This window comes from Peromyscus eremicus, chromosome X, assembly GCF_949786415.1.
Source record: "Peromyscus eremicus chromosome X, PerEre_H2_v1, whole genome shotgun sequence".
NCBI lineage: Eukaryota > Metazoa > Chordata > Mammalia > Rodentia > Cricetidae > Peromyscus > Peromyscus eremicus.
This window is the reverse complement of record NC_081439.1, coordinates 100,840,694-100,901,641: the sequence shown is the minus strand read 5'-3', so window position 1 is coordinate 100,901,641 and position 60,948 is coordinate 100,840,694. Positions and strand designations below refer to the sequence as shown.

The 60,948-nt window shown below is 42.0% G+C and overlaps 2 protein-coding genes across 2 annotated transcripts; both read right to left on the bottom strand.

Moving 5' to 3' along the window:
- Positions 1 to 2,088: 2,088 nt before the first annotated feature.
- Positions 2,089 to 14,307, bottom strand: LOC131900179 (rhox homeobox family member 1-like). The gene is made up of 3 exons (XM_059251541.1): positions 13,919 to 14,307; positions 3,536 to 3,581; positions 2,089 to 2,313 (listed from the first exon to the last, which is right to left on the bottom strand). Exons 1-3 carry the CDS (start codon positions 14,290 to 14,292, stop codon positions 2,089 to 2,091), a joined length of 645 nt encoding a protein of 214 aa, XP_059107524.1. The 5' UTR covers positions 14,293 to 14,307.
- A 12,806-nt stretch (positions 14,308 to 27,113) lies between these two features.
- LOC131899865 (rhox homeobox family member 1-like) lies at positions 27,114 to 31,365 on the bottom strand. The gene is made up of 3 exons (XM_059251331.1): positions 30,941 to 31,365; positions 28,428 to 28,473; positions 27,114 to 27,337 (listed from the first exon to the last, which is right to left on the bottom strand). Exons 1-3 carry the CDS (start codon positions 31,324 to 31,326, stop codon positions 27,149 to 27,151), a joined length of 621 nt encoding a protein of 206 aa, XP_059107314.1. The 5' UTR covers positions 31,327 to 31,365; the 3' UTR covers positions 27,114 to 27,148.
- Positions 31,366 to 60,948: the final 29,583 nt, after the last annotated feature.

The window sequence follows — 60,948 nt, the reverse complement described above, 5'->3', positions numbered from 1 at the left end:
GATCAGAAGAGGTTGTCAAACCCTTTGGGATTGGAGTTTAACTGCAGTTATGGATGGTTGTAAATTACCATGTGAGTGGTGGGAATAAAACCTGTGTCTTCTGCAAGAGCACTAAGTGCCCTTAAACACTGAGCAATCTCCTCAGTCCCCATTATCATTTAAAAAGTTGTGTATGTGTAAGCTGCATCATGAAGCCCAGGACATCTGCTCAAGGGGCCATTAATGATACCTTTACCTTGATGTAGTTTCATGTTCCCGTCAAAATTAGCCCCTTCCCTCAAAGTCGATAGCCTTATACATGCCCCTGTTCTCTACTACTGTGCATGAGGAAACTTAAGGATTTCTTTAAAACTGCACCTGCCTGTTGTGGAATATTCCTTCACACTGCGAATATGTGTCACTCTGATTGGTTTAATGAAAAGCTAAATGACCAGTAGCTAGGCAGGACTTTTGAGGCAGAGAGAATGCTGGGAAGAAGAACAGCGGAGCCTCAGAGAGTCACCATCCAGATGCATGGAAGCAGCATGGGCATTACAATATAAAGGTTACCGAGCCACATAAAAGAACGTAGATTAAAAAGAAATGGGTTAATTTAAATTATAAGAACCAATTAGAAAAAGCCTGAGCTTTCATAACAAGAAGTCTCCATGGTATGATTTGGGAGTTGGCAGGACAGACAGAAAAATCTGCCTACATCTGCCTTTTCTGGTTCATCTCAGTACTGTCTTGTTGGACCACAGGAGTGTGGATGAGGATGCAGACACTAGAGAGGACCTACAGCAGGGGTTCTCAACCTGTGGCTTGCAACTCCTTTGGGGGTCGAACAATCTTTTCACAGGGGTCTACTAAGACCATCGGAAAACATAGATATTTATATGATGATTTGTAATAGTACAAAAATTACAGTTATAAAGTAACAACGAAATGATTTCATGGCTGGGGGTCACCACAACATGAGGAACTGTATTAAAGGGTCACAGCATTTGGGAAGATTGAGAAAAACTGGCCTAACACATATGATGTAGTCAATTATCAGTGTATTTCTCAACTCCGGTTCCTTATTAGAATTTTACTTCCGGTTCCTCATTAGAATTTTACTTCCAAGAGTATGTGTGTGAGCATGGCACAACACCTGAACATGTGGATGTCAGTGGAAAACCTGAGACAGTCTGTTCTCTCCTTCCATCCCGTGGGGCCCAGGGATTGGAATCAGGTCTTCAGGAATGTCATTGTGTCCCTTCACCCACTGAGCAATCTCCCTGGCTGCGCTAGGGAGTTTTTTCTTTTTTCTCTTTTAAAATTAATTTTTTTCCCAGCCTGATCACATTTTCCCCTCCTTCCCTCCTCTCCTCCCAGTCCCTCCCCTCAACTTCCCCTCTCCTTTCTCTTCAGAAAAGGGCAGGCCTCCCATGTATATCAGCCATCCATGGCATATCAACACTAGGGAGTTCTGAAAACAACCTTAAATGTTTTGACAAGATGAAGTCACTTCTAAACAGTTCTCTCTGTGAAAAATGATGAAATGAGAATTTGCTGAAGTGGGAGCAAGGATAGCAAAATAAAAATGTGGAGAAATTGTATGTGTGCACTTTCCTTACCAGCCTCCCCTGATGGGGGTAGTAACCATCAGCTAGCCCTTCCCATCCCGAGTTTCCGGTTCCTTGTTTTGCTCTGGACACATCTGTTGTTTTTGCTGAATGTTTGCTTCTTAGGTACACACAACAACTGCTGCTGCCAGTGCCCGATGCTCATGTTCATGGCCTCCTGATTCCACTCACATCCCCTTTCCCCAAGAGCCTCTTCACAGACAGCATGTGGGGAATCAGTAGGCTAAGACACTGATCACACAAGTCCCAGGAGAGTTCCTGACAGGCCCCTGGGAGGCTGCAGCAGACTGTGAAGCCAGGACAGTAACTGCCCATGAAAGCTGCTCAGGCAGAGCCTTCCCTCACTGCCAGGAAGGGTATGACCACTATGTGTTCCAGCCCCTCACCTGCTCTGTGCTGCCTTCTGTAGAAATTGTAATAAAACAGCCTTTTCTGTGGAGGGCACACACAAGGAGTAAATGGATAATTCTGTACTTTATTGCTAATGTAAGTGGGGAAAGATAGGGATGTCCTGGCCGGCATGGATGTCAAAGTCCTGGTGAGACCAGATGAGCCCATCCCCCACTTGTTCCTGGAGAATGATGACATTCTTGGACTCCACCAAAGTCTTCATGGCGAGGTCTTCCTTGGTAGGAGGGGGATGTGTGTTTGTCATTATTGCCCTCTGATTCTTCCTAAGTTTAGCTCTCTTGTTGTTAAACCAATCCTGAAATCAGAGGGAGAAAGAATTAGATTAACATATTTAGCAGTTGCTGCTGTGATGGGAAAACACATCATGGAGTATCATTTGACCCCATGAATCTCTTTTTAACCCACCATGCAGTTTTTAAGTGCTCACATGCTTTGCATGGCTGCAGCTACCAGTTGTGCATGGTCAAGAACTTGTCTACAGTTTCTTAATTCCTGTTTTGTATGCCACCAGCATAAAAGCAAAGAAAAGTATCACATAGCACACAATACCACACCCTTTATTCTGTACAACTTTACCCAATTAGAGCCATGTGTCAAGCTCTCTCTGCATAGGCTTACAGTCATTTTTTAAAAAAAATTTCACTTAGACAGTCTCATGCATCCCAAGGTGATCATGAACTTCCTTTGTAGCCAAGAACCAACTCTTCCACCCTAGTGGGAATTTGGGGCAATGTTTGTCCTGGACACAAGATATAATAATACAAGAAACTTACATTTAGAACTGCTGCTGTCTGGATCACTTTTACAACACCTTCTCAAAGAAATGAAGAAATTCACCCTCTTGGACTTTAAGCTCTCTTTCCACATTTGTCTCACATAATATGGAAAAGCCTTAGTTTATGAAAGAGTATTTTATGGCACAATTATTCCAGTTCCCTCAAAGTTTTTCATTCACTCATTCTTTTACCAAGTGCACATGTGATCTTTTGCAACCCAGATACTCCCTGCAACCACATGATCATTTCCAAGTCACCCTGAGTTTCAAAATGATGCCCAACAGAAGACCCCTGTGAAATACCCCTATGTGTCACAAGGAGTCAAATGTTAATTATGGCTCATATATATGTATACACATTCATATATGTGAAAATATACATGCTACACACACACACACATACATGAGAGAGAGAGCGAGAGCGAGAGCGAGAGCGAGAGCGAGAGAGAGAGAGAGAGAGAGAGAGAGAGAGAGAGAGAGAGAGAGAGAAGAGAGAGAGAGGTGAAGATGCTGTTTATTTTGTTTTGCTTTTACTTTAGGAACACATGTGACTGCCAGTCATGGGGTAGAAACACTAGCTGAAGTTTCCCTTTTCCATTTCATGTAGTCCAAATCTTATTTACCAACATAAAACACACGAGGAAAAAATATAGCAATTGCACATGCCTAGGACAAGGTCATCCATGTCCTGAGGCAGGTCTGAGATCAGCACTGTGGTAAACTAATACATAAACTGACTGACCTTCACTTTCTGTTCATCCACGTTCATGAGCTCTGCCAGCTCTTTTCTGTGGAGAAAAAAAGACAAACATTGAATATTCCATACTAGGCAGGGAATCAACTACAACTAGTATATGTCGTGTATACTTTAAAATTTAATAAAAATTAAATTTAATACCTCGCTCTCCATAGTTATTTTTACTTCTGTTGTAGCCTGCCTCCAGGAGGCCCTCCTCCTAGCCCACCCCAATCCCTTAGGGACTCAGCCTCCCTCCAGTTCTCTCCCACTGCCCCTCTCATCCTTTCTTTCTAGCCCAGCTCCATTCCTTTGTGACTCCTCACTGACCTGCACAACAACTCTACCAAGGACGCCCAGCCACCATACTTGGATGAGGCACAGCTACCTCACTGCTAGCCTTACAGCAGCTAGGACCAAAGGACTCACCCAACAAAGATGACACCAGATGTCTACACCAAGAAACACCCCAAACATCATAACTTCAGATGCCTAGGTCCCAGCACCAAAACACAAACATGAATCAATACAATGCTTCCTCAAGAAGTCAGCAACTCTATTGTGTTAGGCTGTAAGAAAAGCAATTTAGCTGACACATAAGACAAGGACTTAAAAAACACTGATTCTTAATATGTTCAAAGACTTTAAAGAAGACACAAATAAATACTTTAAAGACCATGAAAACACCAAACACTTGAGTGAAATAGTGGAAGTAATTTAAGACATGAAAGTAGAATTTAATGAAGAAATAGAATCACCAAAGAAAACCCAAAATGAAATAAAAAGGAAAATGAAAAACTCAGGATGCCAAACAAAAAGCTCATATCTAAGCCTCAGCAACAGATTAAAAGACACAAAAGACAGAATTTCAGATCTTGAAGACAAGGTAGATGAAATGGATATCTTAGTAAAAGAAAGTGTTAAATATTAAAAAGAAAAATCCATGCATAAATAACCCAGGAAATCTGGGACAATATTAAAACACCACAATTACAAATAATAGGTATAGAGAAGGAAAAAAAAGCCTAGTTCAAAGGCGCCAAAAATATTTTCAACAAAACCATAAAAGAAAACTTACCCACTCTAAAGAAAGAGAAGCTTATCAAGGTACAAGAAGCATACAGAACACCAAATAGCCTGGACAAGAAAAGAAAATACCCTCGCCACATAATAATCAAACACTAAATATATAGAACAAAAATAATATTAAAAGCTGCAAGGGAAAAGGACCAAGCCACATGTAAAGGCAGGCCAATTAGAATAACACCTGACTTTTCTATAGAGAGTCTGAAAGCCAGAAGGGATTGCATAGATGTTCTAGAAGCTCTAAGAGATCATAGATGTCAGATCAGGCTACTAGACCTAGCAAAATTATTAATCACAGTTGACAGAAAAAGAAAAAACATTTCAAGATAAAAATAGATTTAAGCAATTTGTGCCCATCAATCCAGCTCTACAGAAGGCACTAGAAGGAAACTTCAGGCTGAAGAGAATGTTAACTGTGCTCAAGAGGACACAAAGAATAAATAATCCCAGAATCGTTAATCAAAAGAGGGGAAATCCTACACCACAACTAAATAACAGGAATCAATAATCACCAATCATTAATAACTATCTATACTAATGATCTATACTCTTCCCCCCCTCAAAAAAAAAACACAGACTAACAGATTTGATAAGAAAATGGGATCCATCTTTCTGCTGAATTCAAAAAACACAGCTCACCACCAAGGACAGATGTTACCTTAGGGTAAAAGGATGGGAAATGGTATTCCAAGCAAATGGAACCAAGACACAAGCAGGTGTAGCTATTTTAATATCTGACAAAACAGACTTCAAAACAAAACTAATCAGAAGAGATAGGAAAGAACACTATATAGTCATTAAAAAAAACCTGCCAAAAGAAAAAATTACAATTCTGGACATTTATGCACCAAACACAAGGGCTTCCAAGTTCATAAAAAATAGCTACAATCACATATTAACATAGTGATAGTGAGAGATTTTAATATCCACTCTTACCAATAGACAGGTCATCTAGATAAAAACTAAACAGAAACTTCTAACTAACAACATACCACTAATTTAATAAACCAGAATAATCCCTAACAATAGTCTAAAACATTTGTCCTTATCCCCACAGATAAGTGTAGTCTTCTCCCTTCATTAAGGAAGCTTCTCTTCTCAACAGACAGAGACCACTAACAGAAAACCACAACCAATCAATATGCAGAGTTGTGGGGCCCAGTTCCAACAATACATCTACAAAACACCTAAGGCAAGCTGAACAAGGATGACACCAATGAACATCCCAAACTGGAGGGAAAGAAGCCTACGAGGCCTCAACTGTACACAAAGAACTATAGGCAACTGAAGAAGGCTAGAAATGGGAGAGGTGGCCTTCCCTAGGGAAGAGCACTCTAATTGGCTAAGGCCAAAGCCCCCAAAACATATATACAGGTAGCGTTATAGTGACTGAACAGGTTCTATTTAGGAATATATATGCATACACACACACACACACACACACACACACACACACACACACACACTAACAATTTGATTTTTTTAAAAGAGGCCATGAATTTGAAAGAGAATGGGAAGGGGTATATGGAAGGATTTGGAGGGAGGAAATGAAAAGGAGAAATGTTGTAATTGAATTATGATCTCAAAAATAAAAATTTTAAAAATTAAAAAGGAAAAAAATATCACAAATCATGTGGACCTAACAGAGAATTCTAGGACAATCTACCCAAACACTAAAGAATATAGTTTCTTAGCAGTGTCTCATGGAGCTTTTTCAAAAATAGATAGAGAAAATATTGAGACATTGTGTCTTACCAGCACACAAAGCAAGTCTTAATATATATAAGAAATTTGAAATAACATCCTGTATCCTATCTGACCACCAAGGATTAAAGCTGGATATCAACAACAGAAGTGGCATAAATTATATGGAATCATGAAAACTGAACAACTCACTGCTGAATGAAAATTTGGTCAAGACAGAAATCAAGATGGAATTTAAAAACTTGGAATTGAATTAAAATGAAAACACAAATTACCCATACCTGTAGGACACAATAAGGCAAGTTAATAGTACTAGAAACCTACATAAAAATGGAGAAATCCCATATTAATAACTTCATGACACACTTGAAAGGTCTAGAAAAATACAAGTAATACCCCAAAAGACTAGACAAGAAGAAATAAACTCAGGACTGAAATCAATGCAATAGAAAAAAAAAAACTTACAAAGAGTCAATGTAACGAAGAGTTGGTTCATTGTAAAAAATCAATAAAATCAACAAATCTTTGACTAAATTAACCAAATGACAGAGGAAGAAGATCCAAATTAATAAAATTAGAGATGAAAAGGGAGAAACTACAACAGACTCTAAGGAAATTCAGAGAATCATAAAAACACTTTAAAATCTGTATTCCATCAAAGTGGAAAAACCTTAAAGAGAATAAATTTCTTATATATACAACCTATCAAATTTAAATCAAGATGAAATAACAGTTTAAATTTCTGGTGAAATAGAAACAGCAATTTAAAATCTCCCTACCAAAAAAATCTCAGGGCCAGATGGATTCAGTCCAGAATTCTACCAGGCCTTCAAAGGAGAACTAACACTAACCTTCCTCAAATTATCCTGCAAATAGAAACTGAAAGAACATTTTCTAACTCTTTTTATGAAGCCACTATTATCTTAATAGCAAAACCACACAAAGAACTAGCAAAAATAGAAAATCACAGGCCAATATCCTTTATGAACATACATGTAAAAATTCTCAATAAAATGTTTGCAAACTATATCCAAGAACACAACAAAAAGATTATCTACTGTGTTCAAGTTGACATCATCCCAGAGATGCAGGGATGGTTCAATATACATGAATAAATAAACATAATCCACCACATAAACAGACTAAAAGACAAAAAAACCCATGATGATTTCATTAGATACAGAAAAAGCCTTTGATAAAACCCAACATCTCTTCATGATAAAAGTCCTGGAGAAACCAAGGACACAAGAGACGTACCTCAACATGATAAAGGCAATATACAGCAAGCTTATAGCTGACATCAAAATAAATGGAGAGAAATTAAAAGCATTTCCACTCAAATCAGGATCAAGGCAAGGCTGTCCATGCTCTCCATATCTATTCAACATAGTACTTGAAGTCTTAGCTAGAGCAATAAGACAACTGAAAGAGATCAAGGGGATACAACTTGGAAAGGAAGAAGACAAAGTATTCTTTATTTGAAGGTGATATGATAGTATACATAAAAGACTTGAAAAACTCCACCAGGAAACTTCAATAGCTGATAAGCACTTTCAGCAAAGTAGCAGGATATAAAATCAACACATAAAAATCAGTAGCCTTGCAATATACAAATGACACACATACTATAAAAGAAATCATGGAAATAGTACCTTCTACAAAGCCTCAAAAATATAAAATATTTTTTGGTAACTCTTACCAAACAAGTGAAAGACTTATATAATAAAAATGTTAAGACACTGAAGAAAGAAATCACAGACACCAGAAGACGAAAAGAACTCTTATACTCATAGACTGATAGAATTAATATTATGAAAAAGGCCATACTACCAAAACCAAATCCACAGATTCAATGCAATCCCCATCAAAATTCCAACATAGTTCTTCATAGAAAATTTTAAAAATCCTAAATCCATATAAAAATACAGAAAACCCAGAATAGCATAATAATCCTCAATAATAAAAGAATGGCTGGAGGTATTGCCATCCCAGATCACAAGTAGTGTTACAGAGCTACAGCATAATAAAACAGCATGGTATCGACATAAAAACAGACAGGTTTACCAATGGAATGGAATTGAAGACCCAGACATAAATCCACACACACATGCGCAACTGATTTTTGATAAAGAACCCAGAAATACACACTGGGAAAATGACAGCATGTAGCTAGAGTTTTCCTGCCTGGTCCACAGTCAGGACAAATCTCTGTCACCTGCCAGTCCCACAGCCACTCAGACCCGACCAAGTAAACACAGAGACTTATATTGGTTACAAACTGTATGGCCGTGGCAGGCTTCTTGCTAACTGTTCTTACAGCTTCAATTAATCCATTTCCATTAATCTATACCTTGCCATGTGGCTCGTGGCTTACCAGCATCTTCACATGCTGCTTCTCATCATGGCGGCTGGCAGTGTCTCTCTGACTCTGCCTTCCACTTCCCAGCTTTATTCTCCTCCTTGTCCCGCCCATACTTCCTGCCTAGCCAATGGCCAATCAGTGTTTTATTTATTGACTGATTAGCAACACACTTGACAAACAGACCATCCCACAGCAACAGCATCTTCAACAAATGGTGCTGGTCAAATTGGATGTCTGCATGTAGAAGAATGCAAATAGATCCATATCTATCATCCTGCACAAAACTCAAGTCCAGGTGGAAAAAAGACCTCAACATAAAACCAGTTACACTGAACCTGATAGAAGAGAAAGTGGGGAACAGCCTTGAACACACTGGCACAGGAAAAGACTTTCTGAACAGGACATGGATAGCACAGGCCATAAAACTAAAAGTTGATAAACAGGACCTCATGAAACTGAAAAGCTTCTGTATGGCAAAGGACACCATCATTAGCACAACACTCCAGGGCAGGTCCCATGTCCAGGAGTAGTTGGCCAACACAAAAGATACTCTGTTTTGTTTTGTTTTATGCGTGTGTGTGTGTGTGTGTGTGTGTGTGTGTGTGTGTGTGTGTGTGTACCTTTTGCTCTGTTTTGTTATTTTTTGTCTTGTTTTCTTTTTTTAAGTTTGTTTGCTTTGATTTGGGTTTTGGTTTTGTTGTTTTTCCTGTTTTGTTTTGTCTTCTTTTTTTGAGAAAAAGAAAGTTCATGAAGTTGAATATATAGGGAGGATATTGGAAAAGTTGGGAGAGAGGAAGACTATGATTAAAATATATTGTATGAAAAGTGCTGGGGGATGTCTTTCTGTACGTTGTGAATATATGTTGTTCCCATAAATAACAAGCTGCTTTGGTCTATGGCAAGGCAGCTTAGAGACAGGAGGGCAATCCAAGGAGAAAGACAGGAAAGAGAAAGGCAGAGTCTGGAGAGACACCAGCCTGCCACCCAAGGAGCAACATGCCAGCAGAACGGTAAAGCCACGGAACATGTGTCAAAACATAGATTATTAGAAATGGGTTAATTTAAGATATAAGAGCTAGCTAGCAAGAGGCCTGCCATAGGCCATACAGCTTGTAAATTATATTAAGCCTCTGAGTGATTATTTTATAAGTGGCTGCTGGACCACAGGACCAGGCAGGACTGAAGAAAACTTATGGCTACATTTGGCTACCCAAAGTGTTGGCTCAAGTTTCCACCTAAAACCTGAGAGAACTTAATAAAAGATTCTAAAGCAGAGTCCAAAACAGCTTCCTACTTCGTGTCTCATGTGGGCCGAGATATAGGGATGCCAAGGTACAGAGATGCCGCATCTCTGTACCTTGAGCACAGCGTGGCAGATTTCTGCTTCAGTACACCGTGACATATCCAAGCTGCACAGCATGCTGCATGGTGGATTTAACCTTTACTCATACAGACAAGAAGGGTTTATGGACCAGCTGCATGCTACCTGATGGCAGCATGGATCCCAGAGTTAACGAGGTAAGTGTGACTCTCCTGGGTACCTCCTCCATGTTGGGAAGCTGAAATGGGCAGAGTCAACAGCCAAGGCTGCTACTTTTTGTCCTATCCTCACAGTTTAACGATTTAACATGTCTTCTGGTCAGAGAAGGATTATAAACACACAAAAGACAGATTCAGATGGAATAAACCTCTAAACAGTTTACAGTGTGTGTAAAAATGTATGTAGGCTTGGAAGAGAGAGGAAAAGGAGGATAGACAGTTATATAAAGAAATAGATAATTAAAAAAATAAAGTCTTTAAAGAGACAGAAAAGTAGTACAAAAATTAATCTATGTAAAGATGGAAATTACACAGAGAGTCTGGATTATATTGTCTTTGGGATTTTTTAACTGCAGAAAGACATTTGATTGTAAGATTGCTGAGTTAAACCAATATGTATATTTTAAAGGTATCTTGACTTCAAAATTTGTGTCTAAGGATACGTTGCTTTGGAAAAGAGGTTCTGCTTTTGTTTCCACAGAAGATGAGAACCTGTGGATTGCTTCCAGGCTAACATGGTTTGATCAACCAAGACCCCCTGAAAGGTCAATACAGCCTTACAGACTACTACAGCCAAGATTTAACTATAATTCTTAATTTTCTCAGGATCCCCATAAGATTACCAGTGTCCCCAACCAGCAGGAAGTAGTATGAGAAGCTATGCCCAAATTCCCAAAATATTGTTTATCAATGTTTATTTTATTTAAAGGAGGTTGATTATAAATGCATTCTCTTTCTAAAGAAGAAAAGGGGATATAGATATGATAGGATGAAAGGATACATTATTGAACCTACTTTTAAAGAGCAATAACTTATTTGAAATGTTTTACATTGCTATGGATTTTAGTTTATTGATAAAAATTTAAAGTTAATTTTGTTATACTGTATGTGTATTTTTACTCTTCTTTAGGGTATTATGCTAATGCAGCTCATTTAAAATGTAATATGTAATTAAAAATACAACTTAATAGTCATCTATAATAGTCAAACTTATAGTCATATTAATTATGTTTTCTAGATATGCAGAGATACATTTCAGATAGGTAATCTTCAAAGACTTCAAAGACCTCCAGAATATGGCATTTAAAATGTTTCAAAAACTTAGACTTTCTGGACAATGAGATACATCTGCTCCTGGCAGCACCAATTTACTTCAAAGAAGATGATGGGCATCGAAGAATTTCCATATGGAGTTTGCATTCCTTACGGCAAAAGTTAGCTATTTGGGCAAGAAACTGTTGTTGCCTGGACTGCTTAACAAAATGTTGTATCGACTGAACATGCAGGACTCATGGAAAAATGACCACTAAATTTTGCCAAAACAAGGCAAGATGGTCCTTCAGTTTCCTCCTTCAAAGAGGAGACTGTCAGACATTCTGCAGGACACAGGGAGAAGCAACTGAGAGACTCTAGGCCTGTAGGCTAAAGAATGGATGCCCCAATATTGCAGAGGAACTTTGGGTGACTGTCCAGGCAGCCAGCTGTCTCTGTCATTTCCAGAATTTTGGAAGCTGCTTACAAAGCACGTTCTGTTTCCTTAGGTAGTGTTATATCCTTCTGGGGTCTTTAATGTAGTTGAAGACTAGATAGTTACAATTATAATTTTCCTTGGTTATGATAAAAGATAAATTATATATGAAAATTTTGACTCACAGAAATAAGATAGATGATAGAGTATTTTCTTTAATTTTGCCAAATACAAATAGACTAGATACTGTAACTGTAATTCTTGCTTGACAACTGTTTGTTATATATGATTTTACTATATTAAAGATAAAGCCTTCCTTTTTGAATAGGTATAAAAGAGGAAGTGCTGAAGGATGTCTTTCTGTATGCTATGAATATATGCTGCTCCCATCGGTTAATATATTAGCTGCTTTGGCCTATAGAAAGGCAGCTTAGAGGCAGATGGGAAATCCAAGGAGGGAGACAGGAAAGAAAAAGGCAGAGTCTGGAGAGATACCAGCCTGCCACCTAAGAAGCAAAATGCCAACAGACTGGTAAGGCCACAGAACACGTGTCAAAACATAGATTATTAGAAATGGGTTAATTTAAGATATAAGAGCTAGCTAGCAAGAGGCCTGCCATAGGCCATACAGTTTATAAATAATATTAAACCTCTGAGTAATTATTTTATAAGCAGCTGCAGGACTACTGGGCCAGGTGGGACTGGAGAAAACTTACGGCTACAGAAAAGTAATTTTAATAAAAATTTTAAAAAATACTATCTCCCTCACACCTCTACAAGTCGACTTTTCAGTAATCGTTAGAAGGAGCTTTATTTAGAGGTGGTTTGAAGGGAAATGGAGGAGTGGTGCATCTTGAGGAGAGGGGAGGTGTGTGTGGGGGTATGAGAGGAGTGGAGGGAGAGGAAACTATGGTAGTGATGTAATACATGAGAGAGAGAGAAAAAAAAAGAAGTGGTTTTTTTCCTTGTCTGAAAATTAAAGACTGCTTTTACTGCTGTATGGTCTAGTATTATTAATGTACTCTTAAAGAAACAAATGCCTAAATCTGCCACATACAAATTACACAATTTTTATGGCATTAGGAATTGTACTGTAGCCCCAGATATGCTAGGCAAGGGGTCTACCACTGAGTTGTATGTTTTTTATATTTATATTTGTATTTATATTTTTTTAGTCTTATTTTGAGACTGAATCACAGTAAGCTGCTCATGCTAGCCTTGAGCATCCTCTTGAGCCCTGATAAACCTGGGAGTTTCCATCTTCTTGGATCTGCCTTTCGTGTGGCTGAGATTATAGAGCTGTGCCACTAGGTACAGCTAACTACACAAACAGACTGCCAGAATGGTATATGTTTGTAGGGGCATGGAAGTCTTCATTTTCTGAACATTTGATCTCTGAAAAATTTTATGTACAAAAAGCAGGCCCCACACAGGCAATACACATAAAATAGATAAATATGAATGTTTAATCAATTTTAACCTTTCTGTATATTGAAAGAAATGATCCTGAGAAGAAAACATCATGCAATCAGACAGCATATTTGAACATCGATAACTCACTTCAAAACACACCCAGACTTAGACAGGAGAAGACGACTTTTTTTTTTTTCTTTCGAGACAGGGTTTCTCTGTGTAGTTTTGGCGCCTTTCCTGGAACTCACTCTGCAGACCAGGCTGGCCTTGAACTCACAGAGATCTGCCTGGCTCTGCCTCCCGAGTGCTGAGATTAAAGGCCTGTGCCCCACCACTGCCCGGCCGAAGACGACCTTCTTAAAGACATTTGACTATGAAGATACGTCATGGTTGGTTCAAGGCCAGCCTGCACAACTCAGACCCCGGTTTAACAAAACTAAAAAAGATGTCGTGGTCGCTTACAGGCTCTGGTGGCCCCCACAACGCCGCTCATTCAAGGAGCCCGAGACTCCTTTGCAAAAGCCGCCACTGCCTGCTGCTGTGTAGGTCACCCCTTTGCTCAGGTTCAATGGCTGTTTCTTCCTCAGAGTGAGATCATGGCCTGCGCTAGCTAGAGGGCGCACTCCTGTGGCGCCCACCGAGGCTCTTTGCCTTGAAGCTCCTCGAGGAGCTTCTACCTCAGGGGCAAATCTATACTTAGCGTGGGTGAGTCTATATGCTGAATCTCAAAGACATTAAAAACTTTTAACAAGAGTGAGGAGAGGTCAGAGGAGAGGAAAAGGAGCCCAAAGTCCTGAAGGACAGACTTGGTACACACCTTCTGAGGGCATCTGGGTAGTGAGTTTCTTCGAAGACTGCCCGCAGTTCCCACAGCTGTCCAGGCGTGAATCTGTATGGTCTCTGACGAATCCTGAATGATGGCTGTTCATCTACCACAGTCCTGGCCACCTCCAGCTCTTCTTGCTCAGTGTTTTGGCTGTCATTCATGTCACAGCCCTGGTAGCTGTGGTTGTCTACAGAGCTCTGGTGGCCCTCCAAGTACGGCTTATTCAGGGTGTCTATTACTCCATTGTCAAAGCTGCCACTGTTTGCTGCACAGACCACCCTTTTTTTAGACTCAGTCGTTACTTCTTCCTCATAGAAGCTCACGCCATAATAGTCGTAGTCGAAGTAGAAGTACTTGCGTGCCATGACCTGAGCTCGTCAGAAGGCGCACCCTTGTGGCTTCCGCAGAGGCTGTGCGCCTTGAAGCCAGCTGAGGAGCTTTCTGGATTCCCCAGGCTCTAATTGCTACCCCAGGCTGCACACGTCCCTCTATGCATGCGCACGTGCCCCTCTCCACCGCTGCTATTGGCTTTCAACTTACAACTCTGGGTGAGGTTCTAGTTTAGGCACTCAAGAGGCGGAGTGTGGGCACAAACTTGTGTATGGATCCACCCCATGGAATAACAACACTTGCCATAAGTAGTATGGCAAAAAAAAAAAAACCACCAAAAAAAAAAAAAAGGCTGCTTGAAGCAGAATGCTAGTTTTCTGACTCATTCGAGAAACAGACCAGTAGTTGATCCTGAGATGAGGAATTTCCTTGGGCCTGAGAGAGGATCTCGACGATGGCTGAGAATGCATTTTAAGGTGATTGAAAGATGGAGACAGGTTATCAATGAAAATAAGATAATTAAACTATCATATTAGTATATAATTTCTGATTTTTCTGATCTGGTCCTAAATAAACCTTCATCTTTTTGTACTATTATTTGAAGCATCATTCTCATTGTTGGAAATTATGAAATCAAAATAATGATCAACTCTGAAAAATATTGGCTGATTCATTACATCCTGGAAAATCAAATTAGGCCGTGATTTAATTCTGTGTAAAAAGAAAAGGAAGCACATGTGTGTAACTATGAAGATTTGTTTTTAATTTTAACAAATAGTACAATCATATATATTTTTATATATATTGTGGAGTATCCACCAGAGAAAACTGCTTGGACAGGAGTTTAAGAGTTTGGGACCCCAAACCCTAAACCTTTCTCAGGGTGACCTTTTAAGCACAAAAACCATGTTCTTGGTTGACAGACTACAGTTAACGAGAACAGTTGGCCAGAAGCCGAAGTACAGAAGCCAAAAAGCAAGGTTAGTACATTTAGAGACTTTTCTAGAACTATGGACTTTGGTGGATTGGGTCTTTGTTTTCATTTTGGCAGGTACTGTCTACGTGATGAGTTTTACAACCTGAATGGTACTTCCATCATGAAATCAGTTGTGCTAAGGTCTAGGGGCCTACTAAGGTCTGGGCCCTGATATAGTTATGTACACAATCATTTTAAGGTAAAATTCTTCATGATTTATTATTAGTAAGTATTTGACTTGTATACAAGTGTTTCATGCCTGTCTACCTTTGATGACATAAAATTTTAGGTCCAAGAAGGTCACAGTTTAAAATATTTAGGGAGGTCTTGTGAAGGTTCAAGGACTCTTATGGACCAGACTTATCGAATTCAGCAGTGACTGGATATCCAGAGATTTTTGGATCCGTGTACAAAGCCCCAAGGTCAGCAGATCTGCAGGGACTATGAGGGCTCATCGTTCTGACTACCACTCCTATTCCTGGCTGCTGGGTGGCTTCAGTCAAGTCTTGCTAAAGCAATCTGGCTGTTACTGCTTCTCTATGATCTGGACAGTCCCTTGGGGACTCTTCACTAACATTCTTCCTAGTGTCCTTATCTGAGAGAAGTGCCTAATCTAACTTTGCCTACAATGACAAGACAGTCTGTAGCATTGGCCACCAAGCTTACAAATCTTGGCTCTAACATCATGAAGCTTACTCTTACCATTTTCGTATCTTTGTGCCTTGTGCCCCTTTCTGTGCTTTTCTTCAGTCCACCCATGGTGTCAGGTAATAGCCTGGCAGTGAGGGAAGGCTCTGCCTGAGCAGCTTTCATGGGCAGTTACTGTCCTGGCTTCACAGTCTGCTGCAGCCTCCCAGGGGCCTGTCAGGAACTCTCCTGGGACTTGTGTGATCAGTGTCTTAGCCTACTGATTCCCCACATGCTGTCTGTGAAGAGGCTCTTGGGGAAAGGGGATGTGAGTGGAATCAGGAGGCCATGAACATGAGCATCGGGCACTGGCAGCAGCAGTTGTTGTGTGTACCTAAGAAGCAAACATTCAGCAAAACAACAGATGTGTCCAGAGCAAAACAAGGAACCGGAAACTCGGGATGGGAAGGGCTAGCTGATGGTTACTACCCCCATCAGGGGAGGCTGGTAAGGAAAGTGCACACATACAATTTCTCCACATTTTTATTTTGCTATCCTTGCTCCCACTTCAGCAAATTCTCATTTCATCATTTTTCACAGAGAGAACTGTTTAGAAGTGACTTCATCTTGTCAAAACATTTAAGGTTGTTTTCAGAACTCCCTAGTGTTGATATGCCATGGCTGGCTGATATACATGGGAGGCCTGCCCTTTTCTGAAGAGAAAGGAGAGGGGAGGTTGAGGGGAGGGACTGGGAGGAGAGGAGGGAAGGAGGGGAAAATGTGATCAGGCTGGGAAAAAAATTAATTTTAAAAGAGAAAAAAGAAAAAACTCCCTAGCGCAGCCAGGGAGATTGCTCAGTGGGTGAAGGGACACAATGACATTCCTGAAGACCTGATTCCAATCCCTGGGCCCCACGGGATGGAAAGAGAGAACAGACTGTCTCAGAGTTTCCACTGACATCTACATGTTCAGGTGTTGTGCCATGCTCACACACATACTCTTGGAAGTAAAATTCTAATGAGGAACCGAAGTTGAGAAATACACTGATAATTGACTATCATATTTGTTCATTTACAAGTGTATTCATTTTTAGCTATGAATGTTTTTGTGGTATATGTATGCATGTTTCTGATTGTGGGTAAAAATGTAGGAGGACACACTCAGGAGACCCCCCCCCACCTTATTTTTCATAGTTTAATTCATTTATTAATTTTTTTGTGTGTTTGTGTGTTGGGTATGTGACAGAGAATTGCGGGGAGGGAGAGGGAGGAAGTGTAAGAGAGTAAGGGGGGGAGTTGGAGGGGGTATAAAAGAGAGAGGGGACAGAGGGCACAGGCACATATGTGAATGGCAGATGTTAGGCAACACCTTTTAGGAGTCTCATTTTGCCTTCTGTGGTGCTTGGGCAGTGTTCCTGTTGTCTCCTTCTTTTTGGGACTTGGACTAACAGCTTGCAGTCAATTTTCTCTGGTTGTTGCAGGTTATACCCCTGTATGTGTGCTGGGATTCCAGATGCTCACCACTGTATCTGGCCTTAAGCGGATCTGAGAACAAATTCAAATACTCAGGCTTTCTTGCTAAATGCTTTTATGTGTTGAACCAGCTCTACAGAAAACGTCCCTTGTTTTTTGATACAAGACCTCTCACTGGCCTAGAGATGATCAAGTTAACTAGGCTGTCTTACCAGCAACTCCCAGGAATCTAGCCAGTCCCTGCCTATGAATAATGATATGAATTTGTTCAACCAGGAGGGAAGATATTCAGTAAGTACTTAAAGCAGTTGAGACAGATTTAACGTACTGCCCAGCAATTCAGTTTCTGGGTTATACCCTGCAAACACCTAAAACCTAGATCTGGAGTGGGATTTGACCACCCTGATTCATAGCAACAAAACAATTCATATGGGCTTCAAGACAAAGTACATCCAGATACCCTTCCATAGATGTTGATAAAAGAAAACACACGACATCTTTGCAAAGATCTCTTTGGTTTATTGTCCAGCCTTGTGAAAGGAGAATTCCAAATGTGTGTGAGCACAATAATGAGCCTGGAGGACACTACTAAGTGAAACATGGTAGTCTGAAAAGCGCAGGTTCTGCATGACTTCATCTTACGTGATATAGCTAAAGGACTCAGATTCAGGAGATGAAAATGCATAGTTGTAGCCATGGTCTCCAACAAGGGGAAATAGCATGTATTTAATGGGTATGAACTTCTGTTTGGCAACATAAAGAGATTTCTGGAAACTGTAACAGGCCCCCAGAACTTAGCACAATTGACTCCATGATGGAAGCATATTTCAGGCCATAAAACTCAGCAAATAGACAATACCACATAAAAAGTGAAAACAAAGGCCTAATCCATCAAAGTCCATAGTTCTAGGAAAGTCTCTAAATGTAATGATCTTGCTTATTGGTTTCTGTAGTTCTGCTTCTGGCTAACTATTCTTGTTAACTGAAATATGTCTAATTGACTGGATCCTGCAGCCACAGGATGACCCATCTGTCTAAGAGCTGTGGCAGCTACTGTCAGTTTAATGGAAAAAGCAAATAAGTTAACTCTGGGTCAGAATCTTCTACTCACAGTACCCCACACAATTAAGGCCCTCCCCCAAGGAACACAAAATTGCTAGCTGTCAAATGCTTGTGTGACCTAATACTAGACCCACTCTGGACCACCCTCAAGTTCAGTTTGAGAAACCCACTATCAATAATCCTGCTACCCTCTTGCCTGATGACAACCACAGGTGCTCATTCATGACTGTCACAAGATGAACAATTGTGGTGATGTTTTATTTGTGCTGAAATGTGGTGATATTTTATCTGTATGTTAATAAATAAAGTTTGCCTGGAGATCAGAGGTCATAGCCAGCCGTAAACAAAAGTCAGGCAGTGGTAGCACATGCCCTTAATCCAATCACATGGCAGGCAGACTCTCTGTGCCTTCAAGGACACAGCCAAGTGTGGCGACATGAGCCTTTAATCCCAGTACCAATCATAGAGACCTGGAGGTCTGTATAGACAGGCAGTGATGAGGAAGTGATGTGGCTGGGTTAAGAGCCAATGAGAAGGCAGAACAGCAAGGCAATAAAGGCACAGGTTAGACAGGAAGAAGCTAGTTCTCTGGGGAAGCTATGGCGGTGTGGTGAGCTAAGGTTAGTTGGTGGCTATCACTATTTCTCTGATCTCTATGGCTTTCACCCCTGTATTGGCTCCATGTTTCTTATTTAATAAGACTGTTTAGAAATTCGTCTACAAACAATGAAACCAGGTGTATGGGGGTTGCAGTAATTACTTTACCTGAAAAGATTTGTGCCCAAGACAGGTACCTCAGTCAGTCCAGAAAGCAAAACTGGTCAATCTACCCAGCCTTTCAGACAACAAAAAGGAAAGTTCACTACCATATACACAGACAGTAGCTATGCTTTTGCCTCTGCGCACATCTATGGAATTGTCTGTAGAAAAAGAGGGCTTCTCACCATTGGGAAAATGGACATTACAAAAAAATAGAGAAAATCTTGGTCCTTCTAGAGGCCATTTGGCTTTCCCTACAAACTGCTATCCTCCACTGCTAAGGACATAAGAAAGATAATTTCTCTGAGGCAAGAGGTAACCAGGCCTCTGACCTGGCTGCCTGGCACACAGCCTTAAGACCAGTGGGGCCTATTGATATTCTGGTGACATATCCCAACCCAGTGATGCCTGAGACTCCTTGGTACAACCAAAAGAAATAGAGGATGAAATGGCCAACTAAAACCCACAGGTCAATAGAGGACACCAGAGGGGAAGATCATTCTACCACAAACAACTAGCTGGACTCTGGTAATTGACCTTCACAAGGCTACTCATCTGGGGTCCACAGAACTTTCTGAGGTACTCAGACCAGGGTATGTTATACCTAGACTGGACAGTCTGGCTCAAGATTTCTCAGCCAGATGCCAGGTTTGTGCTCAAGTAAATCCAAACAGAGAGCCCTTACCCAGGAAGGGTCCAAATGAGAGGCCAACATCCTGAGAACTGACTTCACTGAGATCCATCCTGCCAGGGGAGGATAAAAGTACTTACTAGTTTTATAGATACCCTTTCTGGGTGGTATCAGTGTCCCCCATATGGGCTGAAACTGCTCAAATAATAGCTAAAAAGCTTCTTCAAGAACTGGTCCCTTGATTTGGTCTCCCTCTAGCAATGGTGTCCAACAATGGCCTGGCTTTCATAGCTAAAACCTCTATAAAATCCCTAAAGCTTTTACTATTAAAAGTAATGGTAATATACTTAATAGTAACAGCTTTAGAAATAGATTGAAAATTTCATTGTGCATATAGACTTCAGAGTTCTGGGCAGGTTAAAAAAATAAATCATTAAAAAAACTAACAAAACTCACATTAGAGTTCATCAAAGGGTGAATATACCTTCTTTTGCTTTGCTTTGGGCCTGCTGCACCCCACATAAGGAGAGATTTATCCCCTATGAGACTATGTTTGGAAGACCTCCCTATTGCTTCCCTGGCTCAGAGACCAGAAGTTGGTAGAACTCCCTAATCATTCCTTTCTCAAGTCACTACAGATCCTTCATTCCTCCATTCATCAGACTATTTGAGAGACCCAGCTGACCTCAGAATCCACCACCAGTTTTCCATTATTCAAGCATAGTGGTACTGTCTGGTAACCAATGGATAACCAATTAGGTGCTGAAACCAATTTTAAAAGGACCCTACATAGTAATTCTCTCCACTCCCATGACCGTGGAGATAGCTGGCATTATATCATGGATCTACTGCATCCAGGTCAAGAGATTATAAGCCATGGATGATACCAAATGGACTGTCTCCAGACTATGGACACCTTAAAATTAAGGTTTCATTGGGTCCCAGGCCCTTCCACTTTCCACTTCCCTTTCCTCTACCTCCTCCCGAGTCTTATGTTTGGTATAAATACAGGGTCATGGTCCAAATCCCAGCACCCTTAGGCCTGGACCTGGGAACTGAGGAAGACAGATACAGAGAAGGTATTAGCTAATATGTCTACAGACCAGAACCCACATTAATTTTGACTTTTGCTCACTGATGCCCACTTTAAATGCCTGGTTGCACTGAGAAAAGAAAAGATGTGGGAGTTTATGTTTTGGGATAGGAATACAGAATTTATAATTCTATGCACGCCCTGCAGCCAAGCCCTTATTTGCCAGGAATAAGGAGGTTTCCATTGAAAAAATTGGAATTGTAAAACTGAAGCTTCCTTAAAAAATTCCTTAAAAACAATTCTGGCCTTTGAGAAATAGAGAAAACCTGGGGAACCAGACTTACACATGTCTTAGTTAGGGTCTTTATTGCTGTGAAGATACACTGTGACCATGGCAACTCTTATAAAAGAAAACATTTAATTGGGACTTGCTTTCAGTTTCAGAGGTTTAGTCCATTATTATCATGGCAGGACATGGCAGCATGCAGGCAGACATGGTGCTGGAGAAGGAGCTGAGAGTTCTACAATCAGATCTGCAGGCAGCAGGAGAGACTATGTCCCACACCAGGCGTAGCTTGAGCATATGAGACCTCAAAGCCCACCTCCACAGTGACATACTTTCTCCAACAATGCCATACCTACTCCCAAAAAGCAACATCTAATAATGCCATTCCCTATGCACCAAGCATTCAAACACATGAGTCTGTGGGGGCCATACCTATTTAAACCACCACAATACCACAGGAAAGGACCCTAGGGATAGATTTAAACTACCCACCCAGGTCTCCAGACTTTTGGGTCATAAAAGATATCCTACCCCTGCCAAAGCCCTGACCAACTCTCCCCTCCAAAATAATTAATACATCTGGGGCCAGAATCCCACCTCCTAAAATCCAGGAAGCTGAGGGTTTCTCACCATTATTTTCCACTCTTGACAAGGTCCACCACTTAGTTAATCATTCCTAGCCAGAAAGTAGCCGGGATTGCTGGTCCCCAGCCTACATACTACATAGGGATAGGAATTAATTAGACTGTCAACCCACTGACTAACAAAACTCACTGTGACTTGGGACAGCTCAAAGTTATGTCAGAGGACTTACAAGGGACTGAAACTTGTCTAATATCCAAAACCTTTAACTAGGCACTTTCCCATATTCTGATGCCTACTATTCTGCCTTATGGGTTAACTCATCTGGGCAACAACAATATTATTGGGCACCTGAGACTATTTGGTGGCTATGTATTAATGGTTTAACTAAATGTACTTCCTCTGTTGCTTTACATAATATAGACCATAGACTACAAAAGAAAAGGGAGATAGAGCTATTCCTGTCCTCATTCCGGTGCCCGATGCTCTTGTTTATGGCCTCCTGATTCTGCTCACATCTCCTTCTCCCAAGGAGTGGACATACTTCAGTTCATAGGAATAGTTGGCCAGAAGCAGGACTACAGCAGCTAAACAGCAAGGTTAGTACATTTAGAGACTTTCCCAGAACTATGGACTTTCATGGATTAGGTCTTTGTTTTCCTTTTGACAGGTGGTGCTGTCTACATGCTGAGTCTTATAGCCTGAATGGAGTCAGTTGTGTTAATGTCTGGGGGACTATTATGGTCAAAGGGCCTGTTACTTTCCACACTGGTCTTAGTAAATGAGTCATATTATGGACTTATTCTGCTCTAAAGAAGTATAGTTGGTCCTAAGGACCATTAATTTTATTGAATTGATATATAATTGGCTATATAGTTTAAGATGCATGGCCCCACTGTTAATCCAATTAGAATGAGAATTAAAGGCCCAGCAAGTGCTAATAGCAGAGTAGTTAGCCAGGGAAACCAAGAGAACAGAGACTGGTACTATTTATCTGATCTCTCTCTCTCTCTCTCTCTCTCTCTCTCTCTCTCTCTCTCTCACTCTAACTGTCTTTGAGTTTTTTTCCAACCACGGCAAGATTTTTTTTAAATTATTCCTGATTACTTAGCACAGAAACAACAGATTTTTCCCAAAGCCATACATAGCCTCCCTTATCTTATGAGAAGTCTAAGCCTCTCTGATTTTGTAGGGCCATTTTTCTAAAGGAATCTAACTGTTGTTTTAATTCAGAAATGGAAAAATTTAATACTTCTAGATCATGATCAACCTGTATGCTTAGTTTTTTAAAGTTCTTATCTCCCATGATAAAAGCTAATGTCCCTATGACTGTTGATCCAACTATGCCTGCTCTGACCATGAAAAACTGAATGAAATATTTCATCTTGATCCCCACAAGACATCGTCACTATCCCTGGCATAGTGAAGACACTCAAGTTGAGTGTCAATAGAAGAAAGAAAAAAAGCCTGATGGTATATAAAAGTCATCTCAGCTACTGAGGAATTCAGGCAGATCGGTCATTGGTTGTTATGAAGAAGCTCTTGAGGGAAGGAGATGTGAGCGGAATCAGGAGGCCATGAACAAGAGCATCGGGCACTGGCAGCAGCAGTTGTTGTGTGTACCTAAGAAGCAAACATTCAGCAAAAACAACGGATCTGTCCAGAGCAAAACAAGGAACCGGAAACTCGGGATGGGAAGGGCTAGCTGGTCATTACTACTGACCCCTAGAAGTTAAATGGCCTAGAATGGAGGCAGCAGGTGGGAATATGGTATGCTATTGGTGTCTGGTTAAGGTACCCTTAGACAACCTTGTAGGCTTGAAGTTCCCGTGCTGTCTGAATAGCTCATGGGTGCCTTCTTATTTGTTATTGACTTTATCCTGAAGGTGGGCTTTGCAAAACAGCATTCCCACATGCATATAACAGCATATTAGGACCACCTTCTAGACCTTTGCAGTCTCCTGAACAAGAATAAAGATTAGAGAGGTGTTGCATAGAGAGGAGTTGCAAGGGGCAGATGCACAGTTCGTTGTCAGATGTCAGAATGCAGACTTTATTTCATCCTCTGATAAGACTCTGAGATGGAATTAAGGACTTAGAACTGCTCATCTAATTCTGGAAGAAGCCAACAAAAATGCTAAATTTGGAGAAGAGAAAATGGACTCAGCTGATTGTCTGCCATGACACACAGCTGGTGCTCACTATGGATGAAATGGATAAGGTGTGTGGTGTCACATTCTAAATGTTCTAGTTGCCCATGGCTTTCTGGATGTAACTCACACCATAGAAAAACATCTATACCTGAACAAAACCCCATAATATGATTGAGCAATGAGAAAGCATCACCTACACTGACTTTACAAATTCTAGTCTCAGAGGCACCTGAATTGCTTGTTTTTTTTCCATAATCACATTAACTAGCTCATAGGTTAAACCAGTTCCTTTCCCCCGTTCAGTTCAGGCATGGCTTAGTAACAGGAAGCCACAACAAAGGAAAACTGGAAGAGAGTAATGTTCATGTGTGTACTGCATAGGAGCCAGGACATTTTCATGATGTTCCTGGAGGACCATCCCTGCACCTACCATTCTCATGCTTTCTGTGATTGACAATAAGACCAAGTCTTTATGTCTGGAAGCCTTAAGGCTGACATTCTCCAGCATTGAGCCCCTTTAATCATGGCCCGAGGGACTTCCCTGATAACAGCCTGCCTGTTGTGCAAACTTTACCTTCACTCTAAGGGTAGCAGGAGCCCTAATGGACTAGAGTTTCTCCAACCTGTGCCGTGTCTGGAGGACACACAACTGGAGCCCTGGTGTTAGAGCGGAAAAATCTCACAGCTTTGATAACAATTTCACAGCTAACCCAGATGTGCACGTTTTTTGACTTTTTTTTTTTTTGTCTTCTCCTGGCATCATCTGTAACTGGCCTAGAGATCCTTGATGAAGGCAGCTCTTGACACTTTGGATCATTTACACAAATCATCACAGGACTCTGCAGAGTTAAGAATTGAAAGATAGTTCAGCACACAGCTGACATTTCATATAGCATCGAACAGTTCTTAGCAATCTTTCACAAGGCTCAGCACTGCTCAAATCCTGCTCCAGGGAGCCATAATTCCTTCCAGAGTAGCCAGCAAGCTCTGCAAGCTCTCTTGAAGTTCCCAGAATTAAAGACCATGAAAGCTTGGCAGGCTCCAATTTCATTCAGGAATAATGTCCAACATGGAGTTTGTGCAGGCAGGGAAGAAGGGATACCTAGAAATTTCTAGGGCACTGAGGAAGGGCTTTGCTGAGATATTTAAGGTGTCCTCCACTCTAAACTCTCAACATCATCTACACAGGCTTCCATTTGTTCAAAACAAACCAGTAAATATCCTAAGCAAAAAATTATATAAAATTAAAATAATAACACAGAGCAACTTTTAGAAATTTGTACAACATTCACCACTGTAATGATTCAAAAGTAGCTCCATTTCAAAGTGAGTTTTGAACTAAGTTACTGTGTGGGAAAAAAAAAGAAAACTTAGGAGTCAGCATGACCTTGTTCTTAGCCTATGGACTGTTGACTACAGGCTATCTGGACCATGACCCTACCATCAGCCCTGTCAGCAGTTAAAGTCTTGACAGCAATCTAAAGAGGAAACTGATCCCAGAGCCACCTTACTCTTACTGTGTAACTGTTATCCTAAAATACTAACCATATACCCATTCTGCTTATATAATCTTGCTTAACCACTGTTAGCTCAGGAAACAAACAAAAAAGAAAAGCAACAACGACATCAAAAACATGATAATGCCTCACATAGCAGAAAAATCCCCAGAGCTGAGACAACTGCGGTTTGTGCCTTTAGACACTCTAGCCCCTGTCTTCCCCCTTTAGACACTCTAGGCCCTGTCTTCCCCCTTTAGACACTCTAGCCCGTCTTCCCCCTTTAGACACTCTAGCCCGTCTTCCCCCTTTAGACACTCTAGCCCGTCTTCCCCCTTTAGACACTCTAGCCCGTCTTCCCCCTTTAGACACTCTTAGGCCCTGTCTTTCCCCTTTGCAGCCGCTCTCAGACGGGCAGAAGGTGGGCTGTTGTTGCAACGTTTCTAAAATTAAACTTGTTTTTTTTCTTTTGGATGATTACTTTTTATTTTTTATGTGCATTGGTGTTTTGCTTGCATGTATGTGTGAGGGTGCCGATTCCCCTGGAATTGGAGTTACAGTTGTAAGCTGCTATGTGGGTGCTGGGAATTGAACCTGGGTCCTCTGGAAGAACAGCCAATGCTCTTAACCTGTGAGCCATCTCTCCAGCCCAAAATTGTTTTTGTTGTTGTTGCTGCTGTTGTTTGCTTCCTTCCTTGCCTGAGGCCAGGCCATAAACAAGCTGTGACAGGCAAGGTAAGGCTTAGTTATTTGTTTGGGTTTTTGTGGATTTCAGGGAAATTTTGAATAGGATGTAGGAATGTGAATTTTCTGGTTCCTGAATCCACCACAAGTGAGTGGTTTATCTTTAAAATTGAAAGAAGTTTTGTCTGGTAGTCTTTCCCAGGTGGTCTTGAACCCTGTAACACCACCTGCATGTTTTATGTACCTTTTGAATGAATTTTTTAATAAATTAAATTATTACTCATTAAAAAAAATTATAAATAGAAATCTAATTCCCATAAGCCAGGTGGTAGTGGCACACACCTTTAATCCCAGCACTCGGGAGACAGAGACAGGCGGATCTCTGTGAGTTCGAGGCCAGCCTGGGCTACAGAGCGAGTTCCAGGACAGGCACCAAAATTACACAGAGAAACCATGTCTCGAAAAACCAAAAAAAAAAAAAAAAGAAAAGAAAAATCTGATTCCCATTGTAGAACAAGTAGTTGTTGCCAAGCTACAGGAAATAAAACAGATGCCCACCTCCCACTTCTACTCTGGGAGCCTTCTCTTTCCTGGGCACTAGTAACCAGGTTTCCCTGCCCCTCTCTGGCTTCTCCCATTCCCTCCGTAATCTGAGTATACCCTTTCAGCTCCTCACTGCTAACACTGAGTCGTTGTAGAGTTTTGTGTGCAAAGGTTTAGCCTTAAACTTGTCATGACTATTGCTCCCGGTGTCACACGTACATTCCTGCTCTGTGTACATTCCTGCTCTCCAAGATGTTCCTCATGAGGAAGAGATGCTATGCCCAAGGAGACTACATCACCGATCCCCAAAGGAGGATGGTGACAGTCACCTAGGAAGCCACATCAGAGTGAAGACAGAAGCCCATTCTGCATATAAAAGCTGTGTGGCCACCATATCCTCTTATCTTTTCTGCTGTAGAAGAGAGGCCATTTCTTGTCCAAGCTTTGGGCTTCTCTTCTGGCCTCCATTTAGCAGGAAGCTGAACAAAGTGTTGTCTCATTCTGTGGGAACGAGATGAGAAATGCAACTAGTATTTGGAGAAATCTGGTCTTTATTGCTAATGTATGGGACAAGACAATGTTTTCATCACCAGCAGGATTGGCCAAGATGTTGCTGGCACAAGAGGAACCCTTGTGGTTCCTCAGGATCAGAGGTGCTGTCAGAATCTTCATCCATCTTGGGGGAAAAGTTGGTCATGGTATCAGATGTGTCACTGCTGAGTAGCAATTCTGTCTGTCTTTTCCTGTATTTAGCCCTCTGATTTTTAAACCAAGCCTGAAATCAGATGAAGATAGAGGCTGGTTTATCATACTGAGTAGTTAATATTATGGTGGAAAAACATATGCAACTTTATATGGGACTGACATTCTTCCCTTCACAGAAGAATAGACTTTACAATTCCTCACCAACTTTTCAAGACTGCAAGTATTACCCAGGGTGGAAGATGTGCTCACAGCTCAGGAAATCCTGGTGCCCATTCCACCACCACTATAAACCAGTAAACAAATTGGCCTAGCACACACAGCACCAGACTCACTCTTCTGCAGAAGCCTTTGGAAAACCAGCTGTGTGCCAACTCCTGGAAACTATCAGAGTTATTCTGCAGACAGACTTTCAAAACTGTCAGTCCTTGCCTTCTTTGCAGTTAAAGAAGAGTTGGGGCAATCATTCAGAGTTGACACAAGATATCAACCTGGGGAAATTAAATTTAGAGCTGCATTTGTCCCGGCCATCTTACTAACTGTTACAAAAGAAAATCAGAAGAGCTAGCCACAAGGGCTTTTCAGCTCTTATCCCACATCCTTTTCACCTTGATTAAACAATTTTCCTCACTGTGTATAAAGGCAAGCCATCCCCTGCTCCATATTTATCCATTCACTCTTTCAGCTATGTGCATGTATTTAAGTAACAATTGAAATGCCTGCTAATACTTCTTCTTGCCATCACATAAGCATTTCTCATGGCAATCCTGAGTCCCAATATGACTCCAGACAGAAATACTGTGCAGAAGATCTTTTTGTCACACATAGTTCAGTATTAATTAGGGGATATGCAGGTGTGTTAACATATATACATCAGTTATACATATATATGCTATATTTAGACACACATAAACACATTCCTTTCACACAGAGAATGGGAGACCCAGTTTCTTTGTTTTGCTCTCCTTTGGGAAAACATATTCCTTTACTTCCAGAAATGGGGAAGAAACACTAGCTGGAGTTTACTTTTTCAAACACTCTCTACTCTTGTTTGCCCGAATAAAGCAGGCATAAAGGACCCAGGAGCTCCGGGTGTGGAAGACAAGGCCATGCCTGTCCTAAAGCAGGTCTGAGATGCAGTGCCCTGCTGAGTCTCTACTGACCTTCACTTTGCGTTCATCCACATTAATGAGCTGGGCTAGTGCTTTTCTGTGGAGAGAAAGGGACAGAGGTGGGGTAAGGAAAGTGCACCTATATGATTTCTCAACATTGTTATCTTGTTATCCCTGCCCCCGCCTCAGCAAATACTCATTCCATCATTTTTCCCAGATAGGACTCTTTAGAAGTGACTTCATCTTGTTAAAACACTAACTGTTGTTTTAAGAACTCCCTAGCGCAGCCAGGGAGATTGCTCAGTGAGTAAAAGGACACAATGACATTCTTGAAGATCCGATTTCAATCCCTGGGCCCCACAGGATGGAAGGAGAGAACAGACTGTCTCAGATTTTCCACTGACATCCACATGTTCAGGTGTTGTGCCATGCTCACACACATACTCTTGGAAGTAAAATTCTAATAAGGAATTGGGAAATACACTGATAATTGACTATATCATTTGTATTTGTTTACAGCAGTGTTCATTTTTTTCTGTGCAGCTTCTCATGTTTTGTGTGGATATTGGGTATGGGTCTGAATCCAGGAAGACATGCTTGCAGGTCAGTCATCTTGCTCTAAAAAATATTTCAGTCATTACATATTTCTATATATATATATATATATTGCATAATATTACACACACACACACACACACAGAGAGAGAGAGAGAGAGAGAGAGAGAGAGAGAGAGAGAGAGAGAGAGAGAGAGAGGAAGACATGGAAAATACAAGTGTTCCAAAGGGCAGTTCGAGTAGATTTGGGTGTAAATTTGGGAGTCTCTTCTCTTTGACCTTGTTGAGTGGGAGATTTTCTTGTTGTTCCTGAGGTTATGCTGCCTACTAGGTCTCTGGATCACCACATTGTGGTGGTTTTTCCTGTGTCTGCCTCCCACCTCCCTGTAGGACTGATGAAATTTAGGTGCCCATCAGTACTTCTGGCTTTCTAAATGGGTTTCGAGAACAAACAGATCTTCAGGCTTGTGTTTTAAGCACTCTTACCCCATGAGCCACTTTATTTATTTATTTGTTTATTTATTTATTTTTGTTTTTTTGAGACAGGGTTTCTCTACGTAGTCTTGGCTGTCCTGAAACTAGTTCTGGAACCCAGGCTGGCCTCGAACTCACAGAGATCCGCCTGCATCTGCCTCCTGAGTGCTGAGATTAAAGGTGTGCGCCACCATCGCCTGGCTCCAGTTTATTTTTTTGATACAGTATCTACCACTGGTCCCATATTCACTGTGATCCCCAGGGATCTGGCATGTCCTCACCTCCCCAAAACTAGGATTTCCTGTGGATGGTATTATCTGTTCCACAAAGGAACAGAGTCATTGACTGTTCAAAGCAGTAAACATAAAATTAATAAACCCAGCATTTCAGTTTCTTGGTATATACCACAAAAGACTTAAAACTTGTAGTTAAAGAGGTATTTGTCCACAGAAGCAAAGAACAATTCATGTGGGCCACAGATTAAACCCATACAGACATCCCTTCACAGGTGGTGAGAAAAGTAAGCAGAATAGATATGCAAAGATGCCTTTGTAACATTCAGCTTCCAGAACATAAAAATTCTGCCACATGCAGGAGCACACTGATGAGCATTGAGGACATTATGCTGAGACAAACAGGGTACTGTGAAAAGGGCAAGCTCTGCATGATTTCCTTTGTGTGTGGTAGCTGAAGCAGTCAGACTCGGGATGAAAAAACAAAATAATGCACTAGTCTAGAGGAAGGGTCGGGGACAAAGGTTTAATAAGCACAAGGTTCTGTTTTAGCATCATAAAAACACTCTGAAAAGGCTTTCCCAAAAGAGTTTTGAAAACACTGCATACTCTTCACTTTAGTCTTGGTATTGACAGTGACTTTTATGTTTCTTTTAAAAAACAACTGTGAAATTAAAGAGACACCCACCACGAGCATTATGGAGGCTTGTTTCTTTTTCAAAAGTGCATGGAAAGTTTGACCTTTAACCGGCACAAAAAGTTTGACCTTTATCCTCAGAGGCCATTTTCCTCACCCCCACCATAAATTCGGCTGAAGATTTTGCGGTTTCAGGGCCAAGGGGGAAGGAGGCCAACTCAGGTAGCAAACTAATCTCAGCTACTGGGGAGGATGAGACAGGATTTCAAGTTCATAATAAACAGAGGGCAAAGTTTTTGTTTTTGTTTGGTTTTTCGAGACAGGGTTTATCTGTGTACTTTTGGTGCCTGTCCTGGATCTTGCTCTGTAGCCCAGGCTGGCCTCGAACTCACAGAGATCCGCCTGGCTCTGCCTCCCTAGTGCTGGCATTAAAGGCATGAGCCACGGCCTCCTGGCTTTATACTCTGTCTTAAGTTGCAAAGTAAAATGGAATCGGGATGTAACTTGGGGGAAGAGAATTGGCCTAGCATTTCTAGGGCTTCTGAGTTCAATACTCAGGATACAGTACTTTTTTTTTTTCAAATGAAGAAGCAGAGGTCAGGAGAGAGTAAAAGAGCCCAAAGTCCTGGAAAACAGAGTGGATTCTTTAAAAAGCATGTACATACCTTCGGAGTGCATCAGGATACTGGGTTTCTCGGAAAACCCTTTCCAGTTCACAAACTTGCCCGTAGGTGAACTTGTGGTGCTTTGTATGCTTCTTGCTGGAGTGATGAGAAACTCCTCCAGCTGCTTTCCCAGGCCCCTCCATACTTCTCCATCCAGGCTCATTGAGGCTACCTTGCTTTTTGTTCGTTTCACGGTTATAGTAGTGGTCATATTCAGGGTTCGTGTGGTCTTTACCACCCAGCTCATGCAAGACTCTTCCACCTCTTCCGAAGCATCTACGGGATGCTCCTGAAGTTGTCCTCTGCTGAGATTCAGTCTTTATTTCTTCCTCATAGAAGCCTACCCCATAATAGTCGAGGTCGAAGTAGAAGTACTTGCTCTCCATTACTAGAGCTTCCAGACAGAGCCCACCGTGGAGCACCTCCCAGTTCCCGGGCGAAAATTGTTACAGCAGGCTGCGCATGTTCCACAGTACACATATACGTGCTCCTGGGTGTGGCTAGTTTGGGCGCGGAAGTGGGGGGGGTATGTTTGGGCGTAAAGAGGTGGGTCCACCCCACGGGAGGATACAGTAGCCATTAGGAGGTGTGGCAAAAGGGCTGCTTGAAGTAAAATGCTACCTTTATGATATCTTCAAGAAACAGGCCCTGAGTTGGACCTGGATTCAGGCATTAGCCTAGGTCTCAGAGAGGCCCCTGGCAAGGACTAACAATGGGTTTTAAGGCTATTTGGAGGCAGAAAATAGGGTAGGAACAAAAATTCAAAAGAACACTGTGTCTAACTTGGGGGACATCTCATGGCCCCACCTTCCAATGTCACAGCCCAATGTTTTCCCCGCTGGGAATTAGGATGGTATTACAAATTAAGGGCCCCTTCTTCGTATCTCTTTGCAGACACTGAATGCAGAGTTGGCTTGGTCCGTCTAGATACAGGAGCAGAGATTAAAGTGTTTTACTTGGTGAGACCCAGTACCAAACCCTCATGATCACTGTTTGAAAATCTAAATATGCCAGATTTTTAAAAATAGAATATTTGTCAGAATTTACATGAATATCCTGCCTAGCGATGATCTTAGATGAAAATGCTGACATATCATGTAGGTCTTGCTCTCTTTATGTTGCAGGGAATATTAAAACTTCAAATTGAGAGAGCATTTGAACAACTCTCTTAGAATACTTTACACAGAGGCTAAAGAAATAGATATACTAGGCAGTTTTCTTTTTTCTTTTTAAAATTTTTATTATTATACTTTACATTCAGACCAGTTTCCCCTCCCTCCTCTCCTCCAAGTCCACCCCCCACCCCCGTGCCTCCCCCTGCCCCCCTCCTCCTTTGTTTCTTTCCAGAAGAGGGTAGGCCTCCCAAGTATATCAACCAAACATGGCATATCAATTTGCACTAAGACTAGGCACCACCCCTAGTATAAAGCCTAGATAAGGCAACCCAATAGGAGGAAAAGAATCCAAAAGCTGGCCAAAGAGTCATACAGCCCCTGCTCCCACTGTTAGAAGTCCCACAAGAGGACCAAGCTATATCACCGTAACATATATGCAGAGGACTGACACACACAGGCTCCCTGGTTGTTAGTTCAGTCTCTGTGAGGCTCTATGAGCCCAGGTTAGTTGATTCTATGGGTTTTCTTTTGATGTCCTTGACCCTCCTCCTTCCTCTCTTCAGTAGGATTCCCAGAGCTTGGCCTAATGTTTGGCTGTGTGTCTCTGCATCTGTTTCCTTCAATTGCTGGATGAAGCCTCTCTGATGACGATTGGGCTAGATACTGATCTGTGAGTATAGCAGAATACCGTTAGGAATCATTTCATTGATTTTTTTTTTTTTGCTTGTCATGTTTGGTTCTATCCTAGGTCTCTGGGCTATCTAGCCTCTGAGTCCTGGTGCTCCAGGCAGTGTCAGGGATGGGCTTCCTCTTGTGGCATGGGTCTCAGGCTGGACCAGTTGGCCACTCCCACAAGTCTGTGCCACTTTTACTCCAGCACATCTTGTAGATAGGACAAATTGCAGGTTTGAAGATTATGGGGCTGGGTTGGTGTCCTAAATCCCTCCGCTGGAAGACTTGATTGGTCACAGGACATGGCTGGTTCAGGCTCCAAATCCTCTATTACTAGGAGTCTTTGCTAGGGTCACCCTCATTTATTCCATTGAATTTCCCCTGCACTAGGTTTCCATCTTGCCCCCCAAATGCACCTCAAATCCAGTTGTCTCTCCCAGCACCTTCTCCCTCCTTCTCCCCTCCATTCCATCTCTCCTGTTCCCATCATCCCCCACCCTACCCATCCACTCAAGATATCTATTCTATTTCCCCTTCCCAGGGAGATTTATGTGCCCCCTCCCTCCAGCCCTCCTTGTTACTTAGCCTTTCTGGGTCTGTGGGTTGTAGCATGGTTATCCTTTACTATACAGCTAATGTCCACTTATAAGTGACTACCTACCATATTTTCCTTTTTGTGCCTGTGTTACTTCACTCAGGATGATTTTTTTTCTAGTTCCATCCATTTGCCTGCAAATATCATGATGTTATTTTTTTAACAGCTGAGTAATACTACATTATGTAAATGTACCACATTTTCTTTATTAATTTTTTGGTTAAGGGACATCTAGGTTGTTTGCAGTGTCTGGATATTATGAATAAATCTGCTTTGAACATAGTTGAGTGTCCTTGTGGTAGGATGGAGTGTCCTTTGGGTATATGCTCAGGATTGGTATAGTTGGGTCTTGTGGTAGGTTGATTCCTAATTTTCTGAGAAACCTCCATATTGATTTCCATAGTGACTGTACAAGTTTGCACTCCCACCAACAATGGATGAGTGTTCCCCTTGATCCACATCCTTACCATCATGAGTTGTTACTTGTGGTTTTAATCTTAGCCATTCTGACAGGTGTAATATGGTATCTTGGAGTCATTTTAATTTGCGTTTCCCTGATGGCTAAGGACACTGAACATTTCTTTAAGTGCTTCTCAGCCATTTGAGTTTCCTATGTTGAGAGCCTCTGTTTAGATCTGTACTACATTTTTAATTGGATTATTTGGTTTGTTGATGTTTAGTTTCTTGAGTTCTTTATATATTTTTGGATATTAACCATCTGTCAGATGTGGGGTTAGAAAAAACCTTTTCCCATTCTGTAGGTTGCTGTTTTGTCCTGTTGACAGTGTCCTTTGCCTTACAGAAGATTTTCAGTTTCATGAAGTCTCATCTCATTTATTAATTGTTGATCTTAGTACCTGTGATATTGGTGTTCTGTTCAGGGAGTTGTCTCCTGTGCCAATGTGTTCAAGGCTTTCCCTCGTTTTCTCTTTTATTAAGTTCAGTGTATCTGGTTTTATATTGAGGTCTTTGATCCACATGGACTTGAGTTTTGTGCAGGGTGATAGATATGGATCCATTTGCATTTTTCTACATGCCAACATCCAATTAGACCTACACCATTTGTTGAAGATGCTTTCTTTTTTCCATTGTATAATTTTTGGCTTCTTTGTCAAAAATCAGTTGTGCATATGTGTATGGATTTATGTCTGGAGCTTTGATTCTATTCCATTGAAAATCTTGTCTGTTTTCGTGCCAAGACCATGATGCTTTTATTGCTGTAGATCTGGAGTACAGTTCAAAATCAGGGATGGTGATGCTCCAGCAGTTCTTTTATTGTACAGGATTCTTTTAGCTATCCTGGGTTTTCTGTTTTTTTCCATAAGAAGTTGAGTATTGTTCTTTCGAGGTCTATAAAGAATTGTGTTGGAATTTTGATGGAATTGCCTTGAATGTATAGATTGCTTTTGGTAAGATGACTATTTTTATTATGTTAATCCCACTGATCCAAGAGCATGGGAGATCTTTCTATATTCTGATATCTTTCCCAATTTCCTTCTTAAAAGACTTGAATTTCTTGTCATGCAGGTCCTTCACTTGCTTGGTTAGAGTTACACCAAGATATTTTATGTTATTTGTGGCTATTGTGAAGAGTGTTGTTTGTAGCTGGAGAGTTTCTCTCTGGGTTCCACCAAGCCCCTGCAGTCCCGCAGCCCACTTATAAAATAAACATATAGACGTTTATGTTATTTAAACTGTTTGGCCTAATGGCTCAGGCTTCTTGCTATCTAGTTTTTATATCTTTTTTTTTTTTTTTGGTTTTTTGAGACAGGGTTTCTCTGTGTAGCTTTGCACCTCTCCTGGAACTCACTTGGTAGCCCAGGCTGGCCTCGAACTCACAGAGATCTGCCCGGCTCTGTCTCCTGAGTGCTGGGATTAAAGGCATGCGCCACCACCACCCGGCTTAGTTTTTATATCTTAAATTAACCCATTTCTATAAATCTGTACCTTGCCACGTGGCTCGTGGCTTACCGGTATCTTATATCATGCTTCTCATGGCGGTGGCTGGCAGCGTCTCCTGACTCAGCCTTCCTGTTCCCAGAATTCTCTTTTCTGCTTGCCCTGCCTATACTTCCTGCCTGGCTACTGGCCAATCAGCATTTTATTTATACAGAGCGATACCCACAGCAGTTGTTTTTCTGATTTCTTTCTCAGCCTGTTAGTTTGTATATAGGAGGGCTAATGATTTACTTTTAGTTACTCTTATATCCAGTTACTTCACTGAAGGTGTTTATCAGCTGTAGGAGTTCTTCGGCTTCTGGTCTAGTAGGGGTCCTCTGGGGCTCTGGGTGCTGGCCTGGCCTCTGGTGGAGCGGGGGGCTTCTTCTGGAGGTGTGGGCAGACTAGGATGGTGAGGAGAAGAGGGGCTGTTGGGGTTAGGTTACAAGGGTTCTGGGGGAATGTTGGTGGTCCTTGAACAGCAGTCTTACCTGGCGATCTGGGTGCTGCCATGTCCTCTGGTGGAGCAGGGTCTTCTTCCAGAGTTGTGGGTAGGGAAAGGTGACTAGAAGAGGAGGGTCTGGGAATATGGATGCTGGCTGTGGACAGGATAGGGTGATGAGGAGAGCAGGGCTGGGGATCTGGGTGCTGGCATGGCATCTGATGGAGCAGGGGGATTCAATCAGAGGTATGGCCTCTGGCGGGCAGGATAGAGATCTTATGTCCAATTAGAAACTTGTTGTGTACTCCCAAGATATAATTGCACTGTTGGGCTTGTCTTTATATATTAGTCATTGTTGTGGTTTGTAGGCTTTATGATATGATAAAATATGATATGATAAAATAGACTGGCAAAAATCTAGTTAGGGTTGAAAAGGTTTATTGGGCTTATAATTCTAGGTTACAGCCTGTAATTGCAGAGAAGTCAAGGCAGGGACTCTCAGTAGCATGTCACATCCACAGTAAAGGAATGAGAGAATAAATACATGCACACTTCTGGTACTAAGGTAGCTTTCTCTATTCTCAAACAGTCTAGGGCTCAAAACAAGGGAATGATGCCACCCTCATTCAGACTATGTTATCAGTAATATATAACCAATTATGTTGTCAGTTCACATAAGACAGCCCCCCACAGATATGCCCAAGGCCAGCCTGATCAAGACAATCCCTCATTGTGGTGCTCTTCCCAGATGAATCTAGGTTGTGTCAAGTTGACATTTAAAACTAACCACCACAATGATCTAAAACAGTAAATTCTCATTTTATTTTCACCAAATTATTCAATTTGAAACCATTTTAGAGAGATTTATTCTTCTGTTGTTGTTCAATTAAAACTGTTGTGCACTATCACTATCATTTTGAAAAGATGTTTCACTTTAAACAAAAATGTCTTAAAGGAGTGGACCAGCAGGATAGATTAGTAGGCAAGGATGCTTGCTTCCAAGCATGGTGGTCTGAGTTCAAACGGTTCTAAATACTCATCCTCAGATCCACAGTCTAGAAGTATAGCTCTCATTCCTCACAGCAGAAGCTTCTTTTTCTCTGTGACACACAGAGGCTACTATGCAAATTCACAACTGGTCAAAATGCAGAGAAGAAATGAGCATGGAACCTAGCCCCATCTGGTACATGTATAATGCAACACCTACATGTAAGGCTCAGAGAATATGGAGGAAGAGAGAATAGCAATATTGTAAAAGCAAGAAGACCAAGACATTGTGAGACAGTATCTTCTTTTTTCCCTTTTATTATTATTTTTCATTTATTTTACATCCCAACTGCAGTTTCCCCTCCCTCCTCTCCTCCTATTCCCTCCCCTATCTCCCTTCTGCCCCCATACACTCCTATGTTTTTGTTCTGAAAGGGGCAGGCCTCCCGTGGGTGTCAACAAAGCATAGCATATCAAGTTGAGGCAGAGCTAAGCTCCTCCCCTTGGATTAAGACTTGGCGAAGCAACCCAGTATGAGGAATAAGTTCCCAAAAGCCAACCAAAGCCTTAGGGAAAGGCCCTGGTCCCACTTCTAGGAGTCCCAAAGATAGACCAAGCCACACAACTGTCATTATACATATGTAGAAGTCCTAGGTCGGTTCCATTCAGGCTCTCCAGCTGTCCCTCCAGTGTGTGAGCTCCTATGAGCACAGGTCAGCTGTCTCTGTGGGTTCCCTTCTGATGACCTTCACCCCCCTGGTTCATACAATCCTTCTTACCTCTCTTAAACAGGATTCCCAGAGGTCTGCTTGGTGCTTGGCTATGGATCTCTGCATCTGCTTCCATCAGTTACTGGATGAAAGCTCTATGATGACAATTAGGGTATTCACTGATCTGATTGCAGGGGTAAGCCAGTTTAGGCACCCTCTCTACTATAGCTAGTATTCTAATGTGGAGTCATCTCTGTGGATCCCTGGGAGTTTCCCTGGCACCGGGTACTTTTAGGCATGACAGGGACACTGCACTCACAAAACCTCAATACTATGGTTGCCTAAAAAAGACCTGTATAATGACATGGCTGAGGAAACCCTCATAAGGCCTTGCCCCTACATGAGGGGCTACAGGTAATCATGAGAAAGGGAGAATCTGTTTCCCCCCAGGAACAAACATTCTGATAGGTTACCCAATCCCAAGTGACCAGCTCTAAGCAATGTACATAAGAGTGAAACTTAATGGACTCACTAGGTCCTATTTATGTAACAATCATTAAAGAAGAAGAGGGATTGGAGGAGTAGACCCAGGAGGAGTGGGAGTAGGATAGGAAGGGGTAGAAATGATCTACATACAGTACTCATGTACAAAATTCTCAATAAAGAAAATTTTAAAAGTCGAACACAGTACTTCAGATGCCAGCTCACCCCTACTTGGAGATGTGAGGCAGAGGCAGGAGAATCTGTGGAAACTCATGGGCTAGCTAGCCTTGCTTATATAGCAGTGAGCCCAACAGACCCTGTCTCAAACAAGCTGGAAGGCACCCAAGGTTGTCTGCAGACCTCCACATGGGTGCTGAGATAGGTGTGCACCCACTGAATACTCATAGACACACAAGTGACATAAAAAATAAATTCTCTCATTTCAGGGAGGAGGTGAATACCATGCTGAGAGAAACAGAGTTCTCTAATACCCACACAGTGAACTTTTTTATAACACACTGGGGTCTGTGACATTCAAAAGCTTACTTTGAGTTAATACAGTGAAAGAGGACAGTTAACAGTTTGAAGATGAACATGATGAACTGACAGTGAATATTTTTGGCTAAGCAAGAGAGACCTGTATGCATAGCAAAATGGACACAAAAGCAGTTAGGGGCAGGAAAGCAGCATGTAAATGCAGGACTGCCATAGGGACACAAGGTCAAAACATGGAACAGGCAGAGGCTCATGAGGGCAAGCTTGCCACAAACCTCCAATTTGGAAATCATTTGCGAACATTTCATTTATTGGTCAGAGGCCCCATGGACACCACAGAGACTCATAACATCTTCCTAAAATCCTGACCCCAAGAAGTCCCATCAGACTCCTACTAAAGGACCGGTCAGGAAGAATTACAGTAGGGACTCCTCTCCTGAGGGTGGACATACCAGACATCCTTTATTTTCCCGAAGTTGTGTAAGTCATGTTTTTAAAATTCTGTTGGGCTCTGTTGGGCTCACTGCTGTATAAGCAAGGCTAGCTGGCCCATGAGTTTCCACAGTTTCTCCTGCCTCTGCCTCATGTGAACTTCTAAAACTTGCTTCCTTGATTGCTTCCAGTTCTGTGCATTGTGGATAAAGGGGCAGAGCCAGAGCCTACAGGCTGATGATGCAGGAAGCTCCAGCCTTCATGGTGATGCTCAGCAGGGAAGGGTCCTTTTGCAGCACATGAGCCTCTGCAGAGAAGGACACAGTCACTTTCCCCTTTCACTGTCAGGACATCCTTGGATTCTAATCACAGCCAAGGAAGAAAGGAGGAAAGAAATAAAAAACAAGAATAAGAGAAAAAGAAACTATGAAGGGCAGAGTGCTATGAGACAAGGAGAGGATGAGCAGTGTGTTTGTGTGTGTGTTTGTGTGTGTGTGTGTGTGTGTGTGTGTGTGTGTTGTGTGAGATGGCAAGTGGTAGCATTTGGGTCCCAGGCCTGAGTTCTCTGTGTTCTTGGATGGTGGCTTGATGTGTCTGACCTTCAACTTCCTTGTCTGTGAAATGGGGATAACACTAGTGGCCCATTACAAGATTTACATTAGAGATCAAAGAGGTAGTACAGTGAGTGTGTCACCACCCTCATATTTCAGCTCTATTAAAACTAAATGTCACCAAATGCTTTTCATCTCAATATTCACATCAGTGTTGGTTATTTGCAGTGCTCTTACCCTGTGAGGAAATGTCATGAAACACAACAGAATCCACTAACAAGAGTTTTATTAAGATAAAGGAGAGAGACAGATGTGCACAGGCCTGTGGAAAGGACACGTGAGTAAAGATGGATCCGGAAATCATGGTGCCGGCTTATAAAGGCTGGGCCGCGCCTGCGCACACAGGCCCATGTGGCTATTCCACGCATGCGCATAGAACACATGGTTGTGCTTTGTGCTTTACGCAACCACGCAAAGTCAAGGGGTCCTGGTCATGCGAGATGTTTTGACCTGGAAGTGGCTAGGTCTGCGGAATGTTGTCAGAAGTGCTAGATATTCCATTTTATAATCTCAACCCAAATCAAAATGTATGAAACTTATTGTTCATTCTTACATTCACAGCCAGTTGAACCTTGTGTTCTTGAGAATTGTGTTGCCATCCTGTAGCATGAATTCTAATTGGTCTTAATAAAAACCCAGAGTCAGATATCAGAGAAGCAGAGCAGCCAGCCACCGGAAAAACTTCTTACCTCTAGTAATCCTCAGCCTGAAAGGATGCTGAGCTCCTGTCTCCTCTCGCCTTATATTCCTCTCTTCCTCCAGTCATATCACTTCCTGTCTCCACCTCCCTAGTGCTGGGAGCAAAGGTGTGAGCCATCACTGCCTGGGTCTGTTTCTCTTTTAGACTGGATCAATCTTGTGTAGCCCAGGGTGTCTTTGAACTCCTGTTCTTCCTGCTTCCTCCTCCCAAGTGCTGGGATTAAAGGTGTGTGCCGTCACTGCTGGCCTCTATGGTTATCTGATGGCTAGCTCTGCCCTCTGATATTCAGGCAAGTTTATTTGCTAAAGCACAAACAAAATTTCACCATACCATCCAAATCAGGTTGTCAAAACAATTCAGGCCAAAGCTTTCAGTGTTCTAATTCTACCTCCGATGCTGATTTTAAGCCCCTTCTTTTCTAGGGAAAAGGACAATGAAGCTGAAAGATTTCAAAGGCCAAGGATCCTAAAATGTCTGGTCTTCCTTAGTATGGTAATTATCAAATTATTATGTTTTTGTGATTGTGCTATGTTAGAAAGTTTGATTTTAAAATACTCTGTTTGAAGGCTGGAGGGATAGCTCAGCTGTTAATAGCATTTCCCTCTCTTGCAGAGGACCTGAGTTTGGTTCCCAGCACTCAGACCACTAATATCTACCTGTCATTCTAGTTATATGGGATCCGATGCGCTCTTCTGACCTCCGAGGGCATCTGTACATGTGTGAGCACACACACACACACACACAAATAAAAAAATAAAAAAATAAAAATAAATCTGTTTGAGATGCTGTTTTTCTTTCTTTTTTGTAACACAAGTCAATCTTTATTGAAAACTGCAGTATTAATGCATAACAATTCCTTTTATAATAAATTTGCTTTCAATGACCTTAAATCTGAGCTCATCTACTTATCAGATTGCATAAAGATTAAAACAATATGAACTTACACCTAATTGAACTGGCTCAGGATGGATGCTCTGCACATTGCATTGTATTGCCAAGAAAGTTCAAAGAAGAAACAAGGGATGCATTTAACACTGGAAGACAATGCTGACTTAAGCTTTAAAAAAGTACCAAGAAAACAATGTAAAAAGAATATTTAATAAAAAATTATTTTTTATTAAGAAATTTTTTATTCATTCCACATACCAACTACAGATCCCCCCTTATCCCTCCTCCCGTTCCCCTCCACCAGCCTTCTCCCCAACTCACCCCCCATCCCCTCCTCTGAAAAGGCATGGCCTCTCATGGGAAGTCAGCAAACCTTGGCACATTCAGAACTGAGGCAGGCCCAAGCCCCTCCCACTGCATCAAGGCTGTACAAGGTGTCCCACCATAGACAATGGGCTCCAAAAAGCCAGTTCATGCACCAGGGATAGGTCCCACTGTCAGGGGCCCCTCAAACAGACAAACATGGTATGTTCTCACTCATAAGTGGATACTAGAAGTAAAGCAAAGGATAATCAGACTACAACCCACAGCTCCAGAGAAGCTAGGTACAAGGAGGACCCCATAATACAGGGAGACAGACACTTTGTAAGGCGTGGCAGGAGTGTAGCCTGGATAACCAATTCCTTTGTCATTTGCATAGGGAACCTATAAACTGAATTAATGATTTAAGAACACTACCTGAGCAGTGTGTGCTTGGCAGAGCCAGCACTATCTCTGACACTGAATTGATTTTCATTAAAAAAAATATCACTACATAAATTTTGACCTGGAGTTAGGACAGAATTGGAATATGTTTCTGGATGGAAGGGTGAGAGGCTCACAAGGCCTCATCCTTTCCTTAGTTTAAGGTGTGGGAGAGAAAGAAACATTTTTCTTTACTGATATGGCCACTGTCAAATTGTCTATATGCCCATAAATCCATGCAAATGTAAGTAACCCTATTTAAGTTCACTGAGTCATACCACAAAATGCATTAATGTGGAGGGCAACTAGTTGGGAAGAGGGATGGATCAGTGAAAAAAGAACAAGAAGTAGTAAGTGCGTAGTGAGTGTGATTTTTATGTATGACATTGTCACAATGAAATTCATTATTATGAATTTTATTGCATGCTAATTAAAAAGTTAAAAAGGAACTAGAGCTTTCCAACATACAACATATTCATGTATGAAAATTTAAGAAATGGTGCTGTGGATGATTGATTGATAAATAAAACACTGATTGGCCAGTAGCCAGGCAGGAAGTATAGGCAGGACTAGCAGAGAGGAGAATTGAGAGAACAGGAAGGCGTAGAGGAGGAGATGCCAGCCTGCTGTCCAGGGAGCATCATGTAAAGGCAGCAGGTAAAGCCACAGAACACGTGGCGACATATAGATTAACAGAAATGGGCTGAGTCTAAGAGTAAGAGCTAGACAATGGTAGACCTGAGCTAATGGCCGAGCAGTTTAAATAATATAAGCGTCTGTATGTTTATTTTGTAAGTGGGCTACGGGACTGCCAGGGCTTGGCAGGACCTGGAGAGAAAAACTCTAGCTACAAAATGGTCTTAAAAAGAAGTCTTAATTGAAACAAAAATAATTTAGAGGTATGGTGTTTGAAGAACTATGAGGTATTGGTATGCGTGATTAAAATATTTGTGTAGATATTTAAATTGCATGATTTATTAAGAGATTTTAAAATGTCATTTGCACATGATATTAAATTATATTTAAACAACAGTCTTGAACTATTTCTGAAAATCTGTAAGCCTACAGATTTTTCTGCCTTTTTCAAATACAAATTTATGTAAAGCAGCATGTTCAGCATGGACAATTATAAAATTAAAATACTGATTATTTAAAACACTGAAGATGCTGAGCCTGGAGAGATGGCTCAGCAGTTTAAAAGCACTCTGATAGAGGACCTGGGTTCGGTTCCCTGCACCCATACACTAACACAGAACTGTCTAACTCCAGTTACATGGGAATCTGATGCCCTCTTCTGGCCTCTATAGACACTGCGCACACAGGCAATGCAAACAAGTACAATGGACATACATACAGACAAAACACTCATACATATTTTTTAAAGGAAAGAATAAAGGACTTATGGTGTTCTAGATCCCACAGCATCAAACAGTCATATATGATTTAATGGAAAAAATTAGGAGTTCAAGAAAGATCAAACCTTCATAAGTCATTGTATTAGTCAGGGTTCTCTAAAGGAACAGAACTATTATATATACATACACACATATATACATATATGATTATTATATTGGCAATGCCATATGGGTAGTAAATCAATGACTGTCTCACACTGGAGAGGCTGAGAATCCAGTAGCTGTTCAGCTCACAAGTGAGATGGGAAGTCTCAACAGTCTCAATGTAATGCTGAGGCCTGGACAATTCCTAGAGGGCTATTGGTCTCCAGTCTATCTTGAAATCCCAGAGAAGTTGGTTCTAATGTTGATGAAGGAATGCCACAGCAAGGACACTGATGAACTTGCCAGGGAGAGTGAGGACAAGCAGGTGAACAGTGCTGTTTGTTTCTTCCATGTACTTTTATCTGGGCGGTCACCAGACAGTGCCATCCACAATTAGGGTGCATTTTCCTTCTTCAAATAATCAAGATAGCCCTCATAACTATTTTGAAATATATTATAATTACATTATTTCCCTACTATCTTTCCTCTCTCTAACCCCTCCCATGCAAAATCCCTGCTCTTTCTCTTAAATTTCTGGCTTCTATTTCTGTAATTGTTGACACACACATATATGTATGCATGTGTGTATGTATGTTTGCCCAAATGATACATTTACAACACAATTTCTGTACCCAAGGCTCAGGGATCATTGTGGAAGAGGGTACAGGACTATTGTAAAGAGCCAGAGGAGATATGGAGTTGCTTTTAGATTGTGTCTCCTAGGAATGTCAGGAATTACACCCATGATGTCTTACTAACACAGCTACCTAAGTATTTTTTGAACAAGGACGCCACCAATAGACATGCTATTTTGGAAGGGGGAAGCTCCTAAGACCTCAACCCTAGACAAAGAACTACAGGCAACTAAGGCATAGTGCTGAAATGGGGAGAATAGTAAACCCTAGGGCAGTAGCACTCAGCCTTTACAATGCTTCAGCCCTAAAGGTTCCTTATGTTCTGATGACCCCTAACAATAAAATAAAATTAAAAATGAATTAATTCCCCCCCCCTTCTCATCCCCTATGATTATCATCCTCCTCCCTAAATATTCCCCCTCCCTTCTGATCACCCTCCTTTCTCATAACGCCTCCAATCTCATCCCCACACACACCCTGTAACTTCTCATTGATTCTCCCTTCTAGTTCCCCCCTCCATTCTCATCTTACTCCCTTCTCATTCCCCTCCATTCTTATCCCCCCTTCCTTCTCATCCCCATACCTTCTCATCACCTCTCCCTCCACCAATGCTATCATCTTCCGGCCCTTCTCATTAGTCTCCATTCTCATTCCCCTTCCCTTCTGATCCCCTACCTTTCTAAGCACATTTCCCTTCTAATTGCCTCTCCTTTCTCAGTCCCCATCCCTACTCATCCCCCTCTTTTCTCATCCACTTCTGCTCTCATTAGCCCTCCCTCTAATTTCCACTCCCTTCTCATCCCCCCTCCCTTCTCATTTCCCCTCCAAACTCTTTCTCCATTCCTTCTCTGCCCTCTTCCTTTCACAATCCACACCCTTCACATTCCCCTCCCTTCTCTTTACCCCTCCATTCTTATTCCCCTCTATTCTCATTGGCCCTCCCTTCTCATCCTCCATCCCTTCTCAACCACCTCCCTTCTCATTCTCCTTCTTTTCTCATTCCCTTCATCCTCCTCCATTCTTATTCTTTCTTCATCTTCCCCTCCCTTCAGATCTCTCTCCCTTCTCATCACCTCTCCCTTCTCATTCCCACTCCCTTCTTATTCCTTCTCTCTTCTTGTCCCCCTCCCTTCTCAATGCCCCTTATTTCTCATCCACCCTCCATTTTCATCCCCCCTCTCTTCTTATCCTCCATCCCTTTTCATCCCCCTCTTCTCCTTCCCCTCCCTTCTTATGACCCCTCCCTTTTAGTATACCTCACTTCTCATTCCCACTCCCTTCTTATTACCCTCACTTCTCATCTCCCTCCCTTCTCTTCCCCCCTCACTTCTCATTCCCCTCCATTCTCATTATCCCTCCCTTTTCATTTCTGCTCTGTTCTCATTCCCTCTCCTTCTCATCCCCTCTCCTTTCACATCCCCCGTCCTTCTCATCCTCCATCCCTTTTCATCCCCCCAACCTTCTCAACCCCCTTCCCTCTCATTCCCCTCCCTTCTAATTCCCCTCCTTCCTCTTTCCCCCTCACTTCTCATTCCCCTCCATTCTCATTACCCCTCCCTTCCCATGTCTGCTCCCTTCTCATTTCCCCTACCTTCCCATCCCCTTACTTTTCCTCCCCCTTCCAATTCCCCTCCCTTCTCATTGCCCCTCTTCTCATTCCCACTCCCTTCTCATCCTCCTTCCCTTCTCAATCTCCCTCCCTTCTCTTCCCCTCCCCTTCTAATCCTACCCCCTTCTCATTCCCCCTCCCCTCTCATTCCACCTCTCTTCTCATCCCCCTTCCTGCTCATTCTCCCTCCCTTTTCATCCTCCTCCCTTCTCAATCCCCCTGCCATCTCATCCCCCCTCCCTTCTCAGACCCCTGCCTTCTCATTATCCTTCATTTCTCATATCCCTCCCTTCTCATTACCCTCCCTTCTTATTGCCCCTCCCTTTTCATACCACTCCCTTTTCACTTGCCTCCATTCTCAATCCCCTGTAGCAAGAATCTTAACAGTTCTTATTAATAAAATCAAACCTGAAGCCAGGTATTGGGGTGAATTCTGGAAGATCAGAGAAGCAGAACAAGCCACAGCCACCTCACCTCACCAGTTCCTCAGCTGATCCTGTTTCCTCACTTCCTGGGATTAAAGTCTAACTTCCTGGGATTAAAGGCATGAGTCATCATGCCTGGCTGTTTCCAGTGTGGCTTTAAATTCACAGAGATCCAGATGGATCTCTGCCTCCCAAGTGATAGGATTAAAGGTGTGTGTGCCACCATTTTCTGGCCTCTATATCTAGTGGCTGTTCTATTCTCTGACCCCAGAGAATAAATAATAAGTTTATTAGAGTGTACAATATTTTGGGGAACACAATATCACCACATTTCCACTTTTTTGTCTAAAATTTAAAAGAAAAACTATATCCAATAAGTATATACAATATATACAGTCAAGAATTACATTAACGATGTCTAGTCAATTAACATTTGACAGATTCAGATGAAAAACTCCATTAATATATAACAATGTCCAGTCCATTAACATTTGACAAATTCAGACAAAAAATTTTCATTACTTATCCTATTTAAAACAAGTAGTTCCTTTTTAAAAGTAGATTCAATAATTGACCTTTTTATCTTATCATATCCATATTCTCTTTTTTCTTTTCATAATAGATTCAATAATCTACCTTCGTCATTTTTATATCTTCCCCTTTTTCTTTTTAGGTTAGATTCAATGATCTACCCTGTTATCCTATTTTTCTTTATCTTTTTTCTCAGAGTAGATTCAATGATCTACCTCATATCTATATTCTGTTTTTTCTTTTTTAAACAAAAACTCTGAATCTAATCTCCTTGTTCAGCTTTTTTCCTGACCATTAACAATTAACAACTTGTAACCAACCATCATAAACAATGACAATTATCCATAAACCATTGAATGACCAAAAAACACCCACCCAATCTCTTGGGAATGTGGGCGTTGTTTTCTTAAAATTACTTCCTGCTTTCTGGGGGTGAAGACATCTTTACAGGATTCTGAAAAGAAAATTTTGGGGTTAATTGTTAAGTCCTGTATCATTTGTCCAGTCTCTGCATAAAGGGAAAGTACAGGGCTTGTCACAAGTCCTTGTTTGAGTAGTCTGTCAGGCTGGATCATCTGAGCTAGCCATCTCAAAATTGTCCTGAGTAGTTTGTAGCCCAAAGTTGATCTTTCTGTGGTGTTAATCAGCTTAATGGCTTTATCATAGTCCATGTGGAAACATCTTTGTGGGGTCTTGTCATCCTTTTGCAGATTTCAAAGTTGCTGTTAGGTGTGCTCATGGTTCCCTGCAGATTTTTTTTTTTTGTGACTCCTCCGTGGTTTGGAGCAATCACAATCTGATAAATGTCTATCTCTTGGAACCATGAATATTCTTCCCTAGAAGAGAAAATCTTCACAGCAATTTTTCCCCACCATTTGTCTTGCCAAACTTTTCTAAACTGACCTTTGCCAATGCTTTCTTGTAACACAATGGTCCTGGCAATTCTCTGAACAAGCTGCAGGAAACCCTTCATCCCAGGTAGCAGCATCACTGCAGTCACCAACACAATGAGAAGGAGCCAGCAACTTGGAGCAGCAGCCGCTGCCTCCATGGTCCCACCGCCACCATTTATGGCTGGGCCCTGGCCGAAGCTTCTCTTAGCAAGCTTCCTAGGCTGGCCTCAAACTCGGGATCCTCCTGCCTCTGCCTCCCTAGTGCTGGGATTAAAGACGTGCACTACTACCGCCCGCTGAGGGTAGCTTAGGTCTGAGCTGGGTCCCTAAAGGCCACAGACAAGCGGCTTTTTTTGTGAATTCTTACCACAAACGTTGGGTGCCAGATGTAGCACGAATCTTAAAAGGTCTTATTAACAGAATCAAATCTAAAGCCAGGTATTGGGGTGAATTCTGGAGATCAGAGAAGCAGAACAAGCCACAGCCACCTCACCTCACCAGTTCCTCAGCTGATCCTGTTTCCTCAGACTGGAAGCCTCTGAGTTCTCATCCAGAATGAATATCAGCTGAATTGCTGCTCAAAAGCCTAAAAGCTTAACCAACTCTAGCTCCTGGTCCTCTCGCCTTATATACCTTTCTGCTTTCTGCCACCACTTCCTAGGATTAAAGGCATGAGTCACCATGCCTTGCTGTTTCCAGTATGGCTTTAAACTCACAGAGATCCAGATGGATCTCTGCCTCCCAAGTGATAGGATTAAAGGTGTGTATGCCACCATTTTCTGGCCTCTATATCTAGTGGCTGTTCTGTTCTCTGACCCCAGAGAATAAATAATAAGTTTATTAGGTTGTACAATATTTTGGGGAACACAATATCACCACAATCCCCCTCCCATCTTATCCCCACTCCATTCTCAACTCCCCTCCCCGCTAAGTCCCCCTCCCTTCTCATCCCCCTTCCTTGTCTTTCTCCACGTTCTCAACTGCCCTCCATTCTCATTCCACCTCCCTTCTCATTCCCACTACCTTATATCCCCCTCCCTTCTCATTCCCCCTGCCATCTCATACCCCTCCCTTTTCATCCCCTCCCTTCTCAATAAACCTCCCATCTCATCCCCCTCCCTTCTCATCCCAACCTTCTCAACCCCTTCATTCTCATGGCCCTCCCTTCTCAACCCCCTCCCTTGTCTTCCCTCTAACCTTCTCAACCCTCCCTCCCTTCCCATTCTCCCCCTTCTCATTCCACTCCCTTCTCTTTCCCCCTCACTTCTCATTTTTCTCCATTATCATTCCCCCTCCTTTCTCATGTCTGTTCCCCTCTCATTCTCCTGCCTTCTCATCTCCCTCCCTTCTCATTCCCATCCATTCTCATTCCCTCTCCCTTCTCATTCCTCCTCCCTTCTGATCCTCCTCCCTTATCATTCCCTTTCTTCTCATCCTCCTCCTCCCTCAATCCCCCTCCCTTCTTAATCCCCCTCCCATCTCATCCCCGCAAAACTTCTCAACTCCCTCCCTTCTCATGCCCCTCCCTTCTCAACCCCCTCCCTTATCTTTCCTCTAACCTTCTCAACCCCCTCCCTTCCCATTCTCCTCCTCATTACACTCCCTTCTCTTTCTACCTCCCTAATACACCCTCCCTTCTCATTCCCCCTCCCATTTCATCCCACCTCCCTTCTCATCCCCCATCCCTTGTCATACCCCCAACATTCTCATCCCCCTCCCTTCTCAATCTCCCTCCCTTCTCTTCCCCCTTCCCTTCTCATCTCCCTCCCTGCTCATTTTCCCTCCCCTCTAATCCACATCCCTTCACATTCCCCTCCCTTTTCATCCCCCTCCCTTCTCTATAACCCTCTGTATATTATGTCTTATATTGCTTACAAACTGTATGGCCATGGCAGGCTTCTTGCTTACTGTTCTTATAGCTTAAATTAATCCATTTCCATTAATCTATACCTTGCCACATGGCTCGTGGCTTACTGGCATCTTCACATGCTGTTTGTCATCATGGTGGTTGGCAGTGTCTCTCTGACTCAGCCTTCCACTTCCCAGCTTTATTCTCCTCCTTGTCCCGCCTATACTTCCTGCCTAGCCACTGGCCAATCAGTGATTTATTTACTGACCAATCAGCAACACAGTTGACATACAGACCATCCCATAGCACTTCCCCTTTTCTTTTTTTTTTCTTTTTCAAAAAGGAAGGTTTTAACCTTAATAAAGTAAAATTACATATAATTTGGGAATTTGGGCGTAGCTTCTCTTACTACTTCCTGCTGGAGGGGGGCGCTGTATCTTATGGGGACACAAAGAAAATTTTAGGATTATGGAATAGTCCATGAGGCTGTATTGTCTGAGCCAGTTGCCTTCAAACCATTCTGGATGTTGGATCATCTGGGCCATGGTGTCATCGGAGACCTTCAGGGGGTCTTGGCTGGTCAAACCTGATGTATCTTAATCTGGAACAAATCAATAGCCTCTGGCTTTCTGTGGGAACAAAAGCAGAGTCTCCTTTCCAAAGCAACACATACTTTCATCCAAATTTTGAAGTCAAGGTATCTTTAAAATATACATATTGGTTTAACTCAACATCTTTTACGATCAAATGTTTTTCTGCAGTTAAAAATCCCAAAGACAACACAATTCAGATTCTCTGTGTAATATTCATCTTTACGTGGCTTATTTTTTATATTAATTTTACTGTCTCTTTAAAGACTTAATTTTTTTAAAACTATGTATTTGTTTATATAACTGTATATATCACCTTTTTTGTCTCTTTCAAGCCTACATATATTTTGCACACATTGTAAACTATTTCATCTGAATCTGTCTTATTGTGAATCTATTGCTTTAAACTGCAGCATTTGTAAGATTGAAACGGCGCTATGGCTACTGGCTCCGCCCACCTCAGCTTCCCAACATGGCGGTGGTACGTTTTCCGCCAGCTCTGGGACCAAGCAGCGTGTAGCCCAGAAACCTCTTTTTTTGTTTTGTACTAGCAAAGGCTAAATCCACCACGCAGCTTAATGTGCCACTTGCAGAGGCCTCATTCCCACCGTACAGCAGGTCAGGAACCTGCCATAGTAGATAGTAGGTCAAACACGCAGGCTGCCACTAACTTGAAAGAGACAACTAGGAACTGTTTTTAGCTCCGTTTTAGTATCTTTTTACTCAGGTTTTAGGTGGAAACTCTTGTCAACACGTTGGGCACCATTTGTAGCTAGAGTTTTCCTGCCTGGCCCACAGTCAGGACAAATCTCTGTCACCCGCTAGTCCTACAGCCGCTCAGACCCAACCAAGTAAACACAGAGACTTATATTGCTTACAAACTGTATGGCCGTGGCAGGCTTCTTGCTTACTGTTCTTATAGCTTAAATTAATCCATTTCCATAAATCTATACCTTGCCACGTGGCTCGTGGCTTACTGGCATCTTCACATGCTGTTTGTCATTGTGGTGGCTGGCAGTGTCTCTCTGACTCAGCCTTCCACTTCCCAGCTTTATTCTCCTCCTTGTCCCGCCTATACTTCCTGCCTAGCCACTGGCCAATCAGTGATTTATATACTGATCAATCAGCAACACACTTGACAAACAGACCATCCCACAGCAACCCTCTCATCTCATCCCCCTCCCTTCTCATCCCTCCTCCCTTGTCATCCCCCCAACCTACTCAACCCCCTCCATTCTCATTCCTCCTTCCTTCTCATCCCACTCCTTTCTCATTCACCTTCCCTTCTCATCCCCCTCCATTCTCATCCACCCTCCTTTTTTATTCCCCCTCCCTTCCAATACCCCTCCCTTATCATCCCCTCCCTTGTATTCCCCTCAACCTTCTCAACCCCCTCCATTTTCATTCCCCCTCCCTTCTCATTCCCCTTACCATTTCATACCCCTCCCTTTTAATCCCCCTCCCTTCTCAATCCACCTCCCAACTCATCCCCCTCCCTGCTCATTCTCCCTCCCTTCTTTTTTTCTTTTATTTATTTATTTATATTATCAGCTTGATACAGTACAAATTCTTATCCTAATAGTGAAATGTTTTACTGAGGCTTGTCCAGTTATTGAGTAATATTAAAACTTATTATAAGCCACAGTCATCCTAGGGTCCCCCCTGCTATGTAGCCTCCCTGGTTCTGTGGGTTGCAGTCTGATTGTTCTTTGCTTTATATCTAGTATCCACTTATGAGCAAGTACATACCGTGTTTGTCCTTCTGGGTTTTGGTTACCTCACTCAGGATGATATATTTTCTAGTTCCACCCATTTGCCTGCAAATTTCATGCTGTCATTGTTTTTCTCTGCTGAGTAGTACACCATTGTGTATATGTACCACATTTTCTTAAACCATTCTTCAGTTGGCAGGCAATTGGTTGTTTCCAGGTTCTGGCTATTACAAATACTACTGCTATGAACATAGTTGAGCATGTATCTTTGCGGTATGATTGAGCATTCCTTAGGTATATGCCCATGAGTGGTATGGCTGGGTGCTGTGGATATCACTCTGTATAAATAAAATGCTGATTGGCCAGTAGCCAGGCAGGAAGTATAAGCGGGACAAACAGAGAGAAAAATTCTGGAAAGTGGAAGGCTGAGTCAGAGAAATGCTGCCAGCCACCGCCATGAGTAGCAACATGTAAGATACTGGTAAGCCATAAGCCATGTGGCAAGGTATGCATTTATAGAAATAGGTTAATTTAGGATAGAAAAACTAGAAAACAAAAAGCCTTCCACAGTCATATAGTTTGTAAGCAATATAAGTCTCTGTGTGTTTACTCGGTTGGATCTGAGCGGCTGTGGGACTGGCAGGTGAGAGAGATTTGTCCTGACCTTGGGCCAGGCAGGACTGGAGAAAAATTCAGCTACAGCTGGGTCTTGAGGTAGATCGATTCCCAATTTTCTGAGAAACCGCCATACTGATTTCCATAGTGGTTGTACAAGTTTGCACTCCCACCAACAGTGAAGGAGTGTTCTCCGCATCCACTCCAACATAGACTGTCATTAGTGTTTTTGATCATAGCCATTCTGACAGATGTAAGATGGTATCTCAGAGTCATTTTGAGTTGCATTTCCCTGATGACTAAGGATGTTGAGCATTTCTTTAAATGTCTTTCAGATATTTGAGATTCTTCTTTTGAGAATTCTCTGTTTAGCTCTTTAGCCCATTTTTTAATTGGAGTGTTCAGTATTTTGATGTCTAGTTTCTTGAGTTCTTTATATACTTTGGAGATCAGTCCTCTGTCAGATGTGGGGTTGGTAAAGACCTTTTTCCATTCTGTAGGCTGTCTTTTTGTCTTATTGACCATGTCTTTTGCCCTACAAAAGCTTCTCAGTTTCAAGAGGTCCCATTTATTAACTGTTGTTCTCAGTGTCTATGCTACTAGTGTTATATTTAGGAAGTTATCTCCTGTGCCAATGCGTTCAAGAGTACTTCCTACTTTTTCTTCTATCAAGTTCAGTGTAACTGGATTTATGTTGAGGTCTTTGATCCACTTGGACTTAAGTTTTGTGCATGGTGACAGATATAGATCAATTTGTAATCTTTTACATATTGACATCCAGTTATGCCAGCACCATTTGTTGAAGATGCTTTCTTTTTTCCATTGTATAGTTTTGGCTTCTTCGTCAAAAATCAGGTGTTCATATGTGTGTGGATTAATGTCAGGATCTTCAATTCAATTCCATTGGTCTGTATGTCGGTTTTTATACCAGTACCAAGCTGTTTTTATTACTATAGCTCTATAGTAGAGCTTGAGGTCAGGGATGGTGATGCCTCCAGAGTTTGCTTTATTATATAGGATTCTTTTGGCTATCCTGGGTCTTTCGTTTTTCCATATGAAGTTGAGTATTGTTCTTTCCAAGTCTGTGGAGAATTGTGTTGGGATTTTGATGGGGATTGCATTGAATCTGTAGATTGCTTTTGGTAAGATTGCCATTTTTACTATGTTAATCCTACCTATCCATGAGCATGGGAGATCCTTCCATTTTTTGATATCTTCTTCAATTTCTTTCTTTAGAGTCTTAAAGTTCTTATCAAACAGGTCCTTCACTTGTTTAGTTAGTGTTATCCCAAGGCATTTTATATTATTAGTGGCTATTGTAAAGGGTGATGTTTCTCTGACTTCTTTCTCAGCCCTTTTATCATTTGTGTATAGGAGGGGTACTGATTTTTTTGAGTTCATCTTTTAACCTGCCACTTTACTGAAGGAGTTTATCAGCTGTAAGAGTTCCCTGGTAGAATTTTTGGGGTCACTTATGTATACTATCATATCATCTGCAAATAGGGAAAGTTTAACTTCTTCCTTTCCAATTTGTATCCCCTTGATCTCCTTTTGTTTTTTGCTCTAGCTAGAACCTCAAGAACTATATTGAATAAATATGGAGAGAGTGGACAACCTTGTCTTGTTCCTGATTTTAGTGGAATTACTTTGAGTTTCTCTCCTTTTAATTTGATGGTGGCTGTTGGCTTTCTACAAATTGCCTTTATTATGTGTAGGAATGTTCCTTGTATTCCTGATCTCTCTAAGACCTTTATCATGAAGGGGTATTGGATTTTGTCAAAGGCTTTTTCAGCATCTAATGAGATGATCATGTAGTTTTTTTCTTTCAGTTTGTTTATATGGTGAATTACATTGACAGATTTTCATGTTGAACCATCCTTGCATTCCTGGGATGAAACCTACTTGGTCATGGTGGATAATTTTTTGATGTGTTCTTGGATTTGGTTTGCCAATATTTTGTTGAGTATTTTTGCATCAATGTTCATGAGGGAGATTGGTCTGTAATTCTCTTTCTTTGTTGCATCTTTGTGTGGTTTGGGTATCAGGGTAATCATAGCCTCATAAAAAGAGTTTGGTAATGTTCCTTCTGTTTCTATTGTGTGGAACAATTTGAAGAGTATTAGAATTAGTTCTTCTTTGAAAATCTGGTAGAATTCTGCACTAAAACCATCTGGTCCTGGGTTTTTTTTTTGGTTGGGAGACTTTTAATGACTGTTTCTATTTCTTTAGGGGTTATTGGTCTATTTAAATAGTTTATCTGGTCTTGATTTAACTTTGCTATGTGGTATATATCCAGAAAATTGTCAATTTCTTCCAGATTTTCCAATTTTGTGGAGTACAGGTTTTTGAAGTATGACCTGATGATGATTCTCTGGTTTTCCTTGTTGCCTGTTGTTATGTCTCCCTTTTCATTTCTGATTTTGTTAATTTGGGTGCTCTCTCTTTGCCCTTTGGTTAATTTGGCTAGGGGTTTGTCTATCTTGTTGATTTTTTCAAAGAACCTATTCTTTGTTTCATTGATTCTTTGTATTGTTCTCTTGGTTTCTATTTCATTGATTTCAGCCCTCAATTTGATTATTTCCTGGCGTCTATTTCTCCTGGGTTTGTTTCTTTTTGTTCTAGAGCTTTCAGTTGTGCTGTTAATTCATTGGTATGAGATTTCTCCATCTTCTTTATGTGTTCATTTAGAGCTATGAATTTTTCTCTTAGCACTGCTTTCATAGTGTCCCATAAGTTTGGGTATGTTGTACTTTCATTTTTATTGAATTCTAGGAAATCTTTAATTTCTTTATTTCTTCCTTGATCCATTGGTGTTTCAGGTGGGCATCATTCAGTGTCCATGAGATTGCAGGCTTTCTATAGTTTTTGTTGTTTTTTAAGTCCAACTTTAAGGCATGGTGGTCCAATAATAGACAGGAGGTTATTCCAATGTTTTTGTATCTGTTGAGATTTGCTTTGTGACCAAGCATGTGGTCAATTTTTGAGAAGGTTCCATGGGGTGCTGAGAAGAAGGTATATTCTTTTGTGTTGGGATGGAATGTTCTGTAGACATCTATTAAGTCCATTTGAATCATAACATCTGTTAGGTCCTTTATTTCTTTGTTAAGTTTCAGTCTGGTAGATCTGTCTTTTGGTGAGAGTGCTGTGTTGAAATCTCCTATTACTAGTATGTGGGGTTTGATGTGCGATTTAAGCTTTAGTAATGTTTCTTTTATAAATGTGGGTGCCTTTGTATTTGGGGCATAAATGTTCAGAATTGAGACTTCATCTTGGTGGATTTTTCCTGTGACAAATATGTAATGTCCATCCTGATCTCTTTCGATTGATTTTAGTTTGAAGTCTATTTTATTAGATATTAGGATAGCTACACCAGCTTGCTTCTTAAATCCATTTGATTGGAAAGCCTTTTCCCAGCCTTTTACTCTGAGGTAGTGTCTGTCTTTGAAGTTAAGGTATGTTTCTTGTATGCAGCAGAAGGATGGGTCCTGTTTTCTTATCCATTCTGTTAGCCTGTGTCTTTTTACAAGTGAGTTGAGACCATTAATATTGATGGATATTAATGATGAGTGACTGTTAATTCCTATTATTTTTTGTGGTAGTGTTGTTTCCCTTCTATTTTATTTGTTGGTGTGGGATTATCTATTGCCTGAGTTTTCATGGGTGTGTTTAGCTTCTTTAGGTTGGATTTTTCCTTCTAGTGCTTTCTGTAGGGCTGGATTTGTGGATAGGTATTGTTTAAATCTGGTTTTATCATGGAATATTTTGTTTACTCTGTCTATGGTGATTGAGAGTTTTGCTGGCTATAATAGTCTGGGTTGGCATCCATGGTCTCTTAGTGTTTGCATAACGTCTGTCCAGGACCTTCTGGCTTTTAGAGTCTCCATTGAGAAGTTAGGTGTTATTCTGATAGGTCTGCTTTTATATGTTACTTGGTCTTTTTTCTTTGTGGCTCTTAATATTTTTCTTTGTTTTGTATGTTTAGTGTTTTGATTATTATGTGGCGAGGGGACTTTTTTTTGGATCCAGCCTATTAGGTGTTCTGTAAGCTTCTTGTATCTTCATAGGTATTTCTTTCTTTAGGTTAAAAAAGTTTTCTTCTATGATTTTGTTGAATATATTTTCTGTGCCTTTGAGTTGGTATTCTTCTCCTTCTTCTATCCCTGTTATTCTTAGGTTTGGTCTTTTCATGGTGTCCCAAATTTCTTGGACGTTTTGTGTTATGACTTTTTTGGCTTTAATGTTTTCTTTGACTGACGAATCTATTTTCTCTATTGTGTCTTCAACATCAGAGATCCTCTGTTCCATCTCTTGCATTCAGTTTGTTATTCTTGCTTCTGTAGTTTCTGTTCGTGTAGTCAGTATTTCTATTTCCAGCATTCCCTCAGTTTGTGTTTTCTTTATTGTCTCAATTTCAATTTTCAAATCTTGAACTGTTTCCTTCATCTGTTTAATTACTTTTTCTTGGCTTTCTTTGATTTCTTCCAATTTTTTGTTTGTTTTTTCTTCCATTTATTTAAGGGAATTTTTTATTTTCTTTTTAAAGGAGTTTTTCATTTCCTTGTTAAGGGCCTCTATCGTCTTCTTAAAGCCATTTTTTTTTATTGATTTATTCTGCTTCTTCTGCCTTGGTATGTTCAGGTCTTGCAGGTGTAGAATGGATAGGTTCTGATGTTGTCATATAGGTCTTTATGTTGTTGCCTGTATTTTTGCACTGGCTTCTACTCATCTCTTCCTCTGCTCGGTTCAGGCGGTGTCTGTATCTGAAGGTGGCTCTCTTGTTCTAATTGATTGTTTGGTCCACTAGGAGTTCTTGGTCAAATCAGTGCTGTTGTGTTGGGCTCTGTTTCTCTGGGAGCAGCTTAGTCCAATCAGTGTTAGTAGGTTTTGTCTAGCAGTTGTTCCCAATTGGTACAGGGTGTGCTTATGGCTCCAGTGGTTGTTGGGTTCGTAGGAGTTGGGGTTTTTTTGGGGGCGGGGGGAGCAGGAAAAGGTAGCTGTCTGGTCCCTGGGACTCTGATGGGTGGGGCCTAGGGGCTAAAGACCTGATCTGCCATTCCAGAGATGGGAGCTTACCTGTTCCCAGTCGGTGTAGGGTGGGCTTATGATTCTGGTGATCTGGCTCGGTGGCTGGGCGGCGCCTTCTTTTGTGTTCTCAGGTCACATTTTGCTCATTTGTCAACTCCTCAGCTGATCTTGTTTCCTCAGACTGCAGACTGTAGGATTCTGAAACCCCTCCTGAATGGATCTCAGCTGAGCAGGTTGTTCAGTAGGGCAATTTCACCAACACCTCCAAGTTGTTGGGTTTCGCAGCTGGGCTCTGGGTTGGCCTCAGGCAGAGTGTTCAGATCCATTCTGGTCACTTCCCTCTGCCACTGCTCTGCCTCTGCCAACACTCTGCCTCCTCTCTGTCTCTCTCTCCCTCCCTTCTTATCTACCTCCCTTCTCATTCCCTCCATTAGCATTCCTGCTCACATCTCATTTCCCTTACTTTCTTATCCCCCTCCCTACTAATTCCCCTCCCTTCTCATTACCCTCCCTTCTCATCCTCCTCTCTTCTCATTCAGCCTCCCTTGTAATCACCCTCCCATCTCATTCCACCTCCCTGCTCATTCCCATCCCTTCTCATCCCCTTCCCTTCTCATGCCCCTCCCTTTTCAACCCCCCTCCCTTCTCATTCCCCTCCCTACACATCCCCCTCCATTCTCATCCCCCTCCCTTGTCATTCCACCTCTTTTTCATATTCCCCCTTTCAATCCATCCCTCCACATTCATTCCCCCTCCCTTCTCATTCTCCTCCCTTCTCACCCCCCTCATTCTCATCCCCCTCCCTTCTCATTCCACCTCTTTCTCATATTCCCCCTTTCAATCCGATCCCTCCACATTCATTCCCCCTCCCTTCTCATCCCTCCTCCCTTCTCATTTCCCCCATTTTCATTTACCTTACTTCTTGTTCCACTTCTTTCTTTTTTACTTCCCTTTTCAAACTCCATCCTTTCTCCTGCCAGCTACCCTTTTGATTCCTCCTCCGTTCCCTTGTGACATTCCTTCTCATTCTACATCCCTTGTCATCCCGCCCTTCTCATTCCTCTCCCTTCTCATTCCCCCCCATTCTCATTCCTGCTCATTTTCATGCCCCCACCTTCCTCATGCCCCGACCCATCAAATTCCCCTTCCTGCTCGTAACCCCTCCCTTCTAAGCCCCTTCTGTAGCTTGAGTTTTCTCCAGTCTCACCTAGACCAGCATGCACTCAGACCCAAAAAAGTACCCATCCGCTTATATTAATTAAAAGTGTGCGGCCTGATGGCTCAGGCTTCTTGCTAGCTAGATCTTACATCTTAAATTCACCCGTTCCTACAAATCTATACCTTGCCACGTGGCTCGTGGCTTACTGGTATCAGTACATCTTGCTTCCCTGTGTCTGGATGATGACCTCTGACTCAGCCTTCCTGTTCCCAGCATTCTCTTCTCTGCTTGTCCCGCCTATACTTCCTGCCTGGCTACTGGCCAATCAGTGTTTTATTTATTAAACAATCAGAGTAACACATTCACAGCACACATAGCAATATCCACAGAACAATGCCCATCTCATTCCCACTCCCATCTCATCCATCCTACCCTTCTCATCGCCTCTCTTTTTCTTCCCCCTCGCTTCACATCCCTTTCCCTTCTATTTCCCCTCCCTTGTAAACCTCTCTCACTTCACATTCCCTCCTTTTTCTCATTCTCATCACTTTTCATTCCCCTCCGTTCTCAGGCCCTTCCCTTCTAAATCTCCCGTCCTTCATTTCCCCCTCCTTGTTCATCCACCTCCCTTTTATTCACCACTCTTCTCATGACCCTTCCTTGTCATGCCCCTCCCTTCTCATGCCTCTCCCTTCTCATGCCTCTCCCTTCTCATTCCCCTCCCTTCTCATGCCTCTCCCTTCTCATGCCTCTCCCTTCTCGTGCCCCTCCCTTCTCATGCCCCTCCCTTCTCATGCCTCTCCCTTCTCATGCCCCTCCCTTCTCATGCCCCTCCCTTTTCATGCCCCTCCCTTCTCATCCCCCTCCCTTCTCATCCCCCTCCCTTCTTATTCCCCCTCCCTTCTCATGCCCCTCCCTTTTCATACCCCTCCCTTCTTATTCCCCTCCCATTTCATGCCCCTCCCTTTTCATGCCCCTCCCTTCTCATGCCCCTCCCTTCTCATCCCCCACCATTTTCATGGCCCTCCCTTCTTATCACCTCCCTTCTCAAGCCCCTCCCTTCTCATTCCACCTCCCTCTAATATTCACCCTCTCATTCCCATCTCTCCACATTCATTCCCCATCCGTTCTCATCCCTCTCTGTTCTCATGTCCTCCCATTATCACGCAACTCCCTTCCTGTTTCCCTTCCTTCTTTTTTACCTCCCTTTTCAATCTCCATCATTTTTCTTGCCACCTACCCTCTGATTCCTCCTCCCTTCTCTTCTTCTCTTCCTTCTCATTCCACCTATCTTCCCATTTCTCTCCTTATCCTCCTCTATTCTATTCTTCCTCCTTCTCTGTCCCCTCCTTCTAATTCCCCTTCCCTTCTGATTCCCCCTTGCTTCTCATTCACCCTCCCTACTCATCCCCCTCCCTTCTCATGCCCCTCCCTTCTCTTGCTCTTCCCTTCTAAATTCCCCTTGCTTCTAATCCCCTTCGTTTTTCATGCACTTCTCTTTTCATTCACCTCCCTTCATATCCCCCTCCCTTCTCATGCCCCTCCCTTCTCATGCCCCTCCCTTTTCATCCCCCTCCCTTCTCATTCCCCTCCCTTCTCATCCTCCTCCCTTATTCCCCCTCCCTTCTCATGCCCCTCCCTTTTCATTCACCTCCCTTCTCATCCCCCTCCCTACTCATGCCCCTCCCTTCTCACCCCCCCTCCCTTCTCATCCCCCTCCCTTCTCATTCCACCTGTTTCTCATATTCCCCCTTTCAAACCGATCCCTCCACATTCATTCCCCCTCCCTTCTCATCCCCCTCCCTTCTCATTTCCCCCATTTTCATTTATCTTACTTCTTGTTCCACTTCTTTCTTTTTTACTTCCCTTTTCAAACTCCATCCTTTCTCCGGCCAGCTACCCTTTTGATTCCTCCTCCCTCCCCTTCTGACATTTCTTCTCATTCCACATCCCTTGTCATCCCGCCCTTCTCATTCCTCTCCCTTCTCATTCCCCCCATTCTCATTCCTGCTCATTTTCATGCCCCCACCATTCTCATGACCCAACCCTTCAAATTCTCCTTCCTGCTCGTAACCCCTCCCTTCTAAGCCTGTTCTGTAGCTTGAGTTTTCTCCAGTCTCACCTAGACCAGCATGCACTCAGACCCAAAAAAGTACCCATCCGCTTATATTAATTAAAAGTGTGCGGCCTGATGGCTCAGGCTTCTTGCTAGCTAGATCTTACATCTTAAATTCACCCGTTCCTACAAATCTATACCTTGCCACGTGGCTCGTGGCTTACTGGTATCAGTACATCTTGCTTCCCTGTGTCTGGCTGATGACCTCTGACTCAGCCTTCCTGTTCACAGCATTTTCTTCTCTGCTTATCCTGCCTATACTTCCTGCCTGGCTACTGGCCAATCAGTGTTTTATTTATTAACCAATCAGAGTATCACATTCACAGCACACATAGCAATATCCACAGAACAACGCCCATCTCATTCCCACTCCCATCTCATCCAACCTCCCTTCTCATCGCCTTTCTTTTTCTTCCCCCTCGCTTCACATCCCTTTCCCTTCTATTTCCCCTCCCTTGTAAACCTCTCTCACTTCACATTCCCTCCTTCTTCTCATTCTCATCACTTTTTATTCCCCTCCCTTCTCAGGCCCTTCCCT

What these genes read in the sequence shown, in the direction of transcription:
- LOC131900179 (XM_059251541.1), bottom strand. Translation starts at nt 14,292, where the DNA reads ATGGCACGCAAGTACTTCTACTTCGACTACGACTATTATGGCGTGAGC. An exon ending in TACCCAGATGCCCTCAGAAG is followed by an intron (nt 3,582 to 13,918) that starts GTGTGTACCAAG and finishes TTTTCTCCACAG; the next exon opens with AAAAGAGCTGGCAGAGCTCA. An exon ending in TGGATGAACAGAAAGTGAAG is followed by an intron (nt 2,314 to 3,535) that starts GTCAGTCAGTTT and finishes CTCTGATTTCAG; the next exon opens with GATTGGTTTAACAACAAGAG.
- LOC131899865 (XM_059251331.1), bottom strand. Translation starts at nt 31,326, where the DNA reads ATGGAGAGCAAGTACTTCTACTTCGACCTCGACTATTATGGGGTAGGC. An exon ending in TATCCTGATGCACTCCGAAG is followed by an intron (nt 28,474 to 30,940) that starts GTATGTACATGC and finishes TTCTCTCCACAG; the next exon opens with AAAAGCACTAGCCCAGCTCA. An exon ending in TGGATGAACGCAAAGTGAAG is followed by an intron (nt 27,338 to 28,427) that starts GTCAGTAGAGAC and finishes ATCTGATTTCAG; the next exon opens with GCTTGGTTTAAAAATCAGAG.